The 70,860-nt window shown below is 44.4% G+C and overlaps 4 protein-coding genes and 1 long non-coding RNA gene across 8 annotated transcripts; 3 read left to right on the plus strand and 2 right to left on the minus strand.

Annotated features, from left to right (window-relative positions):
- Positions 1–16,152: 16,152 nt before the first annotated feature.
- LOC119268882 lies at positions 16,153–21,590 on the plus strand. Its single transcript, XM_037550593.1, has 10 exons — positions 16,153–16,378; positions 17,152–17,237; positions 17,311–17,388; positions 17,772–17,884; positions 17,956–18,021; positions 18,969–19,070; positions 19,177–19,696; positions 19,874–20,079; positions 20,732–20,901; positions 21,132–21,590. Exons 1-10 carry the CDS (start codon positions 16,251–16,253, stop codon positions 21,289–21,291), a joined length of 1,629 nt encoding a protein of 542 aa, XP_037406490.1. The 5' UTR covers positions 16,153–16,250; the 3' UTR covers positions 21,292–21,590.
- LOC119268880 (NADP-dependent malic enzyme-like) lies at positions 21,331–26,215 on the minus strand. 3 transcript variants are annotated; one of them, XM_037550591.1, is made up of 19 exons: positions 25,846–26,215; positions 25,551–25,746; positions 25,308–25,459; positions 25,093–25,198; positions 24,705–24,770; positions 24,509–24,604; positions 24,340–24,411; positions 24,165–24,248; positions 23,969–24,067; positions 23,529–23,576; positions 23,386–23,439; positions 23,209–23,307; positions 22,969–23,058; positions 22,780–22,857; positions 22,583–22,657; positions 22,390–22,480; positions 22,150–22,278; positions 21,624–21,721; positions 21,331–21,498 (listed from the first exon to the last, which is right to left on the minus strand). In XM_037550591.1, the coding sequence occupies exons 1-19, from the start codon at positions 26,094–26,096 to the stop codon at positions 21,331–21,333; spliced, it is 2,052 nt and encodes a 683-aa protein (XP_037406488.1). In that variant the 5' UTR covers positions 26,097–26,215. The 3 variants fall into 3 exon arrangements, 2 of the variants coding, with proteins under 2 accessions (XP_037406488.1, XP_037406487.1); XR_005133335.1 differs by lacking the exon at positions 21,331–21,498 and adding an exon at positions 21,905–22,054 and having other exon boundaries at positions 21,705–21,831; XM_037550590.1 differs by lacking the exons at positions 21,331–21,498; positions 21,624–21,721 and adding an exon at positions 21,772–22,054.
- Positions 26,216–26,349: 134 nt separating this feature from the next.
- On the plus strand, positions 26,350–31,799 carry LOC119268883 (tryptophan--tRNA ligase, chloroplastic/mitochondrial-like). 2 transcript variants are annotated; one of them, XM_037550595.1, is made up of 15 exons: positions 26,350–26,497; positions 26,612–26,731; positions 27,609–27,696; positions 27,978–28,019; positions 28,505–28,594; positions 28,692–28,814; positions 29,577–29,648; positions 29,797–29,909; positions 29,994–30,015; positions 30,133–30,198; positions 30,434–30,490; positions 30,617–30,663; positions 30,754–30,835; positions 30,954–31,043; positions 31,469–31,799. In XM_037550595.1, exons 1-15 carry the CDS (start codon positions 26,448–26,450, stop codon positions 31,601–31,603), a joined length of 1,197 nt encoding a protein of 398 aa, XP_037406492.1. In that variant the 5' UTR covers positions 26,350–26,447; the 3' UTR covers positions 31,604–31,799. The 2 variants fall into 2 exon arrangements, with proteins under 2 accessions (XP_037406492.1, XP_037406491.1); XM_037550594.1 differs by having other exon boundaries at positions 26,357–26,731.
- On the minus strand, positions 31,742–38,552 carry LOC119268881 (probable glutamate carboxypeptidase LAMP1). Its single transcript, XM_037550592.1, has 12 exons — positions 37,461–38,552; positions 37,294–37,361; positions 36,829–36,910; positions 36,633–36,725; positions 36,358–36,510; positions 35,502–35,567; positions 35,222–35,309; positions 35,009–35,092; positions 32,619–32,707; positions 32,378–32,494; positions 32,168–32,308; positions 31,742–32,089 (listed from the first exon to the last, which is right to left on the minus strand). The coding sequence occupies exons 1-12, from the start codon at positions 38,472–38,474 to the stop codon at positions 31,907–31,909; spliced, it is 2,178 nt and encodes a 725-aa protein (XP_037406489.1). The 5' UTR covers positions 38,475–38,552; the 3' UTR covers positions 31,742–31,906.
- Positions 38,553–39,720: 1,168 nt separating this feature from the next.
- On the plus strand, positions 39,721–41,665 carry LOC119268885. Its single transcript, XR_005133336.1, has 2 exons — positions 39,721–40,521; positions 40,639–41,665. It is a non-coding gene; the product is annotated as an uncharacterized LOC119268885 (long non-coding RNA).
- The last annotated feature ends 29,195 nt before the right edge of the window (positions 41,666–70,860 follow it).

Here is a 70,860-nt window from a genome sequence, read left to right on the forward strand (position 1 = left end):
CCCCCCCCCCGGGCCAGTGCTCCTCTGAGTGTTGGTCCAAACTAGAGCCCCTTGCAGCGCCACCTCGGGGAAACTCGAGGGCTGGTTTTAGTTGTACAGATTGCTTATCTGAGTGTGCCCTGAGAAAGAGATATGTGCAGCTCCTATCGGGATTTGTCGGCACATTCGGGCGGTGTTGCTGGTCTTGTTTTAACCTGTCGAAGTGTCTTGAATTACCGAGATACCGAGTCTGATCAGAACGTCTTGGGAGGAGGTCTATTCCTTCGTTGACCGTGAGAGCTTGTCATGGGCTAAGTTGGGACTCCCCTGCAGGGATCGAACTTTCGAAAGCCGTGCCCGCGGTTATGGGCAGATGGGAATTTGTTAATGTCCAATTGTAGATAACTTGAACCTTAATTAATTAAAACGAATCAACTGAGTGTGTTACCGTGATGGCCTCTTCTCGGCGGAGTCCGGGAAGTGGACACGGTGTTGGAGTAATGTTTGCGCAGGTTGCTCTCTAGTTTCTCGCTCGCGCTTTGCCTCCTCTTCTCGCTCTCCTTTGCGAATAAGTAGCCACCATACTTGCTAGTCGCCTGCTGCAGCTCCACTCATATATTTACCTTGCCTTACCTATAAGCTTAAATAGTCTTGATCGCGAGGGTGCGAGATTGCTGAGTCCCTGTGGCTCACAAATTACTATTACACCAGATGCAGGGCCTGATGATTCCGCTCCAGCAGACGCGTACGAGCTCAAGTGGGAGTTAGACGAAGACTCTCAACGTTACTATGTTTCCTTTCCCGATGATCAGTAGTGGTGCCCAGTTGGGGGTGATTGGGACCGTGTCGCATGTTGGGTTCTCTTTTATTTTGGCGCCGTAGTCGGCCCATGAGTGTTTGGATGATGTAATGTTATTTATGTACTTGATTGACATGGCGAGTGTAAGCCAACTATGTTATCTCCCCTTTTATTATCATATTACATGGGATGTTGTGAAGATTGCCTAACTTGCGACATATGCCTTCAATGCGATTATGTCTCTAAGTCGTGCCTCGACACGTGGGAGCTATAGTCGCATCGAGGGTGTTACAGAGTGTCACTTGTTCTCCCGCAGCTATGAAACACCCTTGGGTGCAAGGAGCTTTAGTCGTCACAGGAAAGCTTCGTAAGGAAACAATGGACCTCAAGCAGCAAGTCAACAAGCTCGAGGAGGAGAATCGTATCCTGAGAGGAATCATCGCCAAGAATATTTCACCAACAACAAAGAAGGAGACATAATCACATGGGAATGGGCACTCCCCTTGGCAACCGCCAAGCTTGGGGGAGGTGCCCTGGTATCGTATCACAATCACAACTCCTATCTTTACCATTTTCCTTAGTTCGATCCTATTAGTGGTATTTCGATCTAGTAGAATAAAGTTTATGGCATGATCTAGTTTTGAGTTTTGCATTATGATCTCTCTATGTAATCAAGTCCGTGAGCTATATAATAAATGTTAGTGTTGAGTCAAGGGCTTGATTTTCTTGCTATGATCTTGGGTGAATAAAAGAAAAGAGAAAAAGAATAAGAAGAAACAAAAGTTCATATTGATCTTATTGACAGTAATGACTTCACATAGAAAGAGTGTGGCGATTAAAAGTTGTTGGGAGTTGGCAGACATAGCTTTGGTCATCGTTGCAATTAATAGGGAGTAATAAGGAAAGAAAGGTTTCACATATAAATATACTATTATTGACATCTTTTATGATTGGGAGCACTCATCAAAATATGACATGCTAAAGAGTTGATGTTGGACAAGGAAGACAACGTAATGGGTTATGTTTTCTTATACCTGAGATAAAGTATGTTGTCATGGATCATCCAACATGTTGAGCTTGCCTTTCCGCCTCATGCTAACCAAATTCTCAGCACCAAGTAGAGATACTACTTGTGCTTCCAAATACCCTTAAACCAGTTTTGCCATGAGAGTCCACCATATCTACCTATGGATTGAGTAAGATCCTTCAAGTAAGTTGTCATCGGTGCAAAGCAATAAAAATTACTCTAAATATGTATTAGTAGTGTGGGAGAAATTAGCTTTATACGATCTTGTGATGTGGAAGTAATAAAAGTGATGGACTGCATAATAAAGGTTCATATCACAAGGGGCAATATAAAGTGATGTTCTTTCACATTAAGATTTTGTGCATCCAACCATAAAAGCGCATGGCAACCTCTGCTTCCCTCTGCGAAGGTATCTTTTATTATTATCTTCTACCTTATGCAAGTGTCATGGTGATCTTCACCTTTTCTTTTTCATTTTATCCTTTGGCAAGCCCAGCATGTTGGAAAGAACCTGATATATATATAGGAAAATGGTTGTGTACTCCTGGAAGTACGTACTCCCGCTCATCATATACCACATAGATGAATCTTTTATATCTTTTTATTATCTTTAACATACTTCATTAGTAAATATTAGATACCCCAAAATGAGTTTCATGAAAAAATTCAAGTGAGTCTATATATTTTTAAATGTTTACGTATATACTAATGTGTTTGTACGTGAAAAAGGTACATTACAAAAAATATGTTGCAAATGCTATTTTTTCAACAAAACTTGTATTGGGGTATCTTAGAATATTTAATGAAGTATATTGAGAATAATAAAGTGGTATAATTAATGCGTATATGAGGTATATTGAGGATGAGAATACATACTCCCAGGAGTACAGAAGAGGAGTCCTAAAAAACTGTGGGGCGAAACTATAAGCCCCTATCTTTCTATGTGTCCGATTAAAACTCTGTAACCACAAGTATTGCATGAGTGTTAGCAACTATGAAGGACTAGATGATAGTTGAGTATGTGGACTTGCTTTTTAGCTCTGACATAGACTCTTTCTGATGTTATGATAAATTGCAATTGCTTCAATGACTGAGGTTATAGTTTGTTGGTTCTCAATAAGGTTTCTGATTCATACTTTTGCATTGTGAATAGATCATCACTTGAACATAAGTAATCATATGACAATATCTATATATGTTGCTGTTATGAGAATAATCATGATGCCTTCATGTCCGTATCTTATTTTTATCGACGCCTCTACCTCTAAACATGGGGACATATTTATTTTATCGGCTTTCGCTTGAGGACAAGCGAGGTCTAAGCTTGGGGGAGTTGATACGTCCATTTTGCATCATGCTTTTATATCGATATTTATTGCATTATGGGCTGTTATTTCACATTATGTCACAATACTTATGGCTATTCTCTCTTATTTTACAAGGTTTACATAAGGAGGGAGAATGACGGCAGCTGGAATTCTGGGCTGGAAAAGGAGCAAATACTAGAGACCTATTCTGCACAACTCCAAAAGTCCTGAAACTCCACGGAATACCTTATAATAAATAATGAAAAATCCTCGCCAAAGATGAAGACCAGGGGGGCCACACCCTGTCCACGAGGGTGGGGGGCGCGCCCCCTACCTCATGGGCCCCCTGGTGGCTCTCCGATGACCATCTTCTGCTATATGAAGTCTTTCGTCGAGAAAAAAACTAGAAGCAACCTTTCGGGACGAAACTCCGCCGCCACGAGGCGGAACCTTGGCGGAACCAATCTAGGGCTCCGGCAGAGCTGTTCTGCCGAGGAAACTTCTCTCCCGGAGGGGGAAATCATCGCCATCGTCATCACCAACGCTCCTCTCATCGGGAGAGGGCAATCTCCATCAACATCTTCATCAGCACCATCTCATCTCAAAACCCTAGTTCATCTCTTGTATCCAATTCTTGTCTTCAAGCCCGGGATTGGTGCTAGTAGTGTTAATTACTCCTTGTAGTTGATGCTAGTCGGTTTAATTGGTGGAAGATCATATGTTCAGATCCTTTATGCATATTATTACCCCTCTGATTATGAACATGAATATGATTTGTGAGTAGTTACATTTGTTCTTGAGGACAAGGGAGAAGTCTTGCTATTAATAGTCATGTGAATTTGGTATTCGTTCGATATTTTGATGAGATGTATGTTGTCTAGCCTCTAGTGGTGTTATGTGAACGTCGACTACATAACACTTCACCATTATTTAGGCCTAAAGGAAGGCATTGGAAAGTAGTAAGTAGATGATGGGTTGCTAGAGTGACAGAAGCTTAAACCCTAGTTTATGCGTTACTTCGTAAGGGGCTGATTTGGATCCATATGTTTCATGCTATGGTTAGGTTTACTTTAATACTTTTGTTGTAGTTGCGGATGCTTGCAATAGAGGTTAATTATAAGTGGGATGCTTGTTCAAGTAAGAACAGCACCCAAGCACCGGTCCACCCACATGTCAAATTATCAAAGTACCGAACGTGAATCATATGAATGTGATGAAACTAGCTTGACGATATTCCCATGTGTCCCCGGGAGCGCTTTTCCTTATATAAGAGTTTGTCCAGGCTTGTCCTTTGCTACAAAAAGGATTGGGCCACCTTGCTGCACTTTATTTACTTTTATTACTTGTTGCTCGTTACAAATTATCTTATCACAAAACTATCTATTACCACTTATTTCAGTATTTGCAGAGAATACTTTGCTGAAAACCCCTTATCATTTTCTTCTGCTCCTCGTTGGGTTCGACACTCTTACTTATCGAAAGGACTACGATAGATCCCCTATACTTGTGGGTCATCACTTGTCCACAAATATGACAGCAACATTCAGCATTTCATAGTACTTGTTCACATTACCAAAAGAAGACCAGCAGTAATAATTAACTTATGTGCTCATATTATACAAGCACACGTAACTAACCAAACATCTCTAATTATAACTTATATGCTGAAAATACTATACTTTCAGCATACCTAACTAACCACCTTCACTTCTTCAGGCCATCTTCTTCAGGCGCTCTAACCGGCGAACCTCGGCTGCACCTTCTTCAGGCATCTTCCTCCTCCTCTTGTTCATCTTCTTGTCAGCCACCTTTGCATGTGCTTCAAGTGCCAAGACCACCTCCTGCTTGACTATGTTAGGAACATCTGGAAGCACATCAACGTTAATTGGGCGGTGCTTGTCACCCTCTCTGGCGACAGGCGCCACCATCTGGACCTCCGACTCGTCGTCAGAGAGGACGATCACCTCCGGCTCCTCCCAGCCAGTCAACCACGATGAGTCGGCGGCGTAGCCAGAGTCGTTGTCGGAGCCAGAGTCGTACTCCGACTCAAATGAGATGTACCCAGAGACGTCGTCGCGCCCGAGGCGGTCGGGCTGGTAGTGGTCCCAGTACACCATGATGACAAGCGCGGGGACGGCCAGGTCGACATTGTGGACGCGCTCCGTTCGCGAGCCAACGCGCAACGGATCCGGCTGGCGCGGCGTGGTGGCGGACCGGTACATCCACCACCGGGCTCGCTGCCCCGGGTCGTCGGAGCGCGTCTCCTGCATCACAAAGCGGAGGACGAGCGCAGGAGGGATACCTTCGGGGTCATTGCAGGCGCGGTCCAGCTCGTCGTCGGTCATCACCTTGAGGAGGCCACACGCGTGGCGACGCAGCATCCCAATGTTGGGGAACCACTTCCCAATCTCCGTCAGGTCTGCGCACATCGCCTTGTCATCGCCTGCGAGGTCATTGATGACCCTCTGCCAGGCGGGGCTGTTCTCCATGCGGGCGGCGGCGGTGTGGTCGTCGACGGTGAGTGAGCGACGAGAAACCGAGGCGACGCGAGTGGCGAGTGGACTGTGGACGCGAGTGGTGAGTGGTGAGTGGCAAGTGGAGAGCGGAGGGTGGGTGGGTGGGCTTAAAGATAGAGTCGGAGAAACTGAAACGGCATGCAGACAACGCAGCACACGGTCGCCGGATATAATGTGCAACGGATGCTGGACCTGAGGGCCACAACGAAATAGTAATGTGTGTGTCAAGTGGCATTTGGTCAGACTACTAGTACTATCCCACTGGCAATGCATGCATCTCTTCATACCACAGGCCTGGGTTTGAGCCCCAGGCCAACCATTTTTTTTGTTTTTTTGAATCAAAAATTCATTTTTCACCTAGTTAGTGCTGATCAGAAATACACCTAGTTACATTTAGGCCAAACATTTTTAATGTCTTTTTTCAATCAAAAATATTAGTGCTGATCAGATCAAAACACTCAGATTGATCTGTATGAACTCAAACAATCAACTTTCATAAATTTAAGTCAAAACATCCAGATGAGATGAGTACTAACTTGCATAAATTTTAGTCAAACATGCAGTTAACTGAATGAGCCAATGATTGAACTACATTTCAATAGTTTCAACCACTGAATGGCTGCTACATTTGAATAGTTTCAAGCACTCAGAATGAATTTTTTGACAAAAATGAGATGGCAACACCAGAGATTCATCTAAACTCATCAAACATATTAACTCGTTTGTGCTTCTTGGGCACATGTTCACTTGGCCCTGCTTGCTTCTTCTCCTCAGCTCTTCTTCTCTTGGCCTCTTCTTGTTGTTTCCTCTTTGCTTCTTGATCTTGCTTCCTCTTCAGTGCCGCATCTGCTCTCTTTGCTTCTTATTCTTCTTTTCTCTTAAGTGATGCCTCTGCTTTAGCTGCAATTGCTTCAATTGTTTTTGCTTCCTTCTCTTGTTGCAATGCAGCTTTCCTTGCTGCTTTGCTACTGTTTCCTCAGCCTTCTTGTCTTTTGCTGCTCTTCTTCTTCTTGCTGCCTGCTTTGTTTTCCTGAGAGCAATTTCTTGCCTTTTTGCTTCTGCCTCCTCTGCTCTTTTCTCTGCCAACTCATTCATGGCCTCCAGTGCTACATCTCTTCTGGATGCCATCTGCCTTTCTTTATCCTTCTTCATCTTTAACAGCTTCATGGTCAGATTCCCATCAGTTGTAGTTGTTGTAGCTGTTGTTGTATGTGTTGTAGCTTGAGAATTAGCTGCCATAGAGACAAATGTTGAATCTGGCACAGTGGTTTCATTGTAATCTCTAGGCACTGGTCTAGCTTGCTGCATCCTATGTACCATTGTACATCCAAAGTCCTGCACCTGTTCAAAGACAAGAGGTGGACACAACTTATAAGCATCCTAGCATTTACCTGAAATACAACTGGTAAAGAGTGGACAAAAGATTAGCATTTACCTGAAATACAACTGGTGTATCGTACTCTTCATCTTCTTGAGCAGCATTTTGAGCAGTATGGACCTCCTCCTGTGTGAGTTGGCCATCATCTTGTGTTACATTGACCTCCTGTTGTGGTACTTGGGCATCATCTTCTGCTAGATTAACCTCATCCTGTGTGAGCTGGCCACCATCTTGTGTTAGATTGACTTCCTGCTGTGGGAGTTGGCCTTCTTGTTGAGCAGCATGTGGTGCTTGGCCAGCAGCTTGTTGGTCATCATCTGACACATCATCAGGTATAGCCCTTGGCCCCCTCCTCACTTGTTTCTTTGGCAAAATTCCAGCCTTCCTTTGATTGCATCCTTTGATGTTGTGGCCTGATTCATGGCAGTAGGAGCATGTTATCTTAACTCCATGTCTGCTCATCACCTTGGTTCCATCTTTCTTTTCAATCTCATAAGGCTACTTTCTCCTACTCTTGGTTGAAGGCCTCCCTACCTTTTTTTCATAGACAGGTGGCCTGATTTCACACCCATTCATCTTCTTCCACTCTCTCCTATCTCTGCAAGGCTTGATAATGGGTTGGTATGCTAGCTTGAATGCCTCAATACTGTAGCAAGAGTGCACCAAATTCTCAGGGTTAATTCTTTCATGTCTGCAGCATGCAATTGCATGGTGACATGGAACTCCACTAAGATCCCACCTCTTGCATGTACAACTCTCTTCCTTGATGTCAACAATGTATGTTCTGTTCTTGTTGTCAACCTGGAAAATGCCATCACCAGCCCTTGACTCAACACTAATCTTTATTATATAGCTCACGGACTCGATTACATAGAGGGATCATAAAGCAAAACTCACAACTAGATCATACTAAAACTTTATTCTACTAGATCAAGATATTACTAAAAGGATCGGACTAAGAAAAACAGTAAAGATAAAAGTGATGGTGATACGATACCGGGGCACTCCCCCAAGCTTGGCAGTTGCCAAAGGGAGTGCCCAAGATACTCAGTTCTTCTTTGTTGGTGAAGAAGGTGGAGTTGTTGATGATGGTTAGTCGCACATCGAGCGTAGGAGGTCCTCCAACTTGCGGATAATGCCCTTGAGTGCGATGATATGCTCCTTCAACAAAATATTTTCACGTGTGAGATACTTGTTTTGTATACGAGCTAACTCAATCATCTTGAAAGCTTCGATCTCAGTTGGGGTAAGAAGATTGTGATCGAGTTGAAGGATCCAAATCAGCCCCTTATGAAGCAACACATAAACTAGGGTTTAAGCTTCTGTCACTCTAGCAACCCATCATCTACTTATTACTTCCCAATTCCTCCCTCTAGGCCCAAACAATGGTGAAGTGTCATGTAGTCAACGTTCACATGACACCACTAGAGGGATGACAACATACATCTCATCAAAATATCAAACAAATACCAAATTCACATGACTACTAATAGCAAGACTTCTCCCGTGTCCTCAGGAACAAACGTAACTACTCACAAAGCATATTCATGTTCATAATCAGAGGGGTATTGATATGCATAATGGATCTGAACATATAATCTTCCACCAAGTAAACCAACTAGCATCAACTACAAGGAGTAATCAACACTACTAGCAACCCACAGGTACCAATCTGAGATTTGGATACAAAGATTGGAGACAAGAGATGAACTAGGGTTTGAGATGAGATGGTGCTGGTGAAGATGTTGATGGAGATTGACCCCCTCCCGATGAGAGGATCGTTGGTGATGACGATGGTGATGATTTCCCCCTCCCGGAGGGAAGTTTCCCCGACAGAACAGCTCCGCCGGAGCCCTAGATTGGTTCCGCCAAGGTTCCGCCTCGTGGCGGCGGAGTCTCGTCCCGAAAGCCTGCTTATGATTTTTTTCTCGACGAAAGACTCCATATAGCAGAAGATGGGCATAGGAGGGCCATCAGGGGGCCCACGAGGCAGGGGGCGTGCCCAGGGGGGTAGGGCGTTCCCCCCACCCTCGTGGCTGGTGTGTGGCCCCCTCTGGTACTTCTTGCGCTCAATATTTTTTATATATTTTGGACATAACTTCCGTGAAGTTTCAGGACTTTTGGAGCTCTGCAAAATAGGTCTCTAATATTTTCTCCTTTTCCAGCCCAGAATCCCAGCTGTCGGCATTCTCCCTCTTCATGTAAACCTTGTAAAATAAGAGAGAATAGGCATAAGTATTGTGACATAATGTGTAATAACAGCCCATAATGCAATAAATATCGATATAAAAGCATGATGCAAAATGGACGTATCACTAACTCATTAGTCACATTGCTTGAAAGGCTTATCATGATGTGCATTACCGAGAGGGCCCAGAGATACCTCTTCGATAATCGGGGTGACAAATCCTAATCTTGATCTATGCCAACCCAACAAACACCTTCGGAGACACCTGTAGAGCATCTTTATAATCACTCAGTTACATTGTGACATTTGATAGCACACAAGGTGTTCCTCCGGTATTCGGAGTTGCATAATCTCATAGTCAAAGGAATATGTATAAGCCATGAAGAAAGCAATAGCAATAAAACTTAACGATCACTATGCTAAGCTAACGGATGGGTCTTGTCCATTACATCATTCTCCTAATGATGTGATCATGTTCATCAAATGACAACACATGTCTACAGTTAGGAAACTTAACCATCTTTGATTAATGAGGTAGTCAAGTAGAGGCATACTAGGTACACTTTGTTTTGTCTATGTATTCACACATGTACTAAGTTTCCGGTTAATACAATTCTAGCATGAATAATAAACATTTATCATGATATAAGGAAATATAAATAACAACTTTATTATTGCCTCTAGGGCATATTTCCTTCAGCCCCCCACTTGCACTAGAGTCCATAATCTAGTTCACATCACCATGTGATTTAACACTAATAGTTCACATCTTTATGTGATTAACAGTCGTAGTTCACATCTGAGTCAATAATCTAGTTCACATTGCTATGTGATTAACACCCAAAGAGTACTAATGTGTGATCATGTTTTGCTTGTGAGAGAAGTTTTAGTCAATGGGTCTGCCACATTCAGATCCGTATGTATTTTGCAAATTTCTATGTCTACAATGCTCTGCATGGAGCTACTCTAGCTAATTGCTCCCACGTTCAATATGTATCTAGATTGAGACTTAGAGTCAGCTAGATCAGTGTCAAAGCTTGCATCGACGTAACTCTTTACGACAAACTCTTTATCACCTCCATAACCGAGAAAAATTTCCTTAGTCCTCTTAGGTAATTAAGGATAATTTTGAACGCTGTTCAGTGATCTACTCCTGGATCACTATTGTACACGCTTACCAAACTCTTGGTAAGGTACACAATATGTTTGGTACATAGCATGGCTGATACGTCCATTTTGCATCATGCTTTTATATCGATATTTATTGCATCATGGGCTGTTATTACGCATTATGTCACAATACTTATGCCTATTCTCTCTTATTTTACAAGGTTTACATGAAGAGGGGGAATGCCGGCAACTAGAATTCTGGGATGGAAAACGAGCAAATATTAGAGACCTATTATGCACATCTCCAAAAGTCCTGAAACTTAACGGGAGCCCGTTTCAGAATATATAAAAAATATAAAAGAATTCCTTATTTGGCCCTTTCTTAAAGTTTGCTTCCCTATTTGACCCAAAATAAAAATTTCTTCCCTATTTGACACCTAAAGTAAATTTTGTTCCTTATATGACACTTCTGTTCATTTTAGACACTAACGGTGTTAAGTATGAGGTCAAAAGACCATTTTGCCCCTAGTGCATTTTGTAACTATTTTGGATGTAGTAAAAAAGCAATCAGTACCCCCATGTTTTTAGGATGTTCAATGGATGATGCACATGTATATGTATGCTTCAATATTTTCTTCCTTATGTAATCTGGTTTGTACATGTAAAAGCTGTACAAAACATCCGTATAATTTGTACAATACCATATTTTGATTAGTGTTTGATGAATTTTTTACGCACTAAACTCAATTATTTATGTAAGCCGTGGTGGACCGGCAAACAAATAAATACGAGTGTATATATGTGAGAAAAATATAAGTTTGATCTAGCAAAGTACTATTGTATGATGTGTAGGTCCCATGTGTTGCTAGAAAATTTATGAGTGAGAGAATATATTCAATATTGGACTTTATTTGTAGAGTTCATCATGTAGAATAGAGTGCTGCGAAAAGATTGAAGTTTTACACTTTGATCCAAAAGAAATAATTGCTAAAAGAGACAAATACGTGCATGCAAAACTATCCAAGTTTGTAATTGGCCAGCATGCATGCACTCATGTATACTCCGTAAGTCCGTATTTGCGCATCCAATGGTGACTCAACGAGCCAAGGCCCTTGTTAGCTATCAGCGATCAATAAAGCCAAAAAAAGATAAAGCCTCCCGTCCTGTGCAACCGTGAGGGAAGACTCGCATGCAGACCGCCAGGCTTGGCTCGGAGGAGACGCACGCACACGCGCCGCCAGGCTCCACGCCGAGGCTCCCCTCAACCCGCACGTCACGGCGCCATGTGTGTGGACGCAAAGCCGAGACCTCCTCAACGCCGTGGGCTAATCGGCCGGCGAGACTAACCAAAATATGGTATATGGTGCTGTACTTTTTTGCGAGTATATTTGTATGGTTTTACACGCACAGACTTACTTAATGAACAAAATATTAGGGCATACACATATATGCGCATGATCCATTAAACATCCCAAAAATATGGGTGAACTAGTTGCTTTTTTACTGCATCCAGGATAGTTACACAATGGACTAAGGGCAAAATGGTCTTTTCACTTCACACTTGAACCATTTGGTGTCTAAAATAGACGAAAGTGTTAAATAAGGAACAAAATTTACTTTAGGTTTCAAATAGGGAACTTTTTTATTTTGGGCCAAATAGGGAAGCAAATTTTAAGAAAGGGCCAAATAAGGAATTCTCTCAAAAAATATTGGGCGAAAGAAGTACCGGAGGGGGGCCAACCACCGTCCACGAGGGTGGGGGGCGCGCCCCCCTGCCTCGTGGGCCCCCTGGTGGCCCTCCGATGCCCATCTTTGGCTATGAAGTCTTTCGTCGAGGAAAAAAACAAAAGCAAGCTCACGGGACGAAACTCCGCCGCCATGAGGCGGAACCAATCTAAGGCTCCGGTGGAGCTGTTCTGCCGGGGAAACTTCCCTCCGGGAGGGGGAAATCATCACCATCATCATCACCAACGATCCTCTCATCGGGAGGGGGTCAATCTCCATCAACATCTTCACCGGCACCATCTCATCTCAAACCCTAGTTCATCTCTTGTATCCAATCTTTGTATCCAAACCTCAGATTTGTTCCTGTGGGTTGCTAGTAGTGTTGATTACTCCTTGTAGTTGATGCTAGTTGGTTTACTTGGTGGAAGATCATATGTTCAGATCCATTATGCATATTAATACCCCTCTGATTGTGAACATGAATATGCTTTGTGAGTAGTTACTTTTGTTCCTGAAGACATGGGAGAAGTCTTGCTATAAGTAGTCATGTGAATTTGGTATTCGTTCGATATTTTGATGAGATGTATGTTGTCACTCCTCTAGTGGTGTCATGTGAACATCGACTACATGACACTTCACCATTGTTTGGGCCTAGAAGGAGGCATTGGGAAGTAATAAGTAGATGATGGGTTGCTAGAGTGACAGAAGCTTAAACCCTAGTTTATGCGTTGCTTCGTAAGGGGCTGATTTGGATCCATATGTTTCATGCTATGGTTAGGTTTACCTTAATACTTCTGTTATAGTTGCGGATACTTGCAATAGGGGTTAATCATAAGTGGGATGCTTGTCCAAGTAAGGATAATACCCAACCACCGATCCACCCACATATCAGATTATCAAAGTATCGAACGTGAATCATATGAACGTGATGAAAACTAGCTTGACGATAATTCCCATGTGTCCTCGGGAGTGCTTCCCTTCATATAAGAGTTTTTCCAGGCTTGTCCCTTTCTACAAAAAGGATTGGGCCATCTTGCTGCACCTTATTTACCTTTATTACTTGCTACCCGTTACAAATTACCTTATCAGAAAACTATTTGTTACCGATAATTTCAGTGCTTGCAGAGAATACCTTGCTGAAAACCGCTTATCATTTCCTTATACTCCTCGTTGGGTTCGACACACTCTTACTTATCGAAAAGGCTACGATAGATCCCTACACTTGTGGGTCATCAAGACTCTTTTCTGGCGCCGTTGCCGGGGAGTAAAGCGCCTTTGGTAGGTTGAATTTGGTAAGGGAAAATTTATATAGTGTGCTGAAATTTACTGTCACTTGTTAATTTGGAACATAATCCTTTGAGGGGCTTGTTCGGGGTATCTTCACCCCGACCAGTAGAGAAAAGAGTTTCTCATCAACCTACTGAACCTACTGAAAATGTTTACTTTGAAATTCCTTCGGGTATGATAGAGAAACTGATGGCTAATCCTTTCACAGGTGATGGAACATTACATCCCGATTTGCACCTAATCTATGTGGATGAAGTTTGTGGATTATTTAAGCTTGCAGATATGCCCAAAGATGTTATCAAGAAGAAGGTCTTCCCTTTATCTTTGAAGGGAGATGCATTGACATGGTTGAGACTATGTGATGATGTTGGATTATGGAACTACCAACGATTAAAATTGGAATTTCATCAGAAGTTTTATCCCATGCTTCTTGTTCATCGTGATCGTAATGATATATATAATTTTTGGCCTCGTGAAGGAGAAAACATCGCTCCAGCTTGGGGGAGGCTTAAGTCAATGTTATATTCATGCCCCAATCATGAGCTCTCAAAAGAAATGATTATTCAAAAAATTTATGCTCGACTTTCTCTCAATAATCGCCCCATGCTCGATACTTCTTGTACTGGATCTTTTATAATGAAGACTATTGAATTCAAATGGGATTTATTGAAAAGAATTAAATGCAACTTTGAAGATTGGGACCTCGAGGAAGGTAAGGAGTCAGGTATAACACCTAAGTTTGATTGTGTTAAATCTTTTATGGATACTGATGCTTTCCGTGAATTTAGCACTAAATATGGATTTGACTCTGAGATAGTAGCTTCTTTTTGTGAATCTTTTGCTACTCATGTCGATCTCCCTAAGGAGAAGTGGTTTAAATATAATCCTCACATTGAAGTAAAAGTAGTTGCACCCATTAAAGTTGAAGAAAAAGACCATCACTTATAATGATTCTGTTGTTCCTACCGCTTATACTGAGAAACCACCTTTCCCTGTTAGAATAAAGGATCATGCTAAAGCTTCAACCGACAACTCTTGTGTCGCATGTGAAAAATACAAGATTCAACGTTAAAAAGGGCTTCTCACGAGATATTTTTTGTCTTTTTTACACTAGCTACAAAAAAATTGGTTTTGTGTGAAGCTTTGGCTTGCACAAATAGAATATCGAGATATTCGTGTCGAAATTTTGTTTGGATTTTTTTACAGTTTGAAATGTTTTTTCTGATGGCTCTCATGTGCCAAAGTGAATTTCCGTTCTAGTCTTCATTTCTCCAAATTATCATATCATATTTATTCTTACCAAAATATTGAATAAGATCAATGCTACCGATGAAATTTATCTATGCATTGCTCTTTTTGGTACATTTGTCTTGTATCATTGTACTAACATTGATAGCTAGTTTATGTAGCATTACTCTCCACTTTAGTTTTCTTATCCTCCATTTATTTCAATAATCTATATCCACTCTTAATAAATTATAAAATAAAGATAATGCTTATGAAAAAAAATTGTTGGTGAATTTCTTGAGTTATGCCTCATCGACATGAAGAAGAGATTTAGAGAGCCGGTGATAACTACCAATGTTGGAAACCTGCGATCATATTATTTATTTCAGATATTATTTTTCTCTCATGTACTGCCAAGTTATTATTTATTTATATTATTTCTCTCGTGTACCGCCAAGTTATTATTTCTCTCTAAAACAAAAGTTATTATTCGTCTCTCTTATACTGTCACATTTGGATTCACACTTCTACTGTATGCTGATGTGGCAATAGTCCCAACACCTTGTATACACACGTCTGTAGGCAGTACTGTATCCATTACGTATGCACATATATGAGTACCATATTGGAGCAGTCTACGAGTATCAGGATGGTTGTGTGACAAGCCAGCGACTACGAGGACTAAACATGCAATTTACTAGCGGCGGCCTGGATCATCCAGATCCCGGCAAGGATGACGGCGGCCCGTGCATGAGAGATGGAGGTCTTCAATCAGATCTGGGTGAAAACCTGCTATTGGCTATTGCCAAGGCCGACGATGGTGATGATGTCCACGTCGTTTCCTTCCTGAAGGCATCATCGAGGAGAAGTTCAAGGCCACTCTCTGCTACCTCTGGGGGAAACCCTAGATCAATAGATCGGATGACGGTGGCTTTCTGGTGTCGTTTCCCCCTTGGGGACGTCATTTTTGGAGGTGCACACGGGCTCGAGGGACTAGAGGACGGCGTCTTTGATGGAGCGGTGCTTCATTTTACACATCAATGGTGGCGGATCTCAGCGGCGTGGCGCTGTGGAGATTCGACGTCTGATGCGCGGAGATGGACTCACGCAGGAGGAGGAAGCTGTCTGGCATCATGGTGGCGTTGATGGCAGAGAGGCCTGGCAATGTCGGTGCTTCAGTTCTGCTCTGGGGATGGACCGAGGGATGTGAAGGTGACGACCCTTGCAGCGTGCGGTGCTCACAGGAGTGTGCCAGATCGGTGTGAGACCCAATCCAGGTAGTGGCTTGGATGGGACACCCGGCTTTAGATGTTAGACTTTGGTGCGATGTCTGTTTGGTATTAGGCCCGGATATTCAGCACACCTTCATCAAGAGGATAGGAGTAGCAACGATGTTGTCAAGATGATGGCTTCAGGCTTATTGATGTATCACCTTATATGGTCTTTGTGAATAATTAATAACATGGCTGCATGCATAGTTCAGATGCAGAGGTTAGGGGTACATCCTTCTTTTTAAAAAAAACTCGAAACGAGAGTACTGTACTTGTTTTGTGAAAAGTATAACCGGGAAGGGTCTGAAATCTACCAACAAGCCTGAAGGCACAAGTGCTGTCAAAAAAAAAAAAAAACGAGGAGAGGAGAAGTGGGGAGTGCCGAAACTCATCGGCGTCCCTTCCACACCCTGGGTCCTCAGGCGGCGGCGGCGGAATGGCGGTGCCGGCCTGGATGCGGAGGCAGATGGACCAGATCCTCGAGCTGGACATGGAGGAGCTCGAGGTCGAAGAGGTCGACGACTCCGGCTCCTCCTCCTCCTCCGACGTCGCCACCTTCCTCAGGTCCAGCACGCCCATCCGTCGCCCCAATTTTACCATTTCCTCGTGATTACCATCCCACGCCCATCTCTGGGGTGTGCCTTCTGCCCTTCTCACCACTCTGAACTCGGAGGCGGTGGAAATTGGGGTCGGGGAAGGTTTTCGAGCTCGAAATTGATAGTAGAAACTGCTGCCGAGATGGTCGGTAGCAATGGCGCTCATAGGTTTCGATTGCTCCGAATCTATTTGGTTTAAGGTGATTTGGCACCCAAAACTCGTAACATTCTTGGTATACATCAATTCAGGAGTCAAGGTTAAATAGTGGTATTCCCCTTTGGGGGTGAATGGACGATCTGACGGTAGGAACACTGACGAAGTAGTTTATATGGTGTTCACAATTTCTCACACTTGCAGCGATTCCGTCTGATGATTAGATGCGCCTTCTCCCCTTCGTACACCATTTGGGGGTTTGGTTTGAGCAGTGGCTTGCAGCCCTCATGATTTTGCTTGTTCCGGGAATGGATTGAATTGGGCATCAGCACACCATCTGTTATAAGCTGCTAGTTTGAAGATGATGAATGGGGCCATCTCACTGAAATCACCGGATGATCCCATCTACGATGAATTGACCTGTCCTAGAACGTGGTGATTTTTTCAAACCAATTACACCATGCGCTATTAGTCCACTGAAATGTACCAATTCTCTGATTAATTGTTTAACTATTTTTTTATTAGTTAGTTCCATTGATGTTTATGAGGACATTACTCTGATCCTTTTCCTCATTCTTCTATCACAGAAATACTCATGGAGATGGAGAGACTAGCACTTCTGGAGAGTTTACAGTCAATATGTCTCGGGCTTCCCTGAACACATATGTTGGTGGTAAATATTAGTGCTGATCTTAGCATGTTGTATCATGCCAGCTGCATAGTTTTGAAGTCTGTTTATATGACAGAGATTGATGATACCCGGGGCAGATTTGCTTTCTTGGATGGTGGTGCACTCCTCAGTTTACCTATGCTTTCTCTTCAAGGTAGCATTCCTACTGACTCTTCATTCTAATATACCAGGACATGGGAGCTTATCTCAAATTGATCTGACTACACCGTCAATACATATTTAGGTGTTTCTCTTTATCAATAGCTGATCTATTTGTGCTTAACATTAACTGCATAACTTAATAAAATTATCTCATCTGTTATAGTTTGTCAATTCCATGGAAATGAAATTGGGAGCAAAAGCTCTTCAATTATCAATTAGAGAATAAAAAAATCATCTATTCTGAACGGACGAAGTACAATTGAGGTTCAATACACATCTGTGTCATCCTTCTGTTTGTCGCTTACAAAGCCATGCCTTAATGGCTGGCATTTACAGCGTAGCAATTTTATTCAATTTTATGGCATACTTTTGCAGGATTTGTTTTGTTTCCTGAAGCTACCCTGACTCTTAGAGTAACTCAACCTAGATTTGCAGTAGCTGTTGACAAGGCTATTAACCATGTTGATAATCCATGCATGATAGGTGTGGTGAGTGCTACTTGCTGTTCTTCTGCCGTGTCTTATTATAGTTTTATTTTCTGACAGTTCTCCAACTTTAGGTTCATGTCTACCGACACGTAAATGATGGGCATCATGCTATTGCTTCAGTTGGCACAACAGCGGAGGTGTTGCTTCTTTTTCCACAGATCCTTTCCGTCTTAAATCGTATATGTTGTATTGTGGTTTGGTAATTCATCTGTTATTTGTTTATCTTTTGTTTACATATTATCAGTTCATCAAACGTATGTTTTTATTTTTGGTGTATTTCGTTGGTTGAACTATTTTTCTAGAAACACCCAGCTAATGCCAAGGCTAAGACGTTGCATCTGTGGATGCCCATGGTCCCCTGTCACCTGATTGATATACATCAAGGGAAATGATGATGTCATAGGACACATCCATTCATTAGTCATCATTACTAGATAGTGCACATGGTATACACTTGCCGAGTTGATGCTTGCAAATATCTTAATGGAGCAACCTGTCACTATCATGTTTCAATCTAATTTATGGGTTTGTATGTTAATCAACAGAACATAATCAAGCACAAGTATGCACTACATATATCGTTCGTATATTAGGCCTCTTCCAATGCACAGGTGCTTAGTTGGGGTGCTAGATGCATTAAAGCGTTTAGGAACTAAAGTCCCCAATGCATAGGTGCTTAGTTTGTTGTTGCTTAGCTTCCTTCCTTTAATTGTTCAACAACTAAACTCTTCCATGCACAGGGCAAACTTCTTTCATTTAAGTGTTTTGCATAGGTCCACACGCTTGGCATTGGTTCTTCCTGGGGTCACCAAACTCCTCTCTCTCCTCTTAAATACTTTGCCACATCAGATTTTTTGCCTATGTGGCATGCTTAGCACCTGTACAACATGGAGCACTGGGAAGGGCCTTAATGTGAATGCGTGTTCTATGTCTTGTATTATCCTAAACTTTCAAGGAAGACAAGTGTACTATGATATGCTATCTGTTGCTGGAGTCTCTTTTTTCATCCTCAAACCATTGTTCTTCATCTGCACTGTGATAAGTTCTCAGTAATAAGGTCTTGTGCTTTTATTTGATAACATAGATACTTGAAATTAGGCGATTGGATGATGGCTCGACAAATGTTATCACTCGAGGTCAGCAGCGGTTTCGCCTTAGGCGCAGTTGGGTCGACATCGATGAAGTAGTAAGTTTTGACATTTAGTTGAGAACCCTGCAGTTCTCTAATGCTATGAGCCAGAGCCATGAGGGTGCAACTTCCTTCCTTCCTTATTTATTTATTTACTTGACAGCCATGGGGTGAGATCCAAATCATTGAAGAAGACATGCCTTTAAGAACTCCAAGGGATGCATTTGGACAGTTAGCTGCAAGTAATACCTTCAAGCAATGTGATTCATCAGTGCACAGTTTTGGTGTATCTTGTTTCAAGCAAAAAGATCTTATGGATTCTGATCTTGATTTGGATTCTCTGTCGTGCACTAGTACTTCAAGTGACCATTCAGTAACAGATACAGGAATATACTATTCCTCAAATGAAGATGAATATCTCATGCCTGAACTGTCTTGGCAGAAGCATGGTTCTGTGAATGAATTTGGTGCATTAAGTCAGCCAGTCAAGGATACCACCATCGGAGATGATGATGATCTTTGCTTTGCATCCCCTGAATCCTTATCAACAGTGAGAGAGAAAGATGCTGGACAACAGAGACAATACCGTGCTGCTTATAATTCAAAGATGGCTCCATTATCATTTTGGCCCCGATGGGTTTACAATATGTACGATTCATCTTCACTTGCACGCAAGGCTGCAGGTACGAGTTATTTCACCTCTTCTTTGTCGTCATGTAGCAAACCTTGTCCTTATTGTTGTATGTTAATTTATTTTTAATCAGATAATATTCCTTCCATTTCTGTCAGTATGTTAAGCTGTGATTAGACAGTACCGTGCTGTATGCATGACCTTAGCTGTGATTAAACCTTCATGGCAGATTTGTGGAATCAGATAATTGCAGAGCCAGGCATGGATGATTATGTGAGAAAACCAGATATTTTGTCGTTTCTTATTGGAAGCAAACTACCCGTGTCAGCGTCTGTGAGACAGGAATTGCTTGACATTGATGGAGTATCATATCGGTTGCAGCGAGAGATTCGGCTACTCAAGGCCTTCAATCTCGTACGATGTAGAAATTGCCTGGTAAATGATTTATTATTTTGAAACTGTTATTTAACTGAAGTTCCTCATATTTCAGGTTCTTTTCCCACTTCTACCTGATGTCCCAATCTTCATTACTTCAGTTCTGTTTACGTGGTTTCTTAGTATTAGCTGCTCCGGTCCTGCTTACGCTTGGTTTGTTACTTGATTTGCCTGTATCTGGTCTGCAGTTGCAACCACAATACTAGTATTTGGTATGCTGCAGCATGCCACAGCTGTGACATAAAACCAAATTACTTCATGTAGGATACTTCAACAACATTGCCACCAAAATTTCTCGCAGAGGAGGTCTAGATAAAACGAGCTGCAGTTTAATAAGTTCTGCATGTTTTGGGGGTTCATTCAGTGCTTCAGTTCGCCTTGAAAATACCAGGAAACAGTTCTGAACCTGTGTTTCTCTACCTCTGAATAGCTAAAACTCACTAGAGATTTTCGCGAGTATATTTGCAGTAAGAAAACAGCAGGTGATTTACCTACTGCAGATGTATTAAAGAGAGACACTTATGTGCAACCTTCTTTATTACGTAAAGCTGGCTATGAAGTTGAGCAAAAGGCACAACTAAATTTGAAAGAGAGAAAAATATATTCAAGGTTGAACTTTTAACTGATACGACAGGTTGAATTCTTGTTGTAGGCTCTCATAGCTAGACGGAGTGACATGGTGATACCGTCTAGTGTTGACCAATGTGGTCCTCATGTCATGCCGTTGTTGTACAAAGGTGCGCAGGAGGTGATAACAGTGCACAACACGTCTGGGCTCGCACTCCATGGCAATCCTTCTGATGCTCACAGCTGGTTCCCAGGGTATGATCCCTACCCCTCTAACATGTCATCCGTTTTCAGTTTCATAGCTTGAACTGGAAAACAGAGCGACCTCTGTGAATTCTACTCCCTTCGTCCCAAAATAAGTGTCATAGTTTTAGTTCAAATTTGGACTTGTTTAAACTAAAACCACGACACTTATTTTGGAACGGAGAGAGTACTTCTGTAATTGCACACTCTTTGTAACGCTGACACCCAGAGGAATCCTGCAGATATACGTGGACGATTGCGCTGTGTGCTGCCTGCGAGTCCAACATCGGCTGGCTGTTCAGGGCTGACAAAAGGAACCTTCTTCCGAAATCCTTCTGGGGTGTCCGCATTTCCCAAACTAAAGATGGCACACAATCGGCCAAGGACCGATCGTCCGTATGAGGTTGTGGTCGTGGTTCTCAGCATGATTCTCCTTATCTTTCAGCTGACCCAGTAACCTATCTTCGCCCGTGTAAGGCTGTGGTCAGCGCGATTATCCTCATATTTCAGCAGACCCAGTAACCTATCTTCGCCTTCCCGGAACTGCGCAACAAAGGGTCCCTTGTGCAATATCAATGTCTGCTCGTTTGAGACCACGCTGGATGTGGCCTGCGATTTTGTCTAGAATTCTTGCTCAAGATCAGACTTTGTTCAGTACACATGCTGAATGTGGTTCGATTTCATCTAGAATTCAAATTCCAGGTCGACTTTGTTCAGACGGGTACGTGGCTTACTTTACGTTGGTGTAGTTGTCTTCCCCCTTTTGAGCCCAACGTAAAAAGCTTGCACAAGACACCTTTATGATCAACAGATAGTTCCCCATAAAATGGTACTGTATTCGTCATACGATCACATCAAAAGTAAAGGATGCCACTATGATCATACACAACATGTCCGCAACTTTATTACACGATTACATAGACCTAATACCTGGGTGTCGGCCTGCCATTATAAAGTTCATTTAAGAGTGCATAATATGATAACAAAGGAAATACGACTAAACAAGCATACATACAAAATTACAGTCTAGGTTCGACGGAACATTATTCATGGTCAGAGTATGAGGCGCCATGGCTTCATCTGTATGAACGGTAGATGGGGCTGTACATGCAGCTCTCAGCGTACTTCACCAAGTCTTTTGGGCGAGGGAGATGGCTTGCCAGTCCTGCTCGTACAGACAAGCATACGGGTTTGGTGATCGTGTCTTTCTAGTGCTATTAAAGAGAAAGAGAGCTACAGGTCTAGGAAAGAAGATTTTACCGAGGTCGTAGGCTTTTGCAGCGACTCGAGCCGCGATGTTAGTTGATATCTTCCTGATGCTGGAGAAGGGTGGATAGATCAGGCCTTTGTCGAAATGCTCCGCCGTGACCTGTTCAGCTAAGGCCTCAGCTGCCCAACACCAAAGATGAAACAAATAATCATCCAGGCTTAGAGCAGTTCAACAGAGTAGCACAGTACCATTGATTTGGAACAACACTTTGGTTCTTGTAGAATTATTACCAGCAGCAAGGACCATATCGTCTTTCACCCTTATCGCCCCGGAGATCACTACACCTAAACCAAATCCTGGGAAGATGTATGCATTGTTCGCCTGATGTTTCCACAATGGAGATGAGTAACTTCACACTATCAGAACACACAAAGCACAAAAAGCATCCACAGATAATACACGCAAACACGGGCGATTTCCAACCTGTGCGGGTATGAAAAGCTTCTCATTATATTTCACCGGATCAAATGGGCTTCCACTCCCGAATATTGCACGGCCCTACACATACACACACGATATGATAGGCGTATGTGGTTTTCAGTGAGATGTAGCATCATGCATCTGACCAAAACTTTGATTTATCACTGATGGCATAAGGGTTATCATTAATGGAATACCACCTGACTCCATGAATATGCCTGCTCAGCTGTACATTCAGATTTCGATGTTGGGTTGGATAGCGCAAGGATGATTGGTCTCTGCATTTGATAGGAACTAGCTCTCAGTCATTGTGGGTAATGAAATAATTACAAAGGCAGGTTGACAATGAGTAGTTCTCTGGTGACAATTATCAATATTGTTAGTTCTACCTTGTTAATCGAAGACATAGCCTCGATCACCTCTTTTGTGAAACTTTGACCCACACCGGCTGATCCTATTAGTGCGGTCGGTTTGATATCCTAAAAAAAAATGGAAATCAGTGTGCTGCTTGGTAAAAATAAGGTGTTTACTGGAACTGTGGAACACTATTTTTTTTTGAAGAGAACTGTGGAACACTATGTGCGCAACGGTTGTATGTGCGCCCCTAAAGTAGAGTTCTAGTTTTGCACCTTGATGGCACTTAAAAGGTCTTTGACTGGTTCATGCTCATGTGCATATAGCTTCTTGAAGGGCTGTATAGAATCTTTACGCGAACTCACGATCAATCCCTGCAAACACAACGTGCATCATTTACGGACCGGTTATCAACACATGAAAAGAGGGGGGGGGGGGTACAGTGATATTACCTTTGAATCAACAAGCCAGATGTTTTTGTGAGCCTCTTCCTGTGAAGTCTTGGACTGGAACACAACAGCCGAAATATTTTTTGAGCAGAATTAGTAACACACTCTCCAAAGCACAATCAGACGAGGTTAAACCAGCCAACTACCTGCATGGATATCTCCAGAGCAACTAGTTCAGCAATGCCTGTACCAGCCTGCAAAGAATAGACAGTTGGGCTTTGATTTATACTTGCTAACTTGGCAACGACTCAGAAACCATTACATAAATTGTTCTGAAAACTGATAATATGAGCACATATATTAGGATGCATTTAAAGAATGAAAACAAGAAGCAACTTGAACTAGTACTATATATTATACTATCAATCCTTCATCTAATTGTTTTATAGACAAGTCTTCCATCTGTTACTGTTTTTGAATTGAAACCTCCCTAACAAATCTTCACTTAACCATTTTAAGGTTAATAAGAATGCAAAGCAATCTGTCATGTCGCAGCGCTGGTAGATGCTTATACACTTGGCAGCAGTCAGAAGCAACCATGATGAGCAATGCATAACCAGCCTAGTACGATGTAAGATAAACTGACCTCTCCGGCACCGAAGAATAAGAATGTGTGATCAGCTAAAGTTCCACCAGCAAACTTCAGACCAGCCATAAGGCCGGCAAGTACCACCGCAGCCGTTCCCTGTGAATACCTCATTTCCAAAGTTAACTTCTTTACCGTTGCACAGTACAGTAGATGATAGATAAGCATACAGAAACCAGAAATCTGGTCCCAAAACCTGAATATCATCATTGAAGACAAGATGGGTCGCCTTGTACTTGTCGAGAAGGGCAAACGCATTGTGGTTTGCAAAGTCTTCAAACTATAAGAAGTCGAAGAAGTTTCGGGTAAGTGGCCATGCCAGTAGCTCAACTACAGATCAGAAATGAGGGTTCTTCCTACTATTCTCATACCTGGACAAGAACCTTCTGCCCATAGTTCTGCTTCACGGCAACCATGAACTCATCCAGAAGCTCAGTGTATTCCTAAATCAAGCAGGCAAAAGAGATGAAACATGAGGGACTGATTGATGGCCATATTTAGTTAACTGACTGCGCACAGCCAACGTAGCAGAAGTGGAACCTGGCCGGTGGCTCTTCTTTGCCGTAATCCAATGTAGAACTCATCGTTCAGTAGCTCTTCGTTGTTCGTCCCCACATCAATGGTGATGGGTAAACACTGGCACGCCAAATGGAAACATGGTATATAGTTGCATGAAAATTATGAAATTGGTCATTGCAAAACAGAGCAAGACAGAGTCCAAATTCCAAGTACTTACAGCAGATGGCCTGACGCCACCAAGGGCCGTGTACAGCGCAAGCTTCCCCACGGGAATTCCCATGCCCTGCACATTGGAATTCCATTCCTGGTCATTCGTGTGATTTCATCGAAATTTCATTATTGACATAATTGTCTTTCGGTCAAAATATTTCAGCAATTTCTGTAGTACCCACAAATTCAAATTATTGTTTGAAATTTCAAAATATTTGATTGGATCTCAATCAGTTTCAAGTGAAAATTTCGGTGCTTTGACCGAAATGAAAATCAAAATCACTGATGAATTTCGTCTATGGCTAAAATATTTCTGAAACTGAAATCCAAAACCATGTTAATGGTAAGCACCAAGCCAATAACTTTCAGTTAAAGAAAATAATTCCGTGACTGACCTGACAGCCAAGATCTCCGAGGCCTAAGATGCGCTCGCCGTCGGTGACAACGATGACCTGAATACTCTTCTCCGGCCAGTTCCTCAGCACCTCCAGTACTCTCCCCCTAGCATCAGCAACAGGAACACCACGCAAGCGTTTCACTCACTTGATACAGAAACTGGCCTCCGGCCATGTGAAAACTGAAAACTTAAGTGAAATGATCAGACACGTACTTGTCTTTGAGACTGATGTAGAGACCTTGCGAGCGCCTGAAGATGGAGCCGTACTTCTGGCAGGCCTCGCCGACGGTGGGCGTGTAGACGACGGGGAGCAGCTCCTCGACGTTGTCGATCATGAGCTTGTAGAAGAGCCTCTCATTTCTCTCCTGCAAACAAACAGATCAGCGCATCAACGCCAAGGGTGAAAGATGACATGCCTAAGAGGATGCACGCATGTCCGGAGAGAGCTGAGCTGACCTGAAGGTCCATGAGGAACATATAGCGCTGCAGCGGGACCTCGAGCTGCCGCACGTTCTGCAGCAGCCGCTTCTCCTGGAGCTCCTGGGGCAGGATGGCCGGAGGCAGCAGGCCGCGCAGGTAGTGCGCGTCCCGCTCCTTCTCCGTGAAGGACAGCCCCTTGTTGTGCCGCGGATCCCTCAGCAGGGAGTGGCCACTGCAGATTGATTAACCAAGTTCTAGGTAGTAAGAATCAACGATCGACGGCGAGCAGAGCACCAATGGAACAAGGTGGCCGCCGTATGCGTGTATGTACCTGGCGATGCAGACGGCCCACGGCGTGACGGGCTGGTCCTCGGTGGCGCGGTCCTCGCCGTAGGCGTCCTCCACGCCGCCGGTGGCCACGCCCGCCATCGCGGCGTCCGCTTCCTCCCCCGATCGTCCCGCCATGGTGCAGTGCGGCGCCGCTCTCGCTCCTCCGAATATGCTGCTGCTGCACTGACGCGCCCACGCCGCTCTGGTGGTGGATGCAATGCGAGCCAAGCTGCTGCGTCGTAGCCCGCGCATAAAGGGGGCGCCAGGAGGAGGAGGAGAACTGGAGAAGCACCAGCGCAGCGCGGTGCGGTGCGGAGGACAGCGAAGACACCGTCGCCTCTTGTCCGGGGACACGTCGCGGGAGAGGCCGCGACACGTAGCCCCACGGTAGGCCGGCTCTAGAAACTCTGCGGTGCCAGGCCGGGCCGAGCCACCTGGAAAAACACAGGCCCTTCCAAGCCCGGCCCGGCCCGGCCCACTCGATCCCCATCTCAAAACCCAACCCGCCCCGTCAGCCTCCGTGCGGCACTCTCTCCTCCTCCTTCCTTCCTCCATCCGGAGCCGCGCAGCCAAATCCGAAGCAGAGCAGAGCAGAGAACCGCCATGAGCCGCGCGCTCCTCTCCCACATCCTCCACCGCCCGCCTCTCCTCGCGTACGCGCGCTCTCCTTCTTCCCACCCTCTCTCGTGCGCCCTGAACGCCTGGGCTGTCGGAGCTGACGCTGATACTTTTTTTTATGTCTCCCGCCGTTTGGGCTTCGCGCGCAGGTCGAGGAGTGGCGTCCGAGGAGGAGCGCTGCCTTCCCGCCTCCGCGCTCTCCGCCTCAACTGCAGCGCGGCTGAAGCAACCGCCTCGGCCGATGAGGCGCCTGCTCCCCCGGCGAGGAAGTAAGCCCCGCCCGCGCCTCTGCCCTCGCCCCTGTGCTGTTCGACGTAATGCGTCTGCTAGGCTCTGCTCCTCCGGTTCGTGTTCGTGTAGTTTCGTGCGGCGCGAGGACCTTGGGGCACACGTGATTGCCTGCATTCGGTTGGAGGTTAGGTTACGCGGACGACGCTGCTTTGAATTGTGAATGCAAATATGCAATGCCGGAGAGTGTGCTTCAGTTGTGCACCGCCGGTGTGTGATGCAATGCTACATCATGATATACCAATGCATGCCTTTCCACATCTGTTGGAGGGTTGGAAATGCCTACGCATGACTTGCTAGAATTGCTGTTGCCGACTGCAATCTACTTCATGCAAACCTTACAGAGAATACCTGTTTTGGATGGAGCAAGCTGGGCATACCAGTTAGGCTTCACTTCACTTTTCATCCCACCCTACTCATTGTTGCAGTAATCATTTGGTTTTCTGTGCTTAACATGTGCGCATAATGCAACCTTAAGTTGAACATAAAAATCAGACATGTTCAATAAGCCAATGCCAAGTTTTCACACTAAGCAGCACTGTAAGATTATATATGAATGGCATTATTCATTCACTACTAAGAAATCCCTTGTAAGTTTTGCAAAGAAAGGGAATTCTCGACCTTTTTTATGTGTATATACCACTTCCCCTATTGGGGTCTCATGCCAGTATACAAATCTCATTGCAACTCTCTGTAGAGCAATAAAATGTTGATATTATTGTCATGTTTAAATATCCTGATGTTGAATTTGTCCATGTTGATATTTGTATAGCAAGGTCACATGTAGCTCTGATAAATCCATTTACTTGTTTCTTCTTTTCTAATTCGAACAACAATCTATGTGCCTACCCACTGCAGGAAAAGAGTAGTTTCTGGTGTACAGCCAACAGGAATGGTGCACCTTGGAAATTATCTTGGCGCTATTAAGAACTGGGTTGCACTTCAGGTACTGCATATTTTAATTTGTAACTGCATTGTTCTATCAAACTGTATTGCAAGTGTTTTGGCTTTACTGTTAGTGTCTCAAAAAGAAAATTATCAAAGCAATCAAACCAGAAAGTATTAATCAAACAATGTAACCGCAAGGCTGGTTCAGTAATGATATTCCTCCACCTTCATCTAGTTGAGATGTGTTTCAACAACTACTTATCCAGTGCTGAACTAATAATTCATTTTATCTATGTTTAACATCTTCTTACCCTTTATTTTTTTGATAATTCCTTGCAGGATTTGTATGAGACATTCTTTTTCATTGTGGACCTGCATGCGGTAAGCATTTCATGGCCACCCTACAACAAAAGCGCTGTGTAGTATGTAGTTGGTTGTGAATAACCTATTAACACAAGCTAGCTATCGGGTATCGGCATTCCCTTTCTAATTTATTCAGTGCTTTGATCAAACTGGGATGCTTCATTTTACCTTGTATGGTTGGATACCCGTCTAACACAAGCTACAACTGCAAGATTTTTGTGTGATACCTGAGGTTCATCACAACGTCTAATCAGACAATATGAAGTACTTCCCTTACAGTACAAGAAGTATAAAAAGCACAGCCTCTATGTTAACCAAGCAGTGTTAATGCTGTATATCTGAACTACAGAGTTCTCTTACAAGAACACAAGCAGCTGCATAATGTTCATGTTTGACTATTTTTATAATAAATTTTTTAAGATTTATCTTCATGATTCATTTGGCTAGCTGCCTAGCTTAACATATGATAATTTATGTTTACCACTATGTTAAAAAATGTGCAGATTACTTTGCCATATGATGCACCAGAGCTATCTAAAGCTACAAGAAGCACCGCTGCAATTTATCTAGCATGCGGCATTGATAGCTCCAAGGTTTGCTTTGCATGCTTAGTTATGCTCTGTTTTGGTGTTCCTGCTAGTGGATAGCTTTCTGGTGCTGAACGTTTTATGATACTTTGTGTGTTTCCAGGCTTCTATTTTTGTACAGTCTCATGTCCGTGCCCATATTGAGCTGATGTGGCTGCTGAGTTCTTCAACTCCTATTGGTTGGCTGAATAAAATGATTCAGTTCAAAGAGAAATCACGCAAGGCGGTGCGTCATTCGCTGTATGATAGCTTCACTGTCAACTTATGATTTAGCTCTCATAAATCATCATAGTGCAGAAGGAATTTTAGAAGATGATAGTTCACTTCACAAATAGACATGTTTCCTATGTTGTGGAGATTATTTGGTAGTCGAAAAATAGCGCCTTTGCAATTCAGGACGGATATGAATAACCTGCAGTCAAAAAAAATCTCTACACCAATAATATGCATTGATATATGTTCCCTTGTGATTTATAATATCCTACTGAGCAATGAAAGGAAAGGGAAACACTAAATGTAGTGCTCCTTACGGTATACCGATTAAGAATACTGGTGCTCGTTGTCCACTGATGTATGATCATATTTACATGACATCATTCTTGCGAGAGTAGTTGCATGTAATGATGACTAGACCTTAAGTTATAACTTCTACACTTGAAGGATTCAATGCACTGTTGAATCAGGGGTAAATATTCTTCTTATAATATATTACTATTTTCTTTGATATGTCATATGTTGTGTCTTATAATTCTTTATCACGTGTTTCGGTTTGGTCATCAAGATTACACACCAAAGTTTTTCTGTACTTCGTCAAAATTGTTAGTTCTAGCCTTACCAAGCATTAGTTCCATATTTTTAGTGATCAGATGAACCCAGGTTTTATTTTATGCATGTCAAACGAGTCCATCTGCAACTTCCATCACGTTGTTAAATTTGTTAGATTTCATTAGAAATGTATTGCATTGCTCATGTTCTCTTAAATTACCAGGGTAATGAAAATGTTGGAGTGGCACTTTTGACGTACCCTGTTCTAATGGCTTCTGACATCCTTCTGTACCAGGTAAAGTTTGTTTGTGTCTACCATTTTGTTATGTTAGTCCTAGTGTAAAAGCTTCGCATTATTAGCATATAATTCAACTTCAACCTTTGTGCTTTTACACTGCATTCCTTGCATTGATCTCAACAATAGCTGGTTTGAATGGTTGCAGTCCGATTTGGTACCTGTTGGGGAAGATCAGACACAACATTTGGAATTAACTCGTGAAATTTCTGAACGTGTAAATAATCTATATGGTGGAAGAAAGTGGAAGAAATTGGGAGGGTGAGAAAAGCTAAATATTCTGTACATCTTTTGCGATACCAGTAGCTGTCTCAGTATGATAATGTCATGTCTATGTGTTTGCAGGAGAGGCGGTTCATTATTTAAGGTGGGTGTAGTCAATAGTCATGCGTACACATGGTTTGGCATCATTTCAAGATACAACACCTTGAGCGAAGGGTGTTATGTACCTTTTCTTACGGAACTTTCTGGGTTATATGTTTAGGTTCCTGAAGCCCTTATCCCTCCAGCAGGGGCCCGTGTGATGTCCTTAACTGATGGCCTCTCCAAGGTATCATTTCTTCTAGTCTAAAGTTAATACAACACCTTGTATCATTTCTTACCTGATCACGAACTAAAGTTAATACTTCTCTTAAGCTTATTATACTGCTAGTCTAGATGTTCCTCCTTGATCACATACATAGTATTTGCAGAGCTGATTCAATGCACATATTCTAGTTACCTCCTCAATATAATGTATGTATATGTATGTACCGTACTACTGACATTCTGTTTATTGATGATAGATGTCGAAGTCTGCTCCTTCAGATTTGTCTCGCATTAACCTTCTTGACCCAAAAGATGTAAGTTCAGTGTAATATGAATTCAATGTTCTGCTTTTGTGTTATTTTCTTCCATCAACTGACCGTGTTTATGTTTATAGGTTTATGCAATTTGATTTTATCTGATAGATCTCTGACGCTTTGCAGGTGATTGTGAACAAAATCAAACGCTGCAAAACTGACTCGCTCCCTGGGTGTGTAGCCTCTCCTTCCCCCTCTCACCGCAATTTGAGTTAAGATAGCCGTTGGTAACGAATTCATGTCATTCAACTTGTACACTCCAGCTTGGAATTCGACAACCCAGAGAGGCCGGAATGCAAAAATCTTCTCTCAGTCTACCAGATCATCACTGGAAAAACGAAAGAGGTCACTTTTTCATGCTTGAATAGTACACCTGCTCAGCCAGAACATGAAACAGGATCTCCTGCACATAGACCAACATCATGTTGATAGAGAACATAATTTACCCATTTGGTTTTTGCAGGAAGTTGTTAGTGAATGCCAAGATATGAACTGGGGGACGTTCAAGGTTACCCTTACGGATGCCTTAATTGATCATCTGCAACCTATTCAGGTCTGATAATCTTTAGTGTTTGTGTGGTCTGATCATGTTCACCCTATCCAAGTATACTTGACCATTGTACTAGGGATGCAGGCAGACGTGCCCGCATCATCCGCATCTGTCCACCAAAGAAATTAATACAGTCCGCATCATGCATCAGCCACTAAAGTGCTCCCTCCATCTCATAATGTAAGATGTTTTTTGACACTACATTAGTGTTAAAAAGCGTCTTACATTATGGGATGGAGGGAGTAGTATGTACGTGCTTTAGTTAATTCAATCTCCAGTGGACGGATGCGAAGATGTGGGCGGTCCGCCTGCATCCCTGATTGTAACGTACACCCTAATTAGTTAACCAAATTATTCTCACTTGTATAATTAATTTAGTCTTGCATATGCTCCCTGGTTATTACATTCATCTTTTCACCTTTCTGTAGGTTCGATACGAGGAGATCATGTCTGATCCAGGTTATTTGGACAATGTTCTGCTAAATGGGGCAGGGAAAGCTTCTGAGATAGCAGACGCCACCCTCAACAACGTCTACCAAGCCATGGGTTTCTTGCGCAGATAGCATATGTAGAACATTTTTTATAACTGCACAATGCTAGTTTTGCACTTGTTGGCCTTTCTGCTAGTGGTACTGATAAGCGTTTTGTTTGATATGCTTGGATTAGCCTTTTGTTCCTGGTTATTATGGACTGTTAATAGATATTGAAAGGATTATTTACTGAAATATAATGTCCAAATACCATCTCTGGACAACTTTATGGTTATTTTCCCAAAGTTACATGTGTGGTTATGGTGATATAGCTTATGCATGAAACATTTGCAGACTGTATGCTCCCTGCTAATTGAGTCAGCAGAGGAAAAAGCTTCATGTCAACCCTCCACTTAGGACTAACGCGGCTTGGCTGATGACTCTAGCAATCCTGTGGATCTCATGCTGTACAGATTGCCAGGACTCGGAGGTATTTGTTTTCTTTGCAGTCTGAATGGCATCATCCACACCTGGATACACTTCCGCTCCATAATCGTTGTACAGTGAAGGTCCATAAATCTGTGTGATTTCTTTTCCGTAAGCATGACGGTATGTAATGAACCAACAACGCATTTTACCGAAACCACAACAGCTTACCATGTGTTTGTACCATGGTCTCCCAGACAGTCCTTCCCTCTCTGTGAATGCCCGTTCGGTCATCATCAGCCGGTCATTCAGATCTCTTACCCTCAACCGGTCGTTTCGCCATGGGGACCAAAATTTCCATGTTTGCAGAGCCTAGTTAGCAAGATGAACTTAGAAAGCAAGGGGTTATGACTATGACCCAACAACAACAGACATCAATACCTGAAGTTCAGAATCCACTTTCAGCACTGCTCTATTGAGCTGTTTGATTGACTTGTGGAGGGGAGATAAGCTGACAGGCATTCCTAGTACTCTCTTATTTATATCCACAGCACCATTCTGCAAAAGAGAGAGCTACTGTCACGATCCTCCAAATTTATATACTCCTAATTGCTGACAAAAGATGCTCAGTTCTGAAGAAGTTGCTCCATGATTTATGGGAGAGTTCCCAAGGACATGTTACCTCAAGCTCTGTTACATAAGAGCTGTAGTTGAAGGGTAGGATCTCCTCATCTGAAAGCCTCAAAGCAACAAGCCCCCATATGCTTGCCACTACAAGAAGAGATGATTTTAGCTTAAGTTTTGGCTAGTGGGCTTATGCAAGTGTTCTGCAAATGCAACGAAATTTACGACACCATATTTCGATGATCAACTCAATCGAAAGTATACATGACAGACACTTATTCACTTGGTATGGTTAAGATGTACGCTTCACATGTTTTAGCAATGTCCCATACCAAGTTCCTGTTACTCCCTAACTTTTTGTGTTGTGCCTCCTGCTGGATAGGCACATACAAGTTCCTGTTTGCAATGGAAGTCCAGAAATGTGAATAGTGGGCAGAGGAGCACATGGAGACCTATGTTGACATCGAGCTTGTCATCTTAGGGCTGTCACAACAAATAAAAGAGCAGCTCGAAGACAAGCTGCTAGTAGAGAGGGGTGTAATGTCATGGGTAGACTTGAAGGAGGACGATAAGAATGTGATTTGCTAGGAAAATGGCACATCTCCAACGATCCCCAATAACAATTTTCAGATTATTGGGGATGGTTGTTTTCGCAGATCCACAATAACCCCATCCCCAATTGCATATGGGCCTCACTTGTCAATGAGATATTTTTTAGAAAGACAACGACGGAGAAACGAGGGTGGTGACACGGTGTTCGACAGTGGGCACCATGGTATTGGGTAAGAGGCAATTCCCCCTCTATATTGGGGGAGTTTTTTTTTTAGAAAGGAAGTTAAACCCCCGGCCTCTGCATCAATCAATACATGCAGCCATCTTTATTAATTATTCCACAAAGGTCTGACAAGAACATACATCAATTCATTTGAAGCCACCACTCACACGTACAAACTCAATAATGTGGAGTGCTCTCACTCCCCATATCTAAAACCGGTGTCGTCGCCGATCCATCCGCATAACGTATCGGGGCCAACAGCCGGTGCAGGCTACCTAAAGCGCACACCACATGCACACGTTTTAGAAGCCGTCATCATCATCAGACCACTGACCCATCTTCAGGAGAGATATCTGCATCATCCTTGCCAGTTCGGACATCCGTCGACGCCACCACGACGCCCAACGACACCGCCGCCCTGCGCTTATCCGCCCAGACGCGAAGACTCTGGAAGATCTGTCGTGCGTAGCACCTGCCAACCAGGCATGACTCAGCGTAGCACCTGTCGACCAGGCATGACTTGATAGCTCCACCGAAGCTCCGTGCAAGACGAAGCCGCTCCACCTCCTGCCTCCGTCTTCCAGTGCTGCTCCACAAACGATGCTCCCAAGAGAGAAACGGCACCGTAGTATTGCCATCGTCAGATCTGGAAGACCAGATCCTAGGGTTTCCCCCGAAGCAGCACGAGTGGGTCAACAATAGTTACACGACGATGCCTTCATCAAGGTACGACGCAAAAACACCGCCATCGCCCGCCAACGGCTCGGTATTCACCAGCAACTATGTCTCCCTGACTCGTAGCCGGGACTAGATGACGAATCCCGAGATCCGACCACCCAGCCGCAGGCCGACCACCTCTGACGGAAGAGATGACCACCACCGCCGACTGGACCGGTCAGAACAGATCTGAACGGAGGTGCCGCCGCCGCGACCACCAGGCCCTCCACGCCGCCGCCGGCGATCCAAAGCGCCGCCCGAACGGGGTTGGCCGCCTCGCCCGCAGCCTGCGCCGCCTCGCCACAGCCATCGCCATTGCAGATCGAATCGGGCACGCCTCCACACAATTCGGGGCCCCGCACAACCCCAGATCCGCGGGAGAGAGGCAATGTCCTCCACCACCGCTGTCGGCCCCGGGCTTAGACCGGCGGCGGAGGAAGGGAGCAAAGAGTATGTGCCCCCGACGGCTGGGTAGGGCACCGCCAACCAGTTGAGCTAGGCTCACTCCCCTTAAAAACCTGGTCCTCAAGAATAAATAGGAACCTAAATTCGCCACCGTGTGGATTTGAACCCAGGTGTTGGGTTTGTACATCCACTCCCCCAACCATTTGAGCTAGGCCGGGGAGTTGGGGTGATTTATTGATGATCACCAATAAGATGGGACGGGATTGGGGATCTATTGGAGCTGATTTTTTCCCAATTCCCTAAATACATAAAAATGGGACAGGATTGGGGATGTGTCGGAGATGCTCTTATATTCTTAGCGCTCAAGTCTGAGTTTTCCCTATAAAAGGCAAACCATACACTATCAATCAAGCAATGAGAAGAACAAACTAGTAAAGATACCTTGCACACCAGCCTACCCTTGCTCATCGGAGCCATAAATCCAACTTTGTTATGTTCATCGGTCTTAAGACCGCTAGTAATTTTAGCATAGGTTCGTTGCTATGGGGTACCTGCGACATGCCTGCGGAACATGGGATCTCCATACTTCTCCATCCATGTGAAGTCATCATACAAGCTATGGTACACTGCGTATCCTGCAAGCAAGTAGCACGCTTATTCGATTTGATCTAGTAAAAGAATTCACAATCATTCAAGTGCAAATAACAAAACATTTCAGGAATGTAACTTAATGAACATAGGCAGATAAAAAACATAAAACAAACCTGACCCAATAGCCATGTCGACTGAAGGAATACCAATATGTTGAACAAAGGCAGAATAATCTGATCCTCCACCTCCTAACCTTCCAATCTTAATAAATAAGTGTGTCATCAGAAATCTTAAACTTGCATCTAGTATAGCAAAAGCATCACACGCCTGAACTTAGAAAAATGGAAACAGAACCATGTCTAGACTATACACAATATTCCTTGTACATGTGCAGTGCTCAGAAAACTGACAACAAATTTGTGTGACAAGCTTTAGCTAACACTAAGTGCTTACCAGAGAATTATCAGAAGCCATCCACATGTCATACAGACTTTCTGTTCCATTATCGGGATTTTGAACCTTCCTCGAAAAGAAAGAAAACACAGAATATTAAGAGAAATAGAGAACCCTCGTCACTAATTTCACTTTTTTGTTTTTTATTAGTTTGGGGTCTAAAGGATTTGTTGTTGTTTGTTGTTTGTTGTTGTTGTTGTTGTTGTTGTTGTTGTTGTTAGAGATTCCTAGTTTCCTATGGACAACAATTCCATTACACAGTAGACTATTCTTTCTTTCAAATGTATATCAATTATAAGCAATGACAAAACAAGCCGAGCACAGGCTAGAGAGAAAGGAATTTACTGATTGTAAATTAGTTGCTCGATTGTCCCCTAGGCATAATTGCACGAGCCATGCATTTCAAGTCGCTTGTAGTTTTTGGCCACGTACGAGTTACTGCTTGCAATTGGTGCCTAACTAAGCCAAAACATAGAGCAAGTTGGTATATATACTAAACTCACCAAAGTTTGCCACATTTTTTTTCTTTTTGCCAAATTTGTGTAAGGTTAGATCATCAAAATTGGAACCACTTTGGTTAGTCTAAAGGAAATTTGTGCCACAGTTTCCTAGGTTATTGACATGTGGGACCAAATGGATGCCTAAGTCAAGGTGTGGCAAATTGTGGCAAGGTTTGGTTATGAACAAAAAAAGGACTTGGCCAAACTGTGGCTTGCTACAAAGACCTCCAGATCTTCTCACGTAAATGCTATGGCACCATGGAAGAAAGCGGCCCATGGCGGGTCGGATCTGAACCAAACATTACTGTATATTTTTACTGTTGACAGAAACGACATGTCTGTTTCAATTATTATACCTTCTTACTCGCTTGCTTAAGCAATTGATCAAGTTGAGGAGTGGCTGACGCGTCAACTCCAGAACCAGACACCCCAACATCTACATTCAGGTAAGCAACAGTTCTTGAAGTTAGCATTGCCCTGTTCTCTTCAACCCATTCTGTGGATCCTATCTGCAATTTTGTAAGGAAATTAGTATGAAAAGGACAGGTGAACTGCTTTATAATAGTCCAAGGGAGAGGGAGAGAGAGAGAGAGAGAGAGAGAGAGAGAGAGAGAGAGAGAGAGAGAGAGACCAATCCGTACTCTTCGGCATCCCAATTACACAAAATGATGGTCCGGCGAGGTCTCCAACCCTTGGTTTGTAGCTTAGACAACCTTTCAGCTAGCTACATTCAACTTAAGTTAACAAGCCAATGTGTTGCACCAAATCATAAGTAGGCTACACCAAAGGGGTGGCAATGTGGCATAGAGCAACTGAATATGTCATACCTCAAGCAAGGCTGCCGTTCCGCTGTTTGGGTCAGCTGCCCCAAATGTCCACGCATCCCGATGGTTGCCAAGAATAACATACCTGTATGTGCATGATAATTATTACTGGGTATGTAGTTATCTACGTACTGAATTTCTTTTACATGCGAAATCATCAGTGCTGATAAACAGTTGAAACCTAAGATGGTGCTTGGTGTGATGGTGTCTGTCTCAAAATTGCAATCCAAGATATCTCTAAACAAGTACTCTCTCCGTAGTGATCTAAACGCTCTTATATTTCTTTACGGAGGGAGTACTGATGAAATGTAGCTGAGCTTCTCTGTGATTCAAGCCATCGGATTTGGACTCGGTTCACTTGGTCACACTGTTGCCGAGAGTAGGGCGTTTGTTCGGCACTGGAGTGGAATTCCCACTGAAGCGAAGTGTTTGGCCAGAAATAGAAGAAACGTGGAGAGTTTTACTTACCTATCTGGTTCTTCTTTCCCTTCAATCACCGAAATAACATTCTGAATAGTAGCTATCGTCTCATTCCCCTGGAAAGAAACACACAAGCATCACTCAAGTCAGTGATCAGGAAGTGGAACGAACCAAAAAGAGCAAAGGCAGATCTCATCTCCTTGACAGTAACTTACTGTGTAGGACAGATTGAGCACCGCCGGCCCGGGCCCGAGGTGGTAAACCGGCGCGCCCTCGCCGCCTTGCCAATCCTCTGGCGCGACGTCCCCGCCGACGAGCCGCAGTATCTCCTCCCCGTCCCTTCCCGACACCGGCAGCGCCGGTATCCCCGGCATGTCGTCCGTGGCCATCGCCTCCGCGATGCTCACGCGCTCGCACCCTTCCGACGACGCCCACATCGGCGTCGTGGGGTCCCCCACCCCCTTGAACGTGCTCCCCACCTGCACGCCGGTCGCCGGCATCCACGGCCCATCCGGAAAGGCCTTCCCCGGTGTGTAGTCCTTGGCGTCGGTGAATATCACCGCCGCCGCCGCGCCAGCGTCACGGGCGTTTATCACGATGTCGCCCCGGTACACCTTGCCGTAGCGCGCGAGGGCGACCTTCCCGGTGACGTTTACGCCGCGGGAGGCGAGGTAGGCGTAGTCCTCCGTGCGGCCGTAGTTGGCGTAGACCACCTCGGCGGCGGCCGAGCCGGACGCGGCGTAGGCGAGGAAGGTGGGGACGACCTCCGCCGAGGCCGCGGCGTAGGGGTCGCCGGGGTAGGTGTCCTGCACCAACGCGAAGGTGGTGGTGGCGTGGCCTGGCGCGGAGAGGGAGAGGGAACGGCGGACGGGGTAGGAGAGGAGGACTTCGTAGGGCGTGACGCGGGTGGGGAAGGAGAGGGAGGAGAGCGTGGAGACGACGTGGTCGGCGGCGAGCGCGTTGGCCTCGGTGCCCGCGAGGTGGGGACGGACGGTGAGCGCGCGCAGGTGCGCGGCGGCGGTGTCGTTGCAACCCAGTGAGAGGAAGAGGGATTGGTAGTAGGACGGGGCGGGCGCGACGAGGAGGTGGTAGTAGGTGGCGAACAAGGCGCCGACGAGGAGAGGGAGCGGGTGTAGCCTCGCGGTTGCCCGGGGAGGAAGAGGAGGAGGGGAGGCGGAGATGAGCGGGGTAAGCAGGCAGGAGTCGTCGTCGCCGAGCGGCGGCGGCATGGCGGCGGCGGCGGCGTCCGGCACTGGCGAGGCGGGGTAGTCCGGTAGTGCCTGGCGTGTGGTGGTGCGGCGGGAGAGCCGGAGTGGAGTGGGTAGTAGAGTAGACGCAGGGAACGGTGGCGTTTCCCTGTCTTCCGCTGACATCTGGGTCCCGGTGCGATGTTTACGTTTTATACGTTATCTTTCGCTGTCCTTGGTACAGCGTGGTGTGTGCTTCCTGGAATAATCGTGCAATACGTTTTCGACCTTTGCGACGAGGTGGGCTGGCTGGGTGGGGTAAGACGTGGATTGATTCGGATTGGGCCTTTGTTTATGGCTTCATTATTTGAGGGTCCATTTCCGTTCCTAGGCCCCCTATATAAAAAAAATCCGTTCCTAGGATTTTAGTCAAACTAGCAAAAATGCCCGTGCGTTGCAACGGGTGTAAAAATAATTACAAAAATCTAAACATTTATCGATCCGGTAGATCAATGGCTACTCCTTCGATGCGAAAGTAATTGTGCATCATTCGCATACCTGTAACAGTTTCAAATGGATCATATATTAATTCCTATATCTCGCAATCCCTGTTAACATTAATTAATATTTATGCTTTCCCATTTCAAAATATGATGGCCGGAAAGTAAAGTATTTACAATGCTTGCGGCACTTTGTTGACATGTTGCCGCCATTAGTAGGAGCACAACCTCCACGCCAACATGACCACTTCCCTGGAAATAATCGTCAGACTTCGATGGGGATCATGATTAGGGTATGTAGAACTGCAGAATAGATGGTACAACGGATGGTAGTGATTCCCCCGCCCCCTCCCAGTTGTCATGCTGGGCGAAACAGGACGCGAGCAAGATGCACCATAGTCGTACTTTTCTATTCTTCATCCCTCCGTCTTTCCTCCCTATCTCACCCATGGCATCCAGATTTGAGGAATATCTTCATGGACGGCAAGCACCAGTGAGCTTCAAATATCTTCTCCTTTAAGAAATATTTCTTTCTAATATTTCACTCACTTTAATTATTATACTCTCTTCGTCCTAATTAGTGTCTTAACTTTGTATTAATCTAGTACAAAGTTGTAGTACTAAAATTAGGACACTTATTTTAAAAGAAGGACGTATATATAAAGTAACAACAAACAACAGCAAGTAATGATCGATGCCCTTTCAGAAAATAAAACTTTGTAATTGATGCTTGCATGCATGCATCCAGTAGCTTCTAGCCGGTACAAGACCTATTCCTTTTGGTTTCATTGATGAAACGCACCGACCGCCCAGCGCCACTCCTCATCCATATGCGTGCCTTATCCACACCGTCACTTCCCCTTCTCACTCACCGCTGCTCCTCCTCTTCTCCAGCCACTATCACCCAGTGATGCTCTTCCTCTTCTACACGCATTGCACGGACGATGCACTCCACTCTCCTGGAGTGCATGGTGGCTGGCCAGAGCCAAGGCAGCACCCCTTATCAGCGCGAGGAACCCAGAGACGCCATGGATGGCGCCATGGATGCTCCTCTGCCGTTGGTCTGATCTGGCCGTCCCGCCCCAGTCGTCGGCCCGCTCCGGATCCGGCCAGCAGCCTTGCCTCTGATCCGATTCGGATGGCCCTGCCTACAGCCTCCGCCACCTGCGGCATGCCCCCCAGAGGTCCGGCTGATCCAGCCTGTCCACGAAGTCCAGCCGGCCCTCCTCCCGGGCGCGTTCCTCGGCCGTTGCCACGTGCTCGGCCAACAACTTCGTTGAACTGGTGGTACACCCGGTGCAGCTTGCCCTGCACTCCCTGGACACATTGCTTCTTCTACATCTACCTGATGCTGTCCCTTCTCTTCTTCTCTATCAGGGCAGCATCAACCCCCTTTTCCCTGTCGGTGAGGAACTCCAGCAGAGGATGGACTGTGTTTTGGAGCTCCTCGATCTGGCCTCCCCCGCTCAGGTGCCGCTCCATGCTCCGGATCTGGCCACAGTAGGCCTCGCCCCCGACGACCAACAGGCTCAGATCCATCCCTTCCCTCCTGTCCTCCACATGCGTAGGGGCTGTGGCGCCAGATCAAGGTAAGGGGCCCCTGCCTCCTCCAACCGCGCGCGAGCAGGCCACGCCCGACCCCCACCCGCCCTCTCTCATCCTCTCGTCCCCTTCTATCTCTAATCCCTCTCACATGTTTTCTTCAGGGAGCCTGCCAATGGAGGTCACCGCCTCTCCGTCTCGTTCCGTCCGCCGCCGGATCCACCACGTTGTGCCATGGATGGGCGCCTTGCAGCTCCTCCTCCCGTCACCTAATCTGCCTGCCCGCCCGTGCTCCAGATCCGGCTAACAGCCTCGCCTCCGACCCGATTCAGACAGGCGCCCACACAATCTCACTCCGCCACCTGCGCCTCAGGTCTGACCGATCCTGCGTCGCTCATCCTCGCTGCTTTTCTTGTTTAAGTTAGCCCCGCTGTTTCTTTTGCTCGCAGCTTGCGAGGAGGCCAGGGCGCGCCTTGTCCAGCCGCGGGCTACCTGCTGTGTCAGTCAGCCCAGCCGCCTCGACCCGGCCTTCTCCTTCTCCGCCCCCAGCTCTAGGCCTCAAACAACTCCCACTTTTTGGAAATCCTCCGTAGAGCGAGGGGCACCGGTGGTGGTGGTGTTCGCTAGGTGGACTCTGTTCCATTTTCTTTGCTCCTTCACGCTTTGGCGATTCCTTCTGTTCCCTTTCTCTGCTTGTTTTGATTTCTAATGTGGCTTGTTGATTCTCATGGCAACTCCGAGGGACTATTATGCAAAATCGCGCACGACGACGTACGACAGAAATCCAATTCTGTTTGTTAGCCGGGCTCGGCCAGCGCCCCGACGGCCCCGACACTATGCCCAGGCGGAGGTAGAGGAGCTCCCCCACCCCGCGTCCTCCTCCTCCTCCTGGTCCGCCGACGACGCCTGGGTCCTCGGTCGCCAACCTGGCCGCGAGCTCCTCCAGCCGCATCCCCATGCATAAATGCGCGGATGTGCTCCCCGGCACTGGCCGGCGGACGGCGCGGCACCGAATCGACCGCCGCACGGGGTGGGGTGCCTCCTGGCGGCTGGGATCGGGAGGCGAGGGAGAAAGAGGAGAGACGGTTGGGGTTATGTTTCTTTTTTTACTTCAAAAAGGACCGCGGGTTTAATACCGCAAACTGTAGGGATTGTTTTGCAAAATTTCTGATCGAAACGTTTTCCCACTTACGAAAGGACTGCGGGTTGAATACTGAAAAATGCAGGGAGGTTTCTGCAAAAATGCCGCGACGTACGACCAGAAGCGATCCATGGTTTATTAGTAGGTAAAGATTATATAAAAAAAATCCGTTCCTAGGATTTTAGTCAAATATAATAGGTTTAACTATAAACAATTGAAAATGTATCAACGTACTCCGTCCAATATACTTACAACATCTGAAAGGTCGTGGATGTCGCCTGTGGGTGAATAGACGCTTTAAAATAATTATGGTTTAGGCTTAAACAAATGCGGAATTAAACTAACGTTTAATTTGTCAAGTACAAAAGCTAAAATGACTAGGCTCACCTATGTGCACCGACAACTTATGTTAAACAAGATAAGCAACTAAGTGATAGTAAGATATATAATATGAAACAATATGACTATCACAAAGTAAAATGCACAAGTAAATGGCTCGGGTAAGAGATAACCGAGGCACTCGGAGATGACGATGTATCCCGAAGTTCACATCCTTTCGGATGCTAATCTCTGTTTGGAGCGGCGTGGAGGCACAATGCTCCCCAAGAAGCCACTAGGGTCATCGTAATCTCCTCACGCCCTTACACAATGCAAAATCCCGTGATTCCACTAAGGGACCCTTGAGGTTGGTCACCGAATCGTACAAATGGAGACACTTGGGGCGGTTACTGAACCCGTATACTTTGGCAATCCTTGGGGGCGGTCATCGGAACACGTACAGATTGCTCGAGGCCATCTCCACAACCTAATTGAAGACCCCAACACTTGCCCGAAGCTTTACACCACAATGATTAAGCTCCGAAGCACAACCAACCGTCTAGGGCACCCAAGCATCGAGGAGGAACAAGCTCTAGGGTACCAAGCACCCAAGCTTCTCAACTTTCACTTCCACATATCATCGTGGAGAACTCAAACTGGTGTAACTAATGCAACGACAAGACCACACAAATTGGTCATGTCCCTCACTCCCAAATCCCATCACAACAACAAAAGTTATGAAGGAATATGAGAGGAAGAACAAGGAGAACATCAAGAACTCCAAGATCAAGATCCAAGGGGTTCCCCTCACATAGAGGAGAAAGTAATTGGTGGAAACGTAGATCTAGATCTACTCTCTCTTTTCCCTTAAGAACTAGCAAGAATCATTGGAGGGACTGAGAGATAGCAAGCTTGAAGAAGGTCAACAATGGGGGAAGAACACAAGCTCAAAAGGATTTGGTTCAATGGGGAAGAAGACCCCCCCTTTTTATAGACACCCACAAATTCAACCGTTATGCCTTCAGCTCGCACACAAGTGGTATTATCGCTCAGGTGACCGGTACTACCGCTTGGGGCAGTAGTTCAGGCGTGGTAGAACTACTACAGGTTGCTGCTAACGCGACACTACGACCGGAGACCCTTTGACGAAACTGTGTGCGATGCATTAATCGCAAACGGTGGTGTAAAACCCCATCAAAAAAGTGCAAAACATTTGCGATGAAGGATGCATCAAACACGGTTCAGATTTTAGTTGCGTGTGCGATACAGGGCGTACGATTCAGTTCAATTAACTGTTTGCGATGTGGCAGAACAAAAGAAACGGGCAGCCAGATGAAGGCGTGTGCGGTATACAGCTTACGGTTCACTTGGATGAACTGTTTGTGATTAGGCAACACAACAGAAACGGCCAGCTAGATCAAGTTGTGTGCGATATACGGCATACGGTTCACTCGGATGAACTGCTTTCGATTAGGCAACGCAACAGAAATGGTTCAACCAGATCAAGGTGTGTGCAATGGAGGGCATACAGTTCATTTCGATAAACTATTTGTGTTGAGCCAAGAGAACGGAAACATTTCACATAAACAAGATGTGTGTAATACGCCACAAACATCCAATTACATAGGTGGCTATGTCAGGACCCCGATTCTAAGTCACACCGATCTAGCATGTAACACATCATATCACTTTGCGGCCTCACGCACAGTATTCCCACGGGTGCCACATTTGAAGGAAATATGCCCTAGAGGCAATAATAAAGTTATTATTTATTTCCTTATATCATGATAAATGTTTATTATTCATGCTAGAATTGTATTAACCGAAAACATAATACATGTGTGAATACATAGACAAACAGAGTGTCACTAGTATGCCTCTACTTGACTAGCTCGTTAATCAAAGATGGTTATGTTTCCTAACCATGAACAAAGAGTTGTTATTTGATTAACGGGATCACATCATTAGGTGAATGATCTGATTGAAATGACCCATTCCATTAGCTTAGCACCCGATCGTTTAGTATGTTGCTATTGCTTTCTTCATGACTTATACATGTTCCTATGACTATGAAATTATGCAACTCCCGTTTGCCGGAGGAACACTTTGTGTGCTACCAAACGTCACAACAATGGGTGATTATAAAGGTGCTCTACAGGTGTCTCCAAAGGTACATGTTGGGTTGGCGTATTTCGAGATTAGCATTTGTCACTCTGATTGTCGGAGAGGTATCTCTGGGCCCTCTCGGTAATGCACATCACATAAGCCTTGCAAGCATTGCAACTAATGAGTTAGTTGCGAGATGATGTATTACGGAACGAGTAAAGAGACTTGCCGGTAACGAGATTGAACTAGATATTGAGATACCGACGATCAAATCTCGGGCAAGTAACATACCGATGACAAAGGGAACAACGTATGTTGTTATGCGTCTGACCGATAAAGATCTTCGTAGAATATGTAGGAGCCAATATGAGCATCCAGGTTCCGTTATTGGTTATTGACCGGAGACGTGTCTCGGTCATGTATACATTGTTCGCGAACCCGTAGGGTCCGCACGTTTAAGGTTTCGATGACAGTTATAATATGAGTTTATGAGTTTTGATGTACCGAAGTTAATTAGGAGTCCCGGATGTGATCACGGACATGACGAGGAGTCTCGAAATGGTCGAGACATAAAGATTGATATATTAGATGGCTATATTCGGACACCGAAAGTGTTCTGGGTGATTTCAGAGAAAACCGGAAAGCCGGAGGGTTACCGGAACCCTACCGGGAGAAGTAATGGGCCTTATGGGCCTTAGTGGAGAGAGAGAGGGGCAGCCAGGGTGGGCCGCGCGCCTCCTCCCCCCTGGTCCGAATTGGACTAGGAGAGGGGGGCGGTGCCCCCTTTTCCCTCTCCCTTCCCACTTCCTTCCCCCTCCTAGTAGGAGTCCTACTAGGAGGAGGACTCCTCCTGGCGCGCCTATAGGGGCCGGCCGGCCTCCTCCCCTTGCTCCTTTATATACGGGGGCAGGGGGCACCCCTAGACACAAGTTGATCCACGTGATCATATTCTTAGCCGTGTGCGGTGCCCCCTTCCACCATAGTCCTCGATAATATTGTAGCGGTGCTTAGGCAAAGCCCTGCGACGGTAGTACATCAAGATCGTCACCATGCCATCGTGCTGACGGAACTCTTCCCCGACACTTTGCTGGATCGGAGTCCGGGGATCGTCATCGAGCTGAACGTGTGCTAGAACTCGGAGGTGCCATAGTTTCGGTGCTTGATCGGTCGGGCCGTGGAGACGTACGACTACATCAACCAAACGCTTCCGTTGTCGATCTACAAGGGTACGTAGATCACACTCTCCCCTCTCGTTGCTATGCATCACCATGATCTTGCGTGTGCGTAGGATTTTTTTTTGAAATTACTACGTTCCACAACAACATTACCTGGCCCGGGACCGTTTGCGCCTTTTGGCTCACGTATATGATAGTGTTGCTAGCATCCATATGACAGAGAACCCGGGCCGACATGACTAGTCGTGAACCCAAAGTGGCACTAACTTACGGGGACAGGCATACATGACTCAGTCTCGAACGTGTTGGTCATCAACGTGTGAATCCGGGCTGTAGCAACTGTTGGGGAACATAGTAATTTCAAAAAAAATTCCTACGCACATGCAAGATCATGGTGATGCATAGCAACGGGAGGGGAGAGTGTGATCTACGTACCCTTGTAGACCGACAGCGGAAACGTTAGCACAACGCGGTTGATGTAGTCGTACGTCTTCACGGCCCGACCGATCAAGCACTGAAACTACGGCACCTCCGAGTTCTAGCACACGTTCAGCTCGATGACGATCCCCGGACTCTGATCCAGCAAAGTGTCGGGGAAGAGTTCCGTCAGCACGACGGCGTGGTGACGATCTTGATGTACTACCGTCGCAGGGCTTCGCCTAAGCACCGCTACAATATTATCGAGGTCTATGGTGGAAGGGGGCACCGCACACGGCTAAGAATATGATCACCTGGATCAACTTGTGTGTCTAGAGGTGCCCCCTGTCCCCGTATATAAAGGAGCAAGGGGGAGGAGGCCGGCCCTAGGAGGGGCGCGCCAGGGAGTAGGATTCCTACTCCTAGTTGGAGTAGGTTTCCTCCTTTCCTAGTCCAACTAGGAGAAGGGGGGAAAGGGGGGAAGAGGGGAAGGAAGGGAGAGAGGGGCCGCGCCCCAAACCCCTTGTCCAATTCGGACTGGGCTTGGGAGGGGCGCGCGCCACCTCCTGGTCCTTTCCGCTAAGGCCCATTAAGGCCCATTGCTTCTTCCTCGTATTCCCGTAACTCCCCGGTACCTCCGAAAATACCCGAATCACTCGGAACCTTTCCGATGTCCGAATATAGTCGTCCAATATATCGATCTTTACGTCTCGACCATTTCGAGACTCCTCGTTAATGTCCCTGATCTCATCCGGGACTCCGAACTCCTTCGGTACATCAAAACTCATAAACTCATAATATAACTGTCATCGAAACCTTAAGCGTGCGGACCCTACGGGTTCGAGAACAATGTAGACATGACCGAGACACGTCTCCGGTCAATAACCAATAGCGGAACCTGGATGCTCATATTGGCTCCCACATATTCTACAAAGATCTTTATCGGTCAGACGGCATATCAACATACGTTGTTCCCTTTGTCATCGGTATGTTACTTGCCCGAGATTCGATCGTCGGTATCTCAATACCTAGTTCAATCTCGTTACCGGCAAGTCTCTTTACTCATTTCGTAATACATCATCTCGCAACTAACTCATTAGTTGCAATGCTTGCAAGGCTTATGTGATGTGCATTACCGAGAGGGCCCAGAGATACCTCTCCGACAAACGGAGTGACAAATCCTAATCTCGAAATACGCCAACCCAACATGTACCTTTGGACACACCTCTAGAGCTCCTTTATAATCACTCAGTTACGTTGTGACGTTTGGTAGCACACAAAGTGTTCCTTCGGCAAACGGGAGTTGCATAATCTCATAGTCATAGGAACATGTATAAGTCATGAAGAAAGCAATAGCAACATACTAAACGATCAGGTGCTAAGCTAATGGAATGGGCCATGTAATCAAATCATTCACCTAATGATGTGATCCCGTTAATCAAATAACAACTCTTTGTCCATGGTTAGGAAACATAACCATCTTTGATTAACGAGCTAGTCAAGTAGAGGCATACTAGTGACACTCTGTTTTTCTATGTATTCACACATGTATTACGTTTCCGGTTAATACAATTCTAGCATGAATAATAAATATTTATCATGATATAAGGAAATAAATAATAACTTTTTTTATTGCCTCTAGGGCATATTTCCTTCAGTCTTCCACTTGCACTAGAGTCAATAATCTAGATTACACAGTAATGATTCTAACACCCATGGAGCCTTGGTGCTGATCATGTTTTGCTCGTGGAAGAGGCTTAGTCAACGGGTCTGCTACATTCAGATCCGTATGTATCTTGCAAATCTCTATGTCTCCCACCTGGACTAGATCCCGGATGAAATTGAAGCGTCTCTGTATGTGCTTGGTTCTCTTGTGAAATCTGGATTCCTTTGCCAAGGCAATTGCACCAGTATTGTCACAAAAGATTTTCATTGGACCCGATGCACTAGGTATGACACCTAGATCGGATATGAACTCCTTCATCCAGACTCCTTCATTTGCTGCTTCCGAAGCAGCTATGTATTCCGCTTCACACGTAGATCCTGCCACAACGCTTTGTTTAGAACTGCACCAACTGGCAGCTCCACCATTTAATGTAAACACGTATCCGGTTTGCGATTTAGAATCGTACGGATTAGTGTCAAAGCTCGCATCGACGTAACCATTTACGATTAGCTCTTTGTCACCTCCATAAACGAGAAACATATCCTTAGTCCTTTCCACGGTAGTACATCAAGATCGTCACCATGCCGTCGTGCTGACGGAACTCTTCCCCGACACTTTGCTGGATCGGAGTCCGGGGATCGTCATCAAGCTGAACGTGTGCTAGAACTCGGAGGTGCCGTAGTTTCGGTGCTTGATCGGTCGGGTCGTGGAGACGTACGACTACATCAACCAAACGCTTCTGTTGTCGATCTACAAGGGTACGCAGATCACACTCTCCCCTCTCGTTGCTATGCATCACCATGATCTTGCGTGTGTGTAGGAATTTTTTTGAAATTACTACGTTCCCCAATAGTGGCATCCGAGCCTAGGTTTTATATGTTGATGTTATATGCATGAGTAGAACACAAGTGAGTTGTGGGCGATATAAGTCATAATGCTTACCAGCATGTCATACTTTGGTTCGGCGGTATTGTTGGACGAAGCGGCCCGGACCGACATTACGCGTACGCTTACGCGAGACCGGTTCTCCCGACGTGCTTTGCACATAGGTGGCTTGCGGGTGACAGTTTCTCCAACTTTAGTTGAACCGAGTGTGGCTACGCGCGGTCCTTGCGAAGGTTAAAACAACACCAACTTGACAAACTATCATTGTGGTTTTGATGCGTAGGTAAGATTGGTTCTTGCTTAAGCCCGTAGCAGCCACGTAAAACTTGCAACACCAAAGTAGAGGACGTCTAACTTGTTTTTGCAGGGCATGTTGTGATGTGATATGGTCAAGACATGATGCTAAATTTTATTGTATGAGATGATCATGTTTTGTAACCGAGTTATCGGCAACTGGCAGGAGCCATATGGTTGTCGCTTTATTGTATGCAATGCAATCGCGCTGTAATGCTTTACTTTATCACTAAGCGGTAGCGATAGTCGTGGAAGCATAAGATTGGCGAGACGACAACGATGCTACGATGGAGATCAAGGTGTCACGCCAGTGACGATGGTGATCACGACGGTGCTTCGAAGATGGAGATCACCAGCACAAGATGATGATGGCCATATCATATCACTTATATTGATTGCATGTGATGTTTATCTTTTATGCATCTTATCTTGCTTTGATTGACAGTAGCATTATAAGATGATCTCTCACTAATTATCAAGAAGTGTTCTCCCTGAGTATGCACCGTTGCGAAAGTTCTTCGTGCTGAGACACCACGTGATGATCGGGTGTGATAGGCTCTACGTTCAAATACAACGGGTGCAAAACAGTTGCACACGCGGAATACTCAGGTTATACTTGACGAGCCAAGCATATACAGATATGGCCTCGGAACACGGAGACCGAAAGGTCGAGCGTGAATCATATAGTTGATATGATCAACATAGTGATGTTCACCAATGAAACTACTCCATCTCGCGTGATGATCGGACATGGTTTAGTTGATTTGGATCAGTAATCACTTAGAGGATTAGAGGGATGTCTATCTAAGTGGGAGTTCTTTAAGTAAATTAATTGAACCTAAATTTATGATGAAACTTAGCACCTGATAGTATCTTGCTTGTTTATGCTTAATTGTAGATAGATGGCTCGTGCTGTTGTTTCGTTGAATTTTAATGCGTTCCTTGAGAAAGCAAAGTTGAAAGATGATGGTGGCAATTACACGAACTGGGTCCATAACTTGAGGATTATCCTCATTGCTGCACAGAAGAATTACGTCCTGGAAGCACCGCTGGGTACCAGGCCTGCTGCTGGAGCAACACCAGATGTTATGAACGTCTGGCAGAGCAAAGCTGATGACTACTCGATAGTTCAGTGTGCCATGCTTTAAGGCTTAGAACCGGGACTTCAACGACGTTTTGAATGTCATGGAGCATATGAGATGTTCCAGGAGTTGAAGTTAATATTTCAAGCAAATGCCCGGATTGAGAGATATGAAATCTCCAATAAGTTCTATAGCTGCAAGATGGAGGAGAACAATTCTGTCAGTGAGCATATACTCAAAATGTCTGGGTATAATAATCACTTGATTCAATTGTGAGTTAATCTTCCAGATGATTGCGTCATTGACAGAATCCTCCAATCACTGCCACCAAGCTACAAGAGCTTCGTGATGAACTATAATATGCAAGGGATGAATAAGACTATTCCCGAGCTCTTCGCAATGCTGAAAGCTGCGGAGGTAGAAATCAAGAAGGAACATCAAGTGTTGATGGTCAACAAGACCACTAGTTTCAAGAAAAAGGGCAAAGGGAAGAAGAAGGGAAACTTCAAAAAGAAACGACAAGCAAGTTGCTACTCAAGAGAAGAAACACAAACCTAGACCTAAGCCTAAAACTGAGTGCTTCTACTGCAAGCAGACTGGTCACTGGAAGCGGAACTGCCCCAAGTATTTGGCGGATAAGAAGGATGGCAAGGTGAACAAAGGTATATGTGATATACATGTTATTGATGTGTACCTTACTAATGCTCGCAGTAGCACCTGGGTATTTGATACTGGTTCTGTTGCTAATATTTGCAACTCGAAACAGGGACTACGGATTAAGCGAAGATTGGCTAAGGACGAGGTGACGATGCGCGTGGGAAACGGTTCCAAAGTCGATGTGATCGCAGTTGGCACGCTACCTCTACATCTACCTTCGGGATTAATATTAGACCTAAATAATTGTTATTTGGTGCCAGCGTTAAGCATGAACATTATATCTGGATCTTGTTTGATGCGAGACGGTTATTCATTTAAATCTGAGAATAATGGTTGTTCTATTTATATGAGTAATATCTTTTATGGTCATGCACCCTTAAAGAGTGGTCTATTTTTATTGAATCTCGATAGTAGTGACACACATATTCATAGTGTTGAAGCCAAAAGATGCAGAGTTGATAATGATAGTGCAACTTATTTGTGGCACTGCCATTTAGGTCATATCAGTGTAAAGCGCATGAAGAAACTCCATACTGATGGACTTTTGGAACCACTTGATTATGAATCACTTGGTACTTGCGAACCGTGCCTGATGGGCAAGATGACTAAAACACCGTTCTCCGGTACTATGGAGGGAGCAACAGATTTGTTGGAAATCATACATACAGATGTATGTGGCTCGATGAATATTGAGGCTCGTGGCGGATATCGTTATTTTCTCACCTTCACAGATGACTTAAGCAGATATGGGTATATCTACTTAATGAAACATAAGTCTGAAACGTTTGAAAAGTTCAAAGAATTTCAGAGTTAAGTTGAAAATCATCGTAACAAGAAAATAAAGTTTCTACGATCTGATCGTGGAGGAGAATATTTGAGTTACGAGTTTGGTGTACATTTGAAACAATGCGGAATAGTTTCGCAACTCAAGCCACCCGGAACACCACAACGCAATGGTGTGTCCGAACGTCGTAATCGTACTTTACTAGATATGGTGCGATCTATGATGTCTCTTACTGATTTACCCCTATCGTTTTGGGGATACGCTCTAGAGATAGCCACATTCACGTTAAATAGGGCACCATCAAAATCTGTTGAGACGACGCCTTATGAACTGTGGTTTGGCAAGAAACCAAAGTTGTCGTTTCTGAAAGTTTGGGGCTGCGATGCTTATGTGAAAAAACTTCAACCTGATAAGCTCGAACCCAAATCAGAGAAATGTGTCTTCATAGGATATCCAAAGGAGACTATTGGATACACCTTCTATCACAGATCCGAAGGCAAGACTTTTGTTGCTAAGTTCGGAGAAGGAGTTTCTCTCGAAAGAAGTGAGTGGGAGGAAAGTAGAACTTGACAAAGGTAACTGTACATGCTCCCTTATTGGAAAGTAGTGCATCACAGAAAACTATTTCAGTGACACCTACACCAGTTAGTGAGGAAGCTAATGATGATGATCATGAAACTTCAGAACAAGATACTACTGAACCTCGTAGATCAACCAGAGTGAGATCCGCGCCAGAGTGGTACGGTAATCCTGTTCTGGAAGTCATGCTACTAGATCATGATGAACCTACGAACTATGAAGAAGCGATGGTGAGGCCAGATTCTGCAAAATGGCTTGAAGCCATGAAATCTGAGATGGGATCCATGTATGAGAACAAACTATGGAATTTGGTTGACTTGCCCGATGATTGGCCAGCAATTGAGAATAAATGGATCTTCAAGAAGAAGACTGACGCTGATGGTAATATTACTGTCTACAAAGCTCGACTTGTCGCAAAAGGTTTTCGGCAAGTTCAAGGGATTGACTACGATGAGACCTTCTCACCCGTAGCGATGCTTAAGTCTGTCCGAATCATGTTAGCAATTGCCGCATTTTATGATTATGAAATTTGGCAGATGGATGTCAAAAACTACATTCCTGAATGGATTTCTGGAGGAAGAGTTGTATATGATGCAACCAGAAGGTTTTGTCGATCCAAAGGGAGCTAACAAAGTGTGCAAGCTCCAGCGATCCATTTATGGACTGGTGCAAGCCTCTCAGAGTTGGAATAAATGCTTTGATAGTGTGATCAAAGCATTTGGTTTTATACAGACTTTTGGAGAAGCCTGTATTTACAAGAAAGTGAGTGGGAGATCTGTAGCATTTCTGATATTATATGTGGATGACATATTACTAATTGGAAATGATATAGAACTTCTGGATAGCATAAAGGGATACTTGAATAAGAGTTTTTCAATGAAAGACCTCGGTGAAGCTGCTTACATATTAGGCATTAAGATCTATAGAGATAGATCAAGACGCTTAATTGGACTTTCACAAAGCACATACCTTGACAAGGTTTTGAAGAAGTTCAAAATGGATCAAGCAAAGAAAGGGTTCTTGCCTGTGTTACAAGGTGTGAAGTTGAGTCAGACTCAATGCCCGACCACTGCAGAAGATAGAGAGAAAATGAAAGATGTTCCCTATGCATCAGCCATAGGCTCTATCATGTATGCAATGCTGTGTACCAGACCTGATGTGTGCCTTGCTATAAAGTCTAGCAGGGAGGTACCAAAGTAATCCAGGAGTGGATCACTGGACAGCGGTCAAGAACATCCTGAAATACCTGAAAAGGACTAAGGATATGTTTCTCATATATGGAGGTGACAAAGAGCTCGTCGTAAAAGGTTACGTTGATGCAAGCTTTGACACTGATCCGAACGATTCTAAATCGCAAACCGGATACGTGTTTACATTAAACGGTGGAGCTGTCAGTTGGTGCAGTTCTAAACAAAGCGTTGTAGCGGAATCTACATGTGAAGTGGAGTACATAGCTGCTTCGGAAGCAGCAAATGAAGGAGTCTGGATGAAGGAGTTCATATCCAATCTAGGTGTCATACCTAGTGCATTGGGTCCAATGAAAATCTTTTGTGACAATACTGGTGCAATTGCCTTGGCAAAGGAATCCAGATTTCACAAGAGAACCAAGCACATCAAGAGACGCTTCAATTCCATCCGGGATCTAGTCCAGGTGGGAGACATAGAGATTTGCAAGATACATACGGATCTGAATGTAGCAGACCCGTTGACTAAGCCTCTTCCACGAGCAAAACATGATCAGCACCAAGGCTCCATGGGTGTTAGAATCATTACTGTGTAATCTAGATTATTGACTCTAGTGCAAGTGGGAGACTGAAGGAAATATGCCCTAGAGGCAATAATAAAGTTATTATTTATTTCCTTATATCATGATAAATATTTATTATTCATGCTAGAATTGTATTAACCGGAAACATAATACATGTGTGAATACATAGAAAAACAGAGTGTCACTAGTATGCCTCTACTTGACTAGCTCGTTAATCAAAGATGGTTATGTTTCCTAACCATGAACAAAGAGTTGTTATTTGATTAACGGGATCACATCATTAGGTGAATGATCTGATTGACATGACCCATTCCATTAGCTTAGCACCCGATCATTTAGTATGTTGCTATTGCTTTCTTCATGACTTATACATGTTCCTATGACTATGAGATTATGCAACTCCCGTTTGCCGGAGGAACACTTTGTGTGCTACCAAACGTCACAACAATGGATGATTATAAAGGTGCTCTACAGGTGTCTCCAAAGGTACATGTTGGGTTGGCGTATTTCGAGATTAGGATTTGTCACTCTGATTGTCGGAGAGGTATCTCTGGGCCCTCTCGGTAATGCACATCACATAAGCCTTGCAAGCATTGCAACTAATGAGTTAGTTGCGAGATGATGTATTACGGAACGAGTAAAGAGACTTGCCGGTAACTAGATTGAACTAGGTATTGAGATACCGACGATCGAATCTCGGGCAAGTAACATACCGATGACAAAGGGAACAACGTATGTTGTTATGCGGTCTGACCGATAAAGTTCTTCGTAGAATATGTAGGAGCCAATATGAGCATCCAGGTTCCGTTATTGGTTATTGACCGGAGACGTGTCTCGGTCATGTCTACATTGTTCGCGAACCCGTAGGGTCCGCACGCTTAAGGTTTCGATGACAGCTATATTATGAGTTTATGAGTTTTGATGTACCAAAGTTAATTCGGAGTCCCGGATGTGATCGCGGACATGACGAGGAGTCTCGAAATGGTCGAGACATAAAGATTGATATATTGGACGGCTATATTCGGACACCGGAAGTGTTCCGGGTGATTTTGGAGAAAACCGAAGAGCCGGAGGGTTACCGGAACCCTACCGGGAGAAGTAATGGGCCTTATGGGCCTTAGTGGAGAGAGAGATGGGCAGCCAGGGTGGGCCGCGCACCTCCTCCCCCCTGGTCCGAATTGGACTAGGAGAGGGGGGCGGCGCCCCCTTTTCCCTCTCCCTCCCCACTTCCTTCCCCCTCCTAGTAGGAGTCCTACTAGGAGGAGGACTCCTCCTGGCGCGCCTATAGGGGCCGGCCGGCCTCCTCCCCTTGCTCCTTTATATACGGGGGCAGGGGGGCACCCCTAGACACAAGTTGATCCATGTGATCATATTCTTAGCCGTGTGCGGTGCCCCCTTCCACCATAGTCCTCGATAATATTGTAGCGGTGCTTAGGCAAAGCCCTGCGACGGTAGTACATCAAGATCGTCACCACGCCGTCGTGCTGACGGAACTCTTCCCCGACACTTTGCTGGATCGGAGTCCAGGGATCGTCATCGAGCTGAACGTGTGCTAGAACTCGGAGGTGCCGTAGTTTCGGTGCTTGATCGGTCGGGCCGTGGAGACGTACGACTACATCAACCAAACGCTTCCGTTGTCGATCTACAAGGGTAGTAGATCACACTCTCCCCTCTCGTTGCTATGCATCACCATGATCTTGCGTGTGCGTAGGATTTTTTTTGAAATTACTACGTTCCACAACAACATTACCTGGCCCGGGACCGTTTGCGCCTTTTGGCTCACGTATATGATAGTGTCACTAGCATCCATATGACAGAGAACCCGGGCCGACATGACTAGTCATGAACCCAAAGTGGCACTAACTTATGGGGACAGGCATACATGACCCAGTCTCGAACGTGTCGGTCATCAACGTGTGAATCCGGGCTGTAGCAACTGTTGGGGAACGTAGTAATTTCAAAAAAATTCCTACGCACACGCAAGATCATGGTGATGCATAGCAACGGGAGGGGAGAGTGTGATCTACGTACCCTTGTAGACCGACAGCGGAAGCGTTAGCACAACGCGGTTGATGTAGTCGTACGTCTTCACGGCCCGACCGATCAAGCACTGAAACTACGGCACCTCCGAGTTCTAGCACACGTTCAGCTCGATGACGATCCCCGGACTCTGATCCAGCAAAGTGTCGGGGAAGAGTTCCGTCAACATGACGGCGTGGTGACGATCTTGATGTACTACCGTCGCAGGGCTTCGCCTAAGCACCGCTACAATATTATCGATGTCTATGGTGGAAGGGGGCACCGCACACGGCTAAGAATATGATCACCTGGATCAACTTGTGTGTCTAGAGGTGCCCCTGCCCCGTATATAAAGGAGCAAGGGGGAGGAGGCCGGCCCTAGGAGGGGCGCGCCAGGGAGTAGGATTCCTACTCCTAGTTGGAGTAGGTTTCCTCCTTTCCTAGTCCAACTAGGAGAAGGGGGGAAAGGGGGGAAGAGGGGAAGGAAGGGAGAGAGGGACCGCGCCCCAAACCCCTTGTCCAATTTGGACTGGGCTTGGGAGGGGCGCGCGCCACCTCCTGGTCCTTTCCACTAAGGCCCATTAAGGCCCATTGCTTCTTCCTCGTATTCCCGTAACTCCCGGGTACCTTCGAAAATACCCGAATCACTCGGAACCTTTCCGATGTCCGAATATAGTCGTCCAATATATCAATCTTTACGTCTCGACCATTTCGAGACTCCTCGTCGTGTCCCTGATCTCATCCGGGACTCCGAACTCCTTCAGTACATCAAAACTCATAAACTCATAATATAACTGTCATCGAAACCTTAAGCGTGCGGACCCTACGGGTTCGAGAACAATGTAGACATGACCGAGACACGTCTCCGGTCAATAACCAATAGCGGAACCTGGATGCTCATATTGGCTCCCACATATTCTACAAAGATCTTTATCGGTCAGACCGCATAACAACATATGCTGTTCCCTTTGTCATCGGTATGTTACTTCCCCGAGATTCGATCGTCGGTATCTCAATACCTAGTTCAATCTCGTTACCGGCAAGTCTCTTTACTCGTTTCTTAATACATCATCTCGCAACTAACTCATTAGTTGCAATGCTTGCAAGGCTTATGTGATGTGCATTACCGAGAGGGCCCAGAGATACCTCTCTGACAAACGGAGTGACAAATCCTAATCTTGAAATACGCCAACCCAACATGTACCTTTGGACACACCCGTAGAGCTCCTTTATAATCACCCAGTTACGTTGTGACGTTTGGCAGCACACAAAGTGTTCCTCCGGCAAACGGGAGTTGCATAATCACATAGTCATAGGAACATGTATAAGTCATGAAGAAAGCAATAGCAACATACTAAATGATCGGGTGCTAAGCTAATGGAATGGGTCATGTCAATCAGATCATTCACCTAATGATGTGATCCCGTTAATCAAATAACAACTTTTTGTCCATGGTTAGGAAACATAACCATATTTGATTAACGAGCTAGTCAAGTAGAGGCATACTAGTGACACTCTGTTTGTCTATGTATTCACACATGTATTACGTTTCCGGTTAATACAATTCTAGCATGAATAATAAACATTTATCATGATATAAGGAAATAAATAATAACTTTTTTTATTGCCTCTAGGGCATATTTCCTTCAGTCTCCCACTTGCACTAGAGTCAATAATCTAGATTACACAGTAATGATTCTAACACCCATGGAGCCTTGGTGCTGATCATGTTTTGCTCGTGGAAGAGGCTTAGTCAACGGGTCTGCTACATTCAGATCCGTATGTATCTTGCAAATCTCTATGTCTCCCACCTGGACTAGATCCCGGATGGAATTGAAGCGTCTCTGTATGTGCTTGGTTCTCTTGTGAAATCTGGATTCCTTTGCCAAGGCAATTGCACCAGTATTGTCACAAAAGATTTTCATTGGACCCGATGCACTAGGTATGACACCTAGATCAGATATGAACTCCTTCATCCAGACTCCTTCATTTGCTGCTTCCGAAGCAGCTATGTATTCCGCTTCACACGTAGATCCTGCCACGACGTTTTGTTTAGAACTGCACCAACTGGCAGCTCCACCATTTAATGTAAACATGTATCCGGTTTGCGATTTAGAATCGTCCGGATCAGTGTCATAGCTCGCATCGACGTAACCATTTGCGATTAGCTCTTTGTCACCTCCATAAACGAGAAACATATCCTTAGTCCTTTCCAGGTATTTCAGGATGTTCTTGACCGCTGTCTAGTGATCCACTCCTGGATTACTTTGGTACCTCCCTGCTAGACTTATAGCAAGGCACACATCAGGTCTGGTACATAGCATTGCATACATGATAGAGCCTATGGCTGAAGCATAGGGAATATCTTTCATTTTCTCTCTATCTTCTGCAGTGGTCGGGCATTGAGTCTGACTCAACTTCACACCTTGTAACACAGGCAAGAACCCTTTCTTTGCTTGATCCATTTTGAACTTCTTCAAAACTTTGTCAAGGTATGTGCTTTGTGGAAGTCCAATTAAGCGTCTTGATCTATCTCTATAGATCTTACTGCCTAATATGTAAGCAGCTTCATCGAGGTCTTTCATTGAAAAACTCTTATTCAAGTATCCCTTTATGCTATCCAGAAATTCTATATCATTTCCAATTAGTAATATGTCATCCACATATAATATCAGAAATGCTACAGAGCTCCCACTCACTTTCTTGTAAATACAGGCTTCTCCAAAAGTCTGTATAAAACCAAATGCTTTGATCACACTATCAAAGCGTTTATTCCAACTCCGAGAGGCTTGCACCAGTCCATAAATGGATCGCTGGAGCTTGCACACTTTGTTAGCTCCCTTTGGATCGACAAAACCTTCTGGTTGCATCATATACAACTCTTCTTCCAGAAATCCATTCAGGAATGGAGTTTTGACATCCATCTGCCAAATTTCATAATCATAAAATGCGGCAATTGCTAACATGATTCGGACAGACTTAAGCATCGCTACGGGTGAGAAGGTCTCATTGTAGTCAATCCCTTGAACTTGCCGAAAACCTTTTGCGACAAGTCGAGCTTTGTAGATAGTAATATTACCGTCAGCGTTAGTCTTCTTCTTGAAGATCCATTTATTCTTAATTGCTTGCCGATCAGTGGGCAAGTCAACCAAAGTCCATACTTTGTTCTCATACATGGATCCCATCTCAGATTTCATGGCTTCAAGCCATTTTGCGGAATCTGGGCTCACCATCGCTTCTTCATAGTTCGTAGATTCATCATGATCTAGTAGCATGACTTCCAGAACAGGATTACCGTACCACTCTGGCGCGGATCTCACTCTGGTTGATCTACGAGGTTCAGTAGTATCTTGTTCCGAAGTTTCATGATCATTATCATTTGCTTCCTCACTAATTGGTGTAGGTGTCACAGAAATAGGTTTCTGTGATGTATTACTTCCCAATAAGGGAGTAGGTACAATTACCTCGTCAAGTTCTACTTTCCTCCCACTCACTTCTTTAGAGAGAAACTCCTTCTCTAGAAAGTTTCCGTATTTAGCAACAAAAGTCTTGCCTTCAGATCTGTGATAGAAGGTGTATCCAATAGTTTCCTTTGGATATCCTATGAAGACACATTTTTCTGATTTGGGTTCGAGCTTATCAGGTTGAAGCTTTTCCACATAAGCATCGCAGCCCCAAACTTTCAGAAACGACAACTTTGGTTTCTTGCCAAACCACAGTTCATAAGGCGTCGTCTCAACGGATTTTGACGGTGCCCTATTTAACGTGAATGCGGCCGTCTCTAGAGCGTATCCCCAAAACGATAGAGGTAAATCAGTAAGAGACATCATAGTAATTTCACTTGTGTTCTACTCGTGCATATAACATCAACACATAAAACCTAGGCTCGGATGCCACTGTTGGGGAACATAGTAATTTCAAAAAATTTCCTACGCACACGCAAGATCATGGTGATGCATAGCAACCGGAGGGGAGAGTGTGATCTACGTACCCTTGTAGACCGACAGCGGAAGCGTTAGCACAACGCGGTTGATGTAGTCGTACGTCTTCACGGCCCGACCGATCAAGCACTGAAACTACGACACCTCCGAGTTCTAGCACACGTTCAGCTCGATGACGATCCCCGGACTCTGATCCAGCAAAGTGTCGGGGAAGAGTTCCGTCAGCACGACGGCGTGGTGATGATCTTGATGTACTACCGTCGTAGGGCTTCGCCTAAGCACCGCTACAATATTATCGAGGTCTATGGTGGAAGGGGGCACCGCACAAGGCTAAGAATATGATCACCTGGATCAACTTGTGTGTCTAGAGGTGCCCCCTGCCCCCGTATATAAAGGAGCAAGGGGGAGGAGGCCGGCCCTAGGAGGGGCGCGCCAGGGAGTAGGATTCCTACTCCTAGTTGGAGTAGGTTTCCTCCTTTCCTAGTCCAACTAGGAGAAGGGGGGAAAGGGGGGAAGAGGGGAAGGAAGGGAGAGAGGGGCCGCGCCCCAAACCCCTTGTCCAATTCGGACTGGGCTTGGGAGGGGCGCGCGCCACCTCCTGGTCCTTTCCACTAAGGCCCATTAAGGCCCCTTGCTTCTTCCTCGTATTCCCGTAGCTCCCCGGTACCTCCGAAAATACCCGAATCACTCGGAACCTTTCCGATGTCCGAATATAGTCGTCCAATATATCGATCTTTACGTCTCGACCATTTCGAGACTCCTCGTCATGTCTTTGATCTCATCCGGGACTCTGAACTTCTTCGGTACATCAAAACTCATAAACTCATAATATAACTGTCATCGAAACCTTAAGCGTGCGGACCCTACGGGTTCGAGAACAATGTAGACATGACCGAGACACGTCTCCGGTCAATAACCAATAGCGGAACCTGGATGCTCATATTGGCTCCCACATATTCTACGAAGATCTTTATCGGTCAGACCGCATAACAACATACGTTGTTCCCTTTGTCATCGGTATGTACTTGCCCGAGATTCGATCGTCGGTATCTCAATACCTAGTTCAATCTCGTTACCGGCAAGTCTCTTTACTCGTTTCGTAATACATCATCTCACAACTAACTCATTAGTTGCAATGCTTGCAAGGCTTATGTGATGTGCATTACCGAGAGGGCCCAGAGATACCTCTTCGACAAACGGAGTGAAAAATCCTAATCTCAAAATACGCCAACCCAACATGTACCTTTGGAAACACCTGTAGAGCTCCTTTATAATCACCCTGTTATGTTGTGACGTTTGGTAGCACACAAAGTGTTCCTCCGGCAAACGGGAGTTGCATAATCTCATAGTCATAGGAACATGTATAAGTCATGAAGAAAGCAATAGCAACATACTAAACGATCGGGTGCTAAGCTAATGGAATGGGTCATGTCAATCAGATCATTCACCTAATGATGTGATCCCGTTAATCAAATAACAACTCTTTGTCCATGGTTAGGAAACATAACCATCTTTGATTAACGAGCTAGTCAAGTAGAGGCATACTAGTGACACTCTGTTTGTCTATGTATTCACACATGTATTACGTTTCCGGTTAATACAATTCTAGCATGAATAATAAACATTTATCATGATATAAGGAAATAAATAATAACTTTTTTATTGCCTCTAGGGCATATTTCCTTCAGCAACTAGGATAACAGGACACCGGGAACCCGGGCTGTAGCAGGCTAGCAGGACTCCGGAAATCACCGCTTGACATTTCCCCGAAGGGACAGACACAAGAACGAAGTGGATCACATGCCGGCCAGTCTAAGTGCTCTGGAGTAGTAGTAACTGGGCTAGCAGGACTCCGGTAAACCGGGCTGTAGCAGACTACCATGGCTCAGTGGAAGCACTAGACTATATTTCCCCATAAGATAGGCTACCAAGGATAAACAAGTAGGTTGTCGGATCCCACACATACCAAGCATTTCAATCATACACACAATATGCCTGATATGTGTAAATACAACATGGTATCACAACAAAACTCTACAACTCAAAGTATTTATTCATTAGGCTCCAAGGAGCGAGATACTACAAACATGGGTCTCATGACCCAACATTCAGAGCATGCAAGTCAAAGCACATGCGAAAGCTTAACATGTCTGAGTACAGACATCTACAAATGAAAAAGGCTGAGAAGCCTGACTATCTATCAGATCCTGCCGAGGGCACAAGATTGTAGCTGAGGTATCAAGCTAAACGTCGAAGTCCACACGAAACTACTAGCAAGACTGAAGTCTCTCTACAAAAACATAAATTAAGCAAACGAGAGTCTAAATGTACCCAGCAAGACTTACATCAGAACTATCTACATATGCACCGGTATCAACAAAGTGGTGGTGGAGTTTAACTGCAGCAAGCCAACTTTGATTCAGTGGCTAACCTGAACTACGACTGCAAACAACTCTTTTGAGGTGGCGCACACGAGTCCACATATTCACCATATCAATACACCACTATAGATCCGCTCCCGTCTCCCTACGAGAACGCCATCCATAGAACTCACGCTTATCTTGCGCATTTTAGAGTATCCACTTTCACTTGTCTATGAACTGTACAAGCAACCCAAAAGTCCTTTACTGCGGACGCGGCTATTCAAATAGATGATGTTAACCCTGCAGGTGTGTACTTCTTCACACACGCTCTTGCCACTTACCACCATGTACACGTCGTGTATCTCGGCAACCTTCAAGCGGAAGCCTGGCGAGGGAGTCGACCACGACCTGACTAACCACGCAAGTCTCTAGTCCAGGTTTATCGCCTATTCGGATTCCATCCGCAAGGAGATCCGGCCGGGGTGTCGCTCACGGCCCCAAACAATGTGTACAGGGTTCCAAGCCCACCAAACGGGCGGCGCTTGGTCTACCCGGCCACGGTGCCTAGTCTGTCCCAAGCCCACCTGTACCGGGTGCCACTTGGTAGACTACTAACACTACCCACAAACACCAGAAACTAGTTGCAACTCTTGGACAGAGATCAGGTTAATTAATAAGTCGAGAGATCTTGGAGCGCTCGGAGCCTAATGTGTGGTAGTAACTGTTCATGGATCACAAACACAGAACTCAGTTCCTGAGGACGACTTCAATGAGACAACCCACCATGTACTCCTACATGGCCTCTCACCGATACCTTTACCAAATTGTGTTCACACACTTAGCTCATAACAGTAGGACAAGTTCACACACCTCCAATTCATCCCCGATGAATCATACCTAACTCAACTCTAAGCAGTAGCAGGCATGACAAACAAGCATGAATGAGTAGGCACATCAGGGATCAAACAACTCCTACTCATGCTAGTGGGTTTCATCTATTTACCGTGGCAATGACAGGTCATGCAGAGGAAAGGGGTTCAACTACCGCAGCATGTAACAGTTGAATTGTTGTTGTCCTAATGCAGTAAAAGTGAGGAGAAGCGAGAGAGTGGGATTGTATCGGAATGAACAAGGGGGTTTTGCTTACCTAACATTGCTACCTCTTGAGCACTGCGTTGGTTTTCCCCGAAGAGGAAGGGATGATGCAGCAAAGTAGCGTAAGTATTTCCCTCAGTTTCGGAGAACCAAGGTATCAATCCAGTAGGAGGCTACGCGCGAGTCCCTTGTACCTGCACAAAACAAATAAATCCTCGCAACCAACACAAATATGGGTTGTCAATCCCCATAAGGCCACTTACGAGAGTGAGATATGATAAGATAATAATTTTGGTATTTTTATGATAAAGATGCAAAGTAAAATAAAGTAAATAGCAAAGGAAATAACTAAGTAGTAGGAGATTAATATGATGAAGATAGACCCGGGGGCCATAGTTTCACTAGTGGCTTCTCTCGAGAGCATAAGTATTCTATGATGGGTGAACAAATTACTGTTGAGCAATTGATAGAATTGATCATAGTTATGAGAATATCTAGGTATGATCATGTATATAGGCATCACGTCCGAGACAAGTAGACCGACTCCTGCCTGCATCTACTACTATTACTCCACTCATCGACCGCTATCTAACATGCATCTAGAGTATTAAGTTAAAAACAGAGTAACGCCTTAAGCAAGATGCCATGATGTAGAGGGATAGACTCATGCAATATGAAGAAAACCCCATCTTGTTATCCTCGATGGCAACAATACAATACGTGCCTTGCTGCCCCTACTGTCACTGGGAAAGGACACCGCAAGATTGAACCCAAAGCTAAGCACTTATCCCATTGCAAGAAAGATCAATCTAGCAGGCCAAACCAAACTGATAATTCGAAGAGACTTGCAAAGATAACCAATCATACATAAAAAAATTCAGAGAAGATTCAAATATTATTCATAGATAGACTTGATCATAAACCCACAATTCATCGGTCTCAACAAACACACCGCAAAAAGAAGATTACATCGAATAGTTCTCCACAAGAGGGGGGGGGGGAGAACATTGTATTGAGATCCAAAAAGAGAGAAGAAGCCATCTAGCTACTAACTATGGACCCGTAGGTTTGAGGTAAACTACTCACACTTCATCGGAGGGGCTATGGTGTTGATGTAAAATCCCTCCGTGATCGATGCCCCCTCCGGCGGAGCTCCGGAACAGGCCCCAAGATGGGATCTTGTGGATACAGAAAGTTGCGGCGGTGGAATTAGGTTTTTGGCTCCGTATCTGATCGTTTGGGGGTACGTAGGTATATATAGGAGGAAGGACTACGTCAGTGGAGCAACAGGGGGCCCACGAGGGTGGAGGGCGCGCCTGGAGGGGGGGGGGGTTAGGCGCGCCCCCTACCTCGTGGCCTCCTCTTTTCTTTCTTGACATAGGGTCCAAGTCTCCCGGATCATAATCTTCCTAAAAATCACGTTCCCGAAGGTTTCATTCCGTTTGGACTCCGTTTGATATTCCTTTTCTTCGAAACCCTAAAACAAGCAAAAAACAACAATTCTGGGCTAGACCTCCGGTTAATAGGTTAGTCCCAAAAATAATATAAAAGTGGATAATAAAGCCCAATAATGTCCAAAACAGTAGATAATATAGCATGGAGCAATCAAAAATTATAGATACGTTGGAGACGTATCAAGCATCCCCAAGCTTAATTCCCGCTCGTCCTCGAGTAGGTAAATGATAAAAACAGAATTTTTGATGCGGAGTGCTACTTGGCATAATTTTAATGTAATTCTTCTTAATTGTGGTATGAATATTCAGATCCAAAAGATTCAAGGCAAAAGTTCATATTGACATAAAAATAATAATACTTCAAGCATACTAACAAAGCAATCATGTCTTCTCAAAATAACATGGCTAAAGAAAGTTATCCCTACAAAATCATATAGTCTAGCTATGCTCTATCTTCACCACACAAAATATTTAAATCATGCACAACCCCGATGACAAGCCAAGCAATTGTTTCATACTTTTGACATTCTCAAAACTTTTTCAATCTTCACGCAATACATGAGCGTGAACCATGGATATAGCACTATAGGTGGAATAGAGTGGTGGTTGCGGAGAAGACAAAAAGGGAGAAGATAGTCTCACATCAACTAGGCGTATCAACGGGCTATGGAGATGACCATCAATAGATATCAATGTGAGTGAGTAGGGATTGCCATGCAACGAATGCATTAGAGCTATAAGTATATGAAAGCTCAAAAAGAAACTAAGTGGGTGTGCATCCAACTTGCTTGCTCATGAAGACCTAGGGCATTTTGAGGAAGCCCATCATTGGAATATACAATCCAAGTTCTATAATGAAAGATTCCCACTAGTATATGAAAGTGATAACATGAGAGACTCTCTACTATGAAGATCATGGTGCTACTTTGAAGCACAAGTGTGGTAAAAGGATAGTAACATTGTCCCTTCTCTCTTTTTCTCTATTTTTTTTATTTGGGCCTTTTCTCTTATTTTGGCCTCTTTTCTTTCTCTCTTTTTTTATTTTTATTTTTCGTCTGGAGTCTCATCAGAGTTGTGGGGGAATCATAGTCTCCATCATCCTTTCCTCACTGGGACAATGCTCTAATAATGATGATCATCACACTTTTATTTTTCTTACAACTTAACAATTACAACTCGATACTTAGAACAAAATATGACTCTATATGAATGCCTCCGGTGGTGTACCGGGATATGCAATGAATCAAGAGTGACATGTATGAAATAATTATGAATGGTGGCTTTGCCACAAATACGATGTCAACTACATGATCATGCTAAGCAATATGACAATGATGGAGTGTGTCATAATAAACGGAACGGTGGAGAGTTGCATGGCAATATATCTCAGAATGGCTGTGGAAATGCCATAATAGGTAGGTATGTTGGCTGTTTTGAGGACGGTATATGGTGGGTGTATGATACCGGCGAAAGGTGCGCGGTATTAGAGAGGCTAGCAAAGGTGGAAGGGTGAGAGTGCGTATAATCCATGGACTCAACATTAGTCATAAAGAACTCATATACTTATTGCAAAAATCTACAAGTTATCAAAGCAAAGTATTACGCGCATGCTCCTAGGGGGATAGATTGGTAGGAAAAGTCCATCGCTCATCCCCGACCGCCACTCATAAGGAAGACAATCAATAAATAAATCATGCTCCGACTTCATCACATAACGGTTCACCATATCTGCATGCTACGGGAATCACAAGCTTCAACACAAGTATTTCTCAAATTCACAACTACTCAATTAGCATGACTTTAATATCACCATCTCCATATCTCAAAACAATTATCAAGTATCAAACTTATCATAGTATTCAACACACTCATAAGAAAGTTTTATTATTAATCTTGTATACCAAGCATATTAAGACTTTAAGCAAATTACCATGCTATTTAAGACTCTGAAAATAATCTAAGTGAATCATGATAGATCAATAGTTTCTATAAAACAAATCCACCACCGTGCTCTAAAAGATATAAGTGAAGTACTAGAGCAAAATTATATAACTCAAAAGATATAAGCGAAGCACATAGAGTATTCTAACAAATTCTAAATCATGTATGGCTCTCTTAAAAGGTGTGTACAGCAAGGATGATTGTGGTAAACTAAAAAGTAAAAACTCAAATAATACAAGACGCTCCAAGCAAAACACATATCATGTGGCGAATAAAAATATAGCTCCAAGTAAAGTTACCGATAGAAGTAGACGAAAGAGGGGATGCCTTCCGGGGCATCCCCAAGCTTTGGCATTTAGGTGTCCTTAGATTATCTTGAGGGTGCCATGGGCATCCCCAAGCTTAGGCTCTTGCCGCTCCTTGTTCCATAATCCATCAAATCTTTACCCAAAACTTGAAAACTTCACAACACAAAACTTAAAGTAGAAAATCTTGTGAGCTCCGTTAGCGAAAGAAAATAAAAGACCACTTCAAGGTACTATAATGAACTCATTCTTTATTTATATTAGTGTTATACCTACTGTATTACAACTTATCTATGGTTTATAAACTATTATACTAGCCATAGATTCATCAAAATAAGCAAACAACACACGAAAAACAGAATCTGTCAAAAATAGAACAGTCTGTAGTAATCTGTATCTAGCGCAAGATATGGAACCCCAAAAATTCTAAAATAAATTTATGGACGTGAGTAATTTATATATTAATCATCTGCAAAAATAATTAACTAAATATCGCTCTCCAAATAAAAATGGCAGCAGTTCTCGTGAGCGCTAAAGTTTCTGTTTTTTACAGCAAGTGTAACAAGACTTTCCCCAAGTCTTCCCAACGGTTCTACTCGGCACAAACACTAATTAAACATAAAAAAACACAACCAAAACAGAGGCTCAATAAATTATTTATTACTAAACAGGAGCAAAAATCAAGGAATAAAAATAAAATTGGGTTGCCTCCCAACAAGCGCTATCGTTTAACGCTCCTAGCTAGGCATAACAAGCAAGAATAGATCTAGGTATTGCCATCTTTGGTTGGCAATTCTTCAATGAGGCATCTACCATCTTTATGAATTTCTTTATTTTTATTAATTATCAAACTTTTAGGCACAAGATCGAAAAATTCATTTGTAACAAATGGTTCCTTGATGATAGCAAAAAGATTGGGATGGATACTTATAGATTTGAGATCCGCATTTTCCTTACTAGAGGATTCACCCTTATTTTTAGGAACATACATAAGCTTGGCAATTTTAGTGGGAGGACTTGGAGTATTCTTTACGGAAGAAAAAGCGGTTCCCAAGTTGCTGATAATACCCTCAAGTTTATCGATCCTAGTGGAATCGTGATTTATTTTCTCATTAACTATGGGTTCCTTTTCTTTAATATTTTTTAAAGTAACTCCTACTTTAGATCCATATTGAGAGATTCGGCTGTGGATCTTTTTATCCAAATTTTCAATTAACTCTACGGTAGCAACCTTATTTTCAATAATTTCAAGCCTTTGCATTACATGCTCCAAAGTTAATATAGTTCCATTAACCAAGAGAGGGGGTGAGCCAAATAAATCTAGCATAGCATTATAAGAATCAAAAGTATGGCTACCCAAAAAGTTCCCTCCGGTAATAGTATCAAGAACATATCGGTGCCAAGGAGTAATGCCTACATAAAAATTGCGAAGGAGAACGGAAGTAGATTGCTTTCTAGTAGATCTATTTTGAGCAATGCAAATTCTATACCAAGCATCTTTTAGATTTTCTCCCTCCCTTTGCTTAAAATTTATAATTTCATTCTCGGGAGACAACAGAGAATATAAGGGACTAGCCATAACGACAAGCAAACGAACTAACACACAAAAAGCAAGCGGGCAAAAAGAGGCAAATAGAGAAAGAGAGGGAGGATAGAGAGAGAGGGCGAATAAAATGGCAAGGGTGAAGTGGGGGAGAGGAAAACGAGAGGCAAATGACAAATAATGTAATGCGGGAGATAAGGGTATGTGATGGGTACTTGGTATGTTGACTTTTGCGTAGACCTCCCAGGCAACGGCGCCAGAAATCCTTCTTGCTACCTCTTGAGCACTGCGTTGGTTTTCCCCGAAGAGGAAGGGATGATGCAGCAAAGTAGCATAAGTATTTCCCTCAGTTTTTGAGAACCAAGGTATCAATCCAGTAGGAGGCTACGCGCAAGTCCCTCGTACCTGCACAAAACAAATAAATCCTCGCAACCAACGCAAATAGGGGTTGTCAATCCCTATAAGGCCACTTACGAGAGTGAGATATGATAAGATAATATTTTTGGTATTTTTATGATAAAGATGCAAAGTAAAATAAAGGCAAAGTAAATAGCAAAGGAAATAACTAAGTAGTAGGAGATTAATATGATGAAGATAGACCCGGGGGCCATAGGTTTCACTAGTGGCTTCTCCCGAGAGCATAAGTATTCTACGGTGGGTGAACAAATTACTGTTGAGCAATTGACAGAATTGAGCATAGTTATGAGAATATCTAGGTATGATCATGTATATAGGCATCACATCCGAGACAAGTAGACCGACTCCTGCCTGCATCTACTACTATTACTCCACTCATCGACCACTATCCAGCATGCATCTAGAGTATTAAGTTAAAAATAGAGTAACGCCTTAAGCAAGATGACATGATGTAGAGGGATAGACTCATGCAATATGAAGAAAACCCCATCTTGTTATCCTCGATGGCAACAATACAATACGTGCCTTGCTGCCCCTACTGTCACTGGGAAAGGACACCGCAAGATTGAACCCAAAGCTAAGCACTTCTCCCATTGCAAGAAAGATCAATCTAGTAGGCCAAACCAAACTGATAATTCGAAGAGACTTGCAAAGATAACCAATCATACATAAAAGAATTCAGAGAAGATTCAAATATTATTCATAGATAGACTTGATCATAAACCCACAATTCATCGGTCTTAACAAACACACCGCAAAAAGAAGATTACATCAAATAGTTCTCCACAAGAGAGGGGGAGAACATTGTATTGAGATCCAAAAAAGAGAGAAGAAGCCATCTAGCTACTAACTATGGACCCGTAGGTCTGAGGTAAACTACTCACACTTCATCGGAGGGGCTATGGTGTTGATGTAGAAGCCCTCCGTGATCGATGCCCCCGCCGGCGGAGCTCCAAAATAGGCCCCAAGATAGGATCTCGTGGATACAGAAAGTTGCGGTGGTGGAATTAGGTTTTTGGCTCCATATCTGATCGTTTGGGGGTACGTAGGTATATATAGGAGGAAGGAGTACGTCGGTGGAGCAACAGGGGGCCCACGAGGGTGGAGGGCGTGCCTGGGGGGGGGGGGGTAGGCGCGCACCCCTACCTCATGGCCTCCTCTTTTCTTTCTTGACGTAGGGTCCAAGTCTCCCGGATCATAATCTTCCTAAAAATCACGTTCTCGAAGGTTTCATTCCGTTTGGACTCCGTTTGATAATCCTTTTCTTCGAAACCCTAAAACAGGCAAAAAACAACAATTCTGGGCTGGGCCTCCGGTTAATAGGTTAGTCCCAAAAATAATATAAAATTGGATAATAAAGCCCAATAATGTCCAAAACAGTAGATAATATAGCATGGAGCAATCAAAAATTATAGATACGTTGGAGACGTATCAGACACTTCCGAAGATAGTATGGCTCTTCATCGGTGTCATTGATCTCACCATCGAAACCACGTCTGCTGAGAGCGGACAACACCGGCAACAGAGAAAGAACACAATCAATGCAGTACGACATATGATGCATGATCATGACATGGCAATATGCTGTGATTTGTTCTAATGCATCTAGCAACAATTTAATTGAAGTACATATGTACCAAGGGTTCATATGCAAACTCCATAAGAAGTATTTAAAATACCATTATCATGTTTTCACTTATACAGTGGGTATAAGTTGGTTGAACATGCATGAAAGTATCATAAATGGGTAGATTCGATTTTTTGATAATTTTTCATATATAAATTATTTCATTTGGAGTTATGGTTGATTTTCTATGATTTTTAGAAGTTTAAATTGTTTTCTGGAATTTCCTGGATTATTTTTAATCCAGAAAATGATTGACTACATCAGCCTGATGTTAGTGTGACGTTAGCAGGTCAACGGCAGTTAGCCAGGTCAAACCTGACCTGTGGGACCTACGTGGCAGTGTCAACACTAATTAACAGGGTTAATTGGCATTAATTCAATCCTAACAAAACTGTTAGTGGGGCCCGGACCCACTAGTCAGTGAGTCAGAGGGTTAATTAAGTTTAATTACAAACTTAACCCAAAGTTAGTAGTGCTGGGGCCCACATGTCAATGACCCAGCCCTGGTTAACTCGGGTCAAACCCGCCGGCGACTCGACGCCGGCAAGGCCAGACACGACGGCGAGGCTCGGAAATCTCCCTCCGGTGACCAAAACAACGGCGGAGCCCATCTACGAGTAGCTGGAGCTCGCGTGCATCGAGTGGTGCTCTCAGCTTCGCCGGAGATGGCCTAGAACGACGGTGGCGATGGCAAGCGCGGCGGCCGGCGTTCGGGCGTCGAACGAATCGACGGTGTAGGGCATGACAGGAGCCGCGGGTGGCCGCATTAGACTCATGGGGGTGCAGTGAGTTCAGTGGTGAGTTTGGAC

The sequence above is a fragment of the Triticum dicoccoides genome, chromosome 3A, assembly GCF_002162155.2.
Source record: "Triticum dicoccoides isolate Atlit2015 ecotype Zavitan chromosome 3A, WEW_v2.0, whole genome shotgun sequence".
Taxonomy (NCBI): Eukaryota; Viridiplantae; Streptophyta; class Magnoliopsida; order Poales; family Poaceae; genus Triticum; species Triticum dicoccoides.

Excerpts from the sequence above, each read along its gene's own strand:
- LOC119268880 (XM_037550591.1), bottom strand. The coding sequence starts at position 26,096 with ATGCGCGGGCTACGACGCAGCAGCTTGGCTCGCATTGCATCCACCACC. Across the intron at positions 22,658-22,779 it reads AGGCATATTCATGGAGTCAG|GGCCGTGCAATATTCGGGAG; the intron begins GTGGTATTCCAT and ends GTGTATGTGTAG. Across the intron at positions 21,722-22,149 it reads TGCAAAAGCCTACGACCTCG|TACCATTTTATGGGGAACTA; the intron begins GTAAAATCTTCT and ends TGACGAATACAG.
- LOC119268881 (XM_037550592.1), bottom strand. The coding sequence starts at position 38,474 with ATGCCGCCGCCGCTCGGCGACGACGACTCCTGCCTGCTTACCCCGCTC. Across the intron at positions 35,310-35,501 it reads TGGCTTCTGATAATTCTCTG|ATTGGAAGGTTAGGAGGTGG; the intron begins GTAAGCACTTAG and ends TTATTTATTAAG. Across the intron at positions 32,495-32,618 it reads CTTATGTAACAGAGCTTGAG|AATGGTGCTGTGGATATAAA; the intron begins GTAACATGTCCT and ends TCTCTTTTGCAG.
- LOC119268883 (XM_037550594.1), top strand. The coding sequence starts at position 26,448 with ATGAGCCGCGCGCTCCTCTCCCACATCCTCCACCGCCCGCCTCTCCTC. Across the intron at positions 30,491-30,616 it reads ACCTTCTTGACCCAAAAGAT|GTGATTGTGAACAAAATCAA; the intron begins GTAAGTTCAGTG and ends GACGCTTTGCAG. Across the intron at positions 30,836-30,953 it reads TCACTGGAAAAACGAAAGAG|GAAGTTGTTAGTGAATGCCA; the intron begins GTCACTTTTTCA and ends TGGTTTTTGCAG.
- LOC119268882 (XM_037550593.1), top strand. The coding sequence starts at position 16,251 with ATGGCGGTGCCGGCCTGGATGCGGAGGCAGATGGACCAGATCCTCGAG. Across the intron at positions 19,071-19,176 it reads GGGTCGACATCGATGAAGTA|CCATGGGGTGAGATCCAAAT; the intron begins GTAAGTTTTGAC and ends TTTACTTGACAG. Across the intron at positions 20,080-20,731 it reads TACGATGTAGAAATTGCCTG|GCTCTCATAGCTAGACGGAG; the intron begins GTAAATGATTTA and ends TTCTTGTTGTAG.